Source organism: Lutra lutra, chromosome 4, assembly GCF_902655055.1.
Source record: "Lutra lutra chromosome 4, mLutLut1.2, whole genome shotgun sequence".
Classification (NCBI taxonomy): Eukaryota; Metazoa; Chordata; class Mammalia; order Carnivora; family Mustelidae; genus Lutra; species Lutra lutra.
The window spans coordinates 183375175-183444608 of NC_062281.1; the positions used below are offsets into that span (position 1 = coordinate 183375175).

Sequence of the window (69434 nt, forward strand, 5' to 3'; positions counted from 1 at the left end):
ATTCAGCAGAGGGTCAGGAAGGGGAGGGGGGTGCTTGATTCAGCTGAGAAGTTTCCTTGGAAGAAGCAGGATCAAATAGAATGGAGAGGCATCCCAAAGAACCAGGAAAAATATTCCAGCCTCGGGAGTCAGGGAGTGAATCCCCACTCGAAAGAAAGGGCCAGGAAGAAAGACTTTCAGCCCAGCAGTCTCTGTCAAACAAAGTAGCCTGCACCTCTCATCCGGCTTCACAGAGCATACTCAGAACCTTAAGAACCAAAACCTATCCTTGCCGGGCCTCAGTGGACCTTTACACAGAGCCCCAGCTCAGGAGTGGGGCTCACAGTGGATTCCCCATCAATCGGTCAGGGCTGTAGACAAAAGCCTCAGTATGTCTGCTTGGGGTCCTGGGTGACACGGTGAGGGGCCCAGTGATGATGACTCTGCTCTCACATGAGTCATGGCACCACGGCGGTTAGAAAACCAGAGCCGGGGCACCTGGGTGGCTCAGTGGGTTAAGCCTCTGCCTTTGGCTTAGGTCATGGCCTCAGGGTCCTGGGATAGAGCCCCGCATCTGCTCAGCGGGGTCCTGCTTCCCCCTCTCTCTCTGCCTGCCTCTCTGCCTACTTGTGATCTCTCTCTGTGTGTCTAACAAATAAATAAAATCATTAAAAAAAGGAAAAAAAAAAAAAGAAAAGAAAACCAGAGCCAGACAATCATTTCAGTGGTAGAAATAAGTTTTATTCAAGAACAATCACAACAAGGGCCCGTATGGAACTGGGCTCTTCATTCTCAATATGACAATTATGAACACTCCTTTTTCTTAGATGGGGATGTATAGCCAAGGAGCAGAGAGAGAGGCTGGTGGACAGAGGACCACCTGGGAAATGGGGGAGGATAAGGAGTTTGATCAGATACTGGGGGCTCCACCCCTTCTCCCGTGGGGGACCCCTTCTGGGACTGCCACGGACACACTTGGGGCTTCAGTCTCCATGCTCCCCAAGCTCCCCATGTCACCACTTGGCCCCGTACGGCCAGGTTATCTCAGGTTGCCCCCACCACCAGCCTCTGGGCTTCCTCAGGTAGAGTCCGTGACTGATCAGAGATATCCCCCCCGGTTCCCGGATGACCATTGGTACAGGTCCATTGAATGAATGAACCAACGGACAGTCTTGTCCAGGAGCTTTCAAGCTTAGAAAGAATTTTTTTTCTTTCTTTCTTTTTTCTGTCTTTTTCTTCTTACAGTAATTCGTGTGAATGCTCAGTACATAATAGAGGCAAAGCAGAGCTGTTCAACTGAAGATTGAGGTGGGGGGAGCAGAGCCCCAGAGATCATTCCAGAGGTGCCCAGGAAAACACATGGCATTGGGGAACAGCTTCTCTGGTCCCCCTACACATGGGGAAACTGATGGCCAAAACAGGGAAGGGACTTAAATCAAAGAAGGTGTAGGGCGGGGACCAGGACTTGATGTCCTGTGGGTTTTCAGTTGCTGGCTCCACAGTCCCCAGCTGCCCAGGTCATCATTAAGAAAGTGCAAGGAAGGGCAGTTAAAAGTCAGTTGTAGGGTGTCTGGCTGGCTTTATCAGTTAAGTGTCCTACTCTTGGTTTTGGCCTCAAGTCATTATCTCAGGGTCATGTGATAGAGCCCCAAGTTGGGCTCTGTACTCAGCTCTGAGTCTGCTTATCTCTCTCTCTCTGCACCCCCCCAAATAAATACATAAAGAAAATAAATCTTTAAAAAAAAAAAAAGTCGATCCTAAGGAGTCAGACCCAGCCCCATCACTGACAACCTGTGTGACTTTGGACAAGTTACTTTCCCTCTCTGGGCCTCAGATGTTCAACAGTAAAGGACAGGGTAGAGATTGATGCCTGACAAGCACCCAGCCCAACAGTTATCGTTGTCCAACCCTTGCAACACACCACTCTCCAGCCTTCCCGACACTCGCCTCTCTGCTAGAGCGGGACCACTGCATCCAGGCCCCGGGGCAGGAAGGGGACAGGCCATGCCAGATGCTAGGCACCTGCTTTCCCCAGAGCTGCAAACCCTGGAGGGAGTCTCTGTGCCCTCCCCTGATGCCCGGCCAGTGCACACCCAGCCAAGGAGGAAAGGACCAGCAGGGGGAAGCTGAGGCAGGAGGACTTTATTAGATTGAGGAGAGTGTGCTGAGTCCTAGGGAGTGTCTCTGGGGTGCAGCATCCTGAACAGGCCGGGGCAAGGTGGGGGCTGGGGCAGGCAAGACTGTTGGCCAGCAGAACTAGCCCCAACACATGGGCCCGGACTCTCTGGGGTGGAGGGGTGTGCAAGGTGGAGAGGCACAGCCCGAAACCTGGGGCCCCATGGGGGAGGGGCGGAGGCTTCTGCAGACCCCAAGTCCAGCAGGGACACTGGGTGCTCCATCGTGGTCCCACCCCTGGCTTGGTGGGGGCTTCGGCTCAGAGATAACGGGCCCTCCCAAGACAGCAGGGAGAGGGTAGTTCATTAGCTGGAAGACGTCAGCGATGAGGCTCACAACAGACCACAGCCACCACGTCAGAGGGAGGTGAGTGGTGGAAGGGCCTCCTCTCACGCAGAGTGACAGCTGATGCTAACGGCTTCATCCTCAGTCTCCGAAGCCAGTGTTCTAGAAGGTGCCGCTGGGCAAGGCGTCTGCCCCGTCCTGCTGTTTGAGGGGTGGGCATTCTCTCCCTACCCCCATGCCTCTCTTGCCTCTGGCTTTCTTGGCCATTCCTGCTGACAGCAGCCTACGGGGTGCTGGCAGGGCAGGGCGAGCTCCTGGTGGCTGCTCTCGGTGTCCAGGTGAGTCACAATGCTGGGCCAGGGGGTCATCGGGGTGAGGCAGGGCGTGCTGGCTACTTGGAGGCCGCTGAGGTCAGGAGGTGAGGCGGGCGGGACGGGGAGGGTCCACCTGGAGAAACAGCAGGGCTGGCGCAGAGTCAAGAAAGCTGCACCCTCCCCCCACCACCCCCACTGAGGCTGACCCTCCTCCACCTTGGCCCACAATCCCACGGGCTCAATGGGAACCTGGGCCCAAGGAGGGTCCTGCAACCCAGGCTCCTTTACCCCGTTTCTCCTGCCCAGACCACTCAGGTCTGGATGCCTCTGGACCCTACCTCTCTCCCACTTTCTCCCCTCCCATCCCTCTGCATGCTGCTCCCTCCCACGGCCTCCCTCCTCCCTCCCACGGCCTTCCTGAATCTTCCCCACAGCCTCCTACCTGATGTGGTCCCTCCTGCCTTTGTTTCCCCCTTCACGGAGGTGGGTCCCCGCCCTCAGCCTCCTCCCCATTGAGAGGACTTCTGACCCCAGGGTGCAGCCTCGTCTCTCCCCGGCAGGGAGAGAAGGGTTTGGGATCTCTCCACCCATTGGTCTGGCTGCTCCAGGAGGGGAGGTGTGGGAATGTGGGGACAGCCCTGTCGCCTCCACGTCTGCCAGGGTCCCAGGAGCCTGGGGTTGGGAGCTCCTCTGGGCCATGCCATATGGCAGGCCTGGCTCAGCGGGGAGGCAGGGGAAGAACTGTGAGTTCTTGGGGACATATCGGTGCCCCCATCTGGGTCACCCTGCACCGAGGGGAGTGCCACTAGGAATGTGGGTTCTGTCGGAGCCCTGGGGACTGCTCTGAGGCCAGACTTTGGGGTTGAGACACTAAGCACTGTGGTCACCCTCTGATGTCCGGGCCACCTCTGACTCTGGGCCACCTACCCTGGGGCTCCAGGGAGAAAGCAAGGGTCACCCTGAGTTCTCCTAGGAGCAGCCAGGAGGCCCCCAGAGCCCAGGCCTTGGGGCCAGCCCACCATCGGTCTGGGAACCTGTCTGAGAACACACCAAGCTCAGAGGTTGTGCCGGCAGCTAAGACGCTTAGTGTCTAAGTCCCCGGGGTCCAACCTGGAGGGTCAGGCCGAGCAAGTCAGGCTGAGGCCAGGAGCAGAGGCCCCACTCAGGGGACCTCCTCTCTCTCAGGCCTTGCCTTCCACACTCAGGAGAAGCCCCAACAAGCTGCACGTTCTCTGCCAAGTCTAGGACCAGTGGCGGAACATGGCCACGCCCAGGGCCGGGCTGGACCAGCCTGGGGGCCACAATCAGAGCCCAGGCCTTCCCGAGTCCTCGGGAGCCACGGAGGGGCTCCAGGGAGAAGCAGCCAGGCAGTCCCCAGGCTCCCAGTCTCCCCCCGCCCCAGCTCCCCCTGCTCAGTCTGTCTTGTCCCCAGAGGGCACTAGGGAGGTGCAGGAGGAGTGGGGGCCGTGTGTCTCCAGGCCACCTCCTCGGGCGGCGGCTCGTAGATGCTGCAGTTGGGCGTGGGGCCCTGACAGTAGATGTTGAGGTAGTTTCGATACTTCTCGTTGTATGTCTGGTTCCGGAGACACAGAACCACACTCTTGTCACATTCGCACGTCTGCTTGTCACACTCTGTCTCGTTGAGCTCACCTGCGCGGGGCAGAGGTTCTAGTGGGCCTCAGAAGGTGGCCCCATGGGGGGGGGGGGCAGGCAGCAGAGCCTCACTGGGGCTTCACCCCAGGCCCGCGGCTCAGCGGGCCATGCTGTCTGTGTCCACCGCCCTGCCCGTGGGGCGCGCTTCAATCGGGGAAGCCCTGAAGTCCAACGGGCCACTTTATAGTTGGGGAAACTGAGGCAGGCACAGAAAAGGGGGGGGCTGGTTTACCTAAGTCACCCAGCCAACCTAAGGCAGAGCTGGGACAAACACTCAGGGGTCAGGAACTCCCCGCCCCGGGGCCTCCTCTCTCCCATCACAGAATCGCAGGACCCCCACCCTTGGAGGGAGCTGGTGGTAAGGAGCCTCAATGGAAGGCCGGCTTCCTAAAGAACCTGGCGCGGGGCCACCCACGGGCAAAGACTTAAGACCTAGTCACTGCTCCCACTGCCACCGCTGCTGCCAGTGTTGTGGGCGCCCGGAAACCCTCCACCCTGGCCGTTCTCGACCTGAGGGCTGCCTGGGGATCTGCCAGGGGCTTATGGAAACAGAGACTGCTGGGCCCAGGCCCCATGGCTTTGGGTTCAGTTGGTCTGTGTGGGGCCCGACAATCTGCATTTCTAGCAAGTTCCTAGGTGATAGCGATGTTGCCGGGTCAGGGAACCCTCTTTGAGAACCGCCCCCAGCTCAGTGGTGTGCATACTTCTCAAACTTTGCATCAGCAGAATCCTTGCTCTTAAATGAAACTCTTTGCAGGAGGCTAATGTATCAAATGGCCTAAAGAGAAGCACTTAGGCTATCAGATGGGCTAACGGGGCCAGCTGGACCACTTAGAGGACCCCTATCACCTGACTCCCTGTGACCCCAGGAGCCCCAGAACCCAACGTGAAAACCACTGCTTGGGTTAGTCCACCGCCTTTGGGGATCCCTAAAATGCTTTAATGAGGGACCACCCCACTCTCCCAAGCCAGCCCCACCACTCCACTGTTTGAATAGCAGAATACGGGGACCTCAGTGTCCTGGGCTCCCAGAGGGCCCCACCTGAGCCCAGCTCCCCACCAGAGAACAGGAGACTTAGGGTTTTTTTGCAAATCTGGGCTTGCTGGTGAGCTTGAAGAATAGTGAGCAGAACCTGGTTAAGCCAAGGAGACAAAGGGAGCCCGGGGCTGCCCATGGGGCTGGGCCAGGAGGCACCTGTTACCTAAGGGGAGAGAGGGCAGTGACACTTGAGCCCTTAACTTGGATGCCACATCCCTCAACTGAGCAATGGCCTGGAAAGTCCATGGGAAGGGAGGAAATATTGCCAGGCCTGGTTCTCATCGCTTAAATCCTGGAAACACTGAGCATCCTAAGGATGAGGCCACCTCATCCAGTAGGGTCCCAAAGACAGAATTAGAAGGGAATAGGTTTGTTCTGATCCAAACTCTTCCAAGGACTCATGGAGAGATTGAGGCCAGGTAAGGGAACACCTTGGGTAGGGTTACACCCAGCAGGAGGTTCTGGCAGAATCCAGGTTTGAACCCAGGTCAGCATGTCACAAAGTCTCACCATGACCAGAGGATCTGGTTAAAAACAGATTTCTGGGCCCTCACCCAGACCCACTGACTTAGAACCGCTCCTTAAACCCTGAGAAGCTGAGGAATCAAGGATCAGGGAATGAGGGTGCTCGTTCAGGCTGAGCATATCAGGATGAGGACCATGGCTGGGGTTCTCAGATTTAACGAACAAGAACAAGAGGCCTGGCTAATTTGAATTTCAGACAAACAGTAAATATTTTAGTATAAGTAAGTCCCAGATATTACATGGGATATACTTATGCTAATTCTTAATTTTATACTAACAGTAATTGATTTTTTGCTAACATTGAATTTTTTAGTATGAGTATGCCCCATGCAATATTTAGGATATAATGATGTGAAAATAGTTTTCATTGTTTATCTGAGACTCAAATTTAACTGGGCACCCTGTCTGTTGCCTGGCAACTGAGTACACAGGGTGGTGCAGGGAGAGACTGGCAATCTAAGCCCTTCTCCTAGGTTGGGGAGGAGGGAATGGCAGGGGGAGAACTCACTGCAGATGACCTCAGTATTATTCTCGATGGTGTGCTCATAGTGGTCCACATAGGGGTGACAGCCCAGGTCAAAGAGCTTCTGGTAGCAGCAGTCATGGGCGTGGCAGCACCTAGGGGCAGGTGGAAGATAGCAGGTGATGTAGCCAGGCTTGGCCTGTCTCCCACTGTCAGAGATCCCAACTCTCTGTACCAGTTCCTTACAGACCTGCAGACTCTGGCCCAGAGGGGGCAGTCACATGACTGAAGTCACACAGCCCGGCAGAGCCCGGCCAGCGCCCCAGTTTCTTGCCCATGATCCTGCCACCCACCTTTCCCCCTGAGAGCCCTGAGTGCAGCTGCAGGAGGCAGGAAGCGTCAGGCTCTCTGGCAATGCCTTCAGGATGAGAAAGAGGATCAGGGCTCAGTCGGTGTCCAAGGAGCCTGCCTGGCTATAAGAAGGGGCCATGCCTGGCTATGCAGGATGGCCAGGGAGAGACAAAGTCTGCAGGGACAGGAAGCAAATGTAGTGTGGCCAACTCCATCCCCTCTGGTGGAGGAAGGCAATTAGTCAACATGCATTTATCAAGTCTCCCCCCCTCTCCTGCCCCCCATGATACCAGACTTAGTGCTGGCTACTTCTGGGGAGATAGGAGCAGAAAGTAACCATGGCTTCAGTCAGCAGTCTGATGGAAGAAGCTCAGCCCTCCATCAGAGCCCCCAGGGTGATGGGGACGAGAGGGGTCACAGCCCTTGCTTTTGCTGAGTGTGAGCTGTGTGTTCGTTGCTCCCATGTGCTTTGCGGACAGGTCAATGTTTCCTTCCTGGCAAGAGTGCAAGTTCAAATGCTTCCAAGCGCAAGACTTGGAGAAGGACAATAGAAAGCATCCAAGACAGTTGAGGAAGGCATGGGTCAAGGTCATTAACTCATTGAACCAGCCTCATCCTTTGGGGAAAGAGTCCTCTCCCATCTCTCAGAGATGGAGACCAGTCCTACCCTCACTGTCTCCCCTCCCTGTCCTGACACAACAGCAGTGCAGGCGCTCCGGGACCTACCAGTCCACCTCGTCCATGGGCAGCCCGTGCCCTCCCAGCCCACAGTAGCAGCCGTAGCCCACAAAGGACAGGATGGCGTTCCTCCCCGTGATGGCTTCCACCATGGACTTCAAGTTAAGCAGGCTGCTGTGGACCTCAGGCAGGACTGCAAGAAAATCAAGGGGTGCTGTGAGTGTCTTGCCTGGTGGGTGCCCACCCCTGCCCCATCTGAGTGACTGTCCTCCCCACAACCCAGGGCCAGGGAAGGGGGATGGGAGGGAAGGTGAGCACAGGCAGGAAGGGAAGCCATGTATAAAAAGCTGTGAGACGGGGTTCCTGGGTGGCTCAGTCTGTTAGGCGTCTGCCTCTGGCTCAGGTCATGATCCTGGGGTCCTGGGACCAGGTGCTACATCGTATTGGGCTCCCCACTCAGCGGGGAGTCTGCTTGCTCCCTCTCCCTCTGCCCCTCTCTTCCTGCTCATACTCTCTCTGTTTCAAATAGATAAATGAAATCTTTTTTTTTTAAGATTTTATTTATTTATTTATTTGACAGACAGAGATCACAAGTAGGCAGAGAGGAGGAAGCAGGCTCCCCGCTGAGCAGAGGGCCCGATGTGGGGCTGGATCCCAGGACCCTAGGATCATGACCTGAGCCGAAGGCAGAGGCTTTAACTCACTGAGCCACCCAGGCGCCCCTAGATAAATGAAATCTTAAAACAAACAGATGAACAACCGTGAGGCACTAGGGCCCTTAGAAAGTAATCATTGCTGCTATTTGCTGAGGGCTCCGTGCCAGGCTCTGTCCTAAGCCGCTCCCATGCATTAACTCACTGAGTGGTATTATTATCTCCACTTTATAGATGAGGAGACTGAGGCCCAGTGCACCCTGCAGCTTGCCCGAGAACATTATCAAAAACGGTAGGGACAGAACTTGGACCCGTGCAGTGAGACCCCAATGCCCAGCCACTCACTGTAACGGGCTTCACAAATGCCATGTGCTTTGGTTCTGGGCCCTGGGCTTGGTCTGGTTCCTCTGCCTCCAGCAAAGACTCAGTGTCCCTGCCACAGTCCTGGGGCTGGTGCCAGTCACGATGAAGCCAGAGACAATTCAGCTGTTCTGGTCATTCAGCAAAGACAGATGGACAGACACACAGACAGACAGACACACACACACACTTTCTCCTTTGATCTGTGTCTCACAGGAAGCAGTAGCACAATGACCCCTGCCCGCACCAGCAAACTCAGCAGCTTCCCTGCACCTGCCAGGCCAGCGCACCCTGGCAGACTCTCCCCTCCCCTGCTCCCCGACTCCTGGGTCCTGGGCCTGTGCTGACTCAGCATCTCTCCAGGCTCACCGCTCACTGCTGAGTCAATACCAAGCCAGGTGCTTAAGTCTTTCCTCGGGGGAGGCCGCCCCGCACACAGGCAGGAGAGCCACTGCAGCCCCATTTAATGGGCTTGGGGACCCCTGCTCTTCCTGAGCCTCCCTGTCTGCTGGCTGGGTGTTTTTTGTCATTACAGAAAATAAGGAGCAAAGGAGAGAGGAAATGGGGAAGGAGTTGGGACAAGTGGCTTTAAGAGGATGGTGCAGAGCAAAGTACACATGTCAGCGGGATTGGGGGCAGGGAGAGGCAGGACCCCATGTCCCGTGGGCCTGAGCCCATCCCTGAGCTGCACAAGGGTGTGAGGGTGTTGGTGAGGGGAGGGAGAAACAGGACCCTAGCTCTGTCCCCCAGCCCTTCCTCCCGCTGTGTTGGCATCCTGCTGCTGGAGCAGGGTGAGCGTGCCGAGCAGCACGGGGAGTCCCCATCTTGAATCTGACCTTGGAAGTCAAACCCAGACACCCAAGGGTTTGCAAACAGGTTTCTCCCTGAGCGCTGCAGCACCGCAAGCAGGTTGCATAAGCTCTTTGACACCATGGCCCAAGCTAGGGAGAACGCCACACTCCTGCAGGGTGCCCTGTGGGGTCCTGGCCTCCTGGCTCCCTGGCCTGAAGCCCGCGCCTCCTGCCACCGCAATCTGGCTGCGCAGGTGTTACTCTGGGGTTGGGGGGTGGAGCAGATCCCTCCCCGGGGCTCCCTGACCAGCAGCTCCATACGAGGTGGGCATTATCACACGAGCCCTCCACACCTCATGCACGGGGACACACCCCGTTACACTCCCACGGACACACACACACTTCAGACTCTCCTCCGCGCACCACACTCTGGGGAACACACTACCCACAGACATACACTCACCCACATGTACCTCATACACAGTCACATGGTCACGCCCAGCGACATCACACTCAGACACACAAGTCACCCAGCCATGCATAGTGCACGTAGAAACACACTTCACTTGCACATATTCCCCCACCTCACGCACAGCACCCTCGGGAGAGATGCACGCTCACACTCACCCCTACACACTACACGTGTGCCGAAGCACACACCCGTGACACACTCACAGACATCCCCCACACGGATACACACTGCTACGTACAGTCATGCTCACACTCACCCGCAAACGCCTCACACACTCACACGCCTCACACCCGCAAACACACCCATGATCACACATACGCCTCACACACTCGGGCTCACGCCTGTACACACGCACACATGTGGCCCCTATGCCCCACACGCGCGCTCCAAGCAGAAGGGACGGAGTCCACGCTCGGTCAGGCAGGAGCGGTCCCCGGCCAGCGCTTGGGGCTCAAGGCAGAGGCTTGTTTTATACACAACCATCACGTTAGCCTCCGATTCAAGCCCCCCTTTCTCACATCTGGCCACTTTGAACCCTATTTTGTACCTGGTGTCTCTTTCTTTCCCTCAAACCAGGCTGCATTTGGATGCTGTATAACAGGCTGGAGGAGAAGTCAGCGAGGGGTCCGGCCACCTCCCACCTCCCCAAGACAGCCGGTTGTGTGTGGGGCCAGATTTGTGTCAGGAGCCTCAGCTGTCCCCAGGCGGTGCACCTGGGAACAGCAGTCCCAGGAAAGGAGGGGCCCCCAGGCCCTGCCCCCAGTGGCTTGTGCGTTCACAGATACCTGCTACACACACCTCATGCCGGTCCAGGTGTCCCAATTAACATACACCTACACGTTTTCCTAACATGTGCTGAGACACACCTCTGCACGCAGAGATAGACATGCTTACAGCCACACACAAACTCATTAGCTCTTGTCTAATGAACACATGTACACAAACACCCAGGCTGTCCCGGGGCGGCCAGACGCCCTAAGCAAACACGACCGTTTTATGACGCTTGCTCAGCTCTGGGCCCTGCCGCCTTGCGGGCTCGTAAATGCCAAGCCAAGGGCCCCTGGTGTGTTGATGGCTGGCCGGGGAGCAAACAGCCCCAGGACAATGAAGGGCTCCCTGGTGGCCCAGACAGGCAGCCCAGGCCACAGGCTTGTTGCCATCCGGTGGCTCGAGAACCTAGGTGCCCAAGGTCACAGGAGAAAGTCTGGGAGCAGGAGAGAAAGAGGAGTCTCCCCAGAGCCTTTACTCACCACTGCCAGCCAAGATGACCATGGTGAAGAATTTCTTCATACCCAAGCTAGATCTGAGAGAGGAGAAAAATCCAAGTCCTGGGTCACTTCCACTCTCCTGCGGCCCCGGGCCTGCTGCTCCCTCCCGGGCCTCATTAGAGGCCCCATCAATGATGCCCCTTCAGGCCTCTGTTCCTGCTACCCGGGCTCTGTGGGGAGCACTCCCCACCTTCCCAGCATCTGCTGAAAGGACGGTGCCCAGGATGGCAGAGCCAGGAGGCACCAGGAGCCTCCTTCCTTCTTACCCTGAGTAGGAGTACCCTTCCTTCACCAGCTTCCAAGACAGGAAGCTCACTGTCCCATGGGGTCGGGCCACTGTCACGGATCAGAACCAACCCCCTTTCCATACACACTCCAGGAAGTCACATGACCCAACCTGCTGGCTGGGTCTTGCGCTTGAAGCCAAGAGACCTGGGTCCCTCGAGTCTAGTCCTGGCTATTCTTCCAAATTGCTGTGTGACCTCAGGTAGATCTCTTACCCTCTCTGGGCCTCAAGTGCCTCATGAGCATTGACTAGATGATCCCAAGGCCCTTCTGGTGCTGCAAATGCAGTGACATATCTCAGCCATCACTCAGAGACTTAGAGCTCTTCTTTCTGGAGAAATGAACTCTAGGCACCAGTTCCCCAGCCCCATCCCTGCTGCTCCCCATGGAGGATTTCATCCCAGGGTAGTAGGCACATACCTGGAGGTTCTCCAAGGAGAAGAGGCCCTGAGGCTTGGGCCCCTCCACCCAGAGGGATGCCTAACCAGCACCTTCTTCCTGAACACTCTGGGGTTGGCCTGTGCCCCATCTGCCATGTTCTGTGTTCTGGGGGTCCAGCAACATAGGGCTTGTAAGGTCTGTGATCTCTCTCAGGCTCTGGGGACAGGCCCCAGCTTCACACGGCCACACACACTGGCAGGATAGCGCTGGGGCAGTGCCCCTGGGCAGGAGGCTGGTGACACTGCCCTAGAAAAAGGAGACTCCACCTCCTCCCTCCCACAGCCACCGCCCTGCCCACAGCTGCCTGGTACGGTCCCTGCCCCAGGGAGGGTGCAGGTGGGGGTTTGCACACCTGTCCAGGAGCTGGTCCCTCCCTGCACATCTGGAAGGAAAATCACCCGGAGGTTTCCCTGTTCCCACCTGAAATGGATATGAAACAAAAACCATTCAGTTACATTTGTTAAAGCGCAGGGCAGGGGGTTTGACACAAGGGGACACTGGAGAGAAGTGGGGCCACTGCAGTGGGGGACAGAGACTATGTCTGACTTCAAATTCAACAAAGTAAAGGGGAATTTGTGGGGCGCCTGGGTGACTCAGTGGGTTAAGCCTCTGACTTCGGCTCAGGTCATGATCTCAGGGTCCTGGGATCGAGCCCCACATCGGGCTCTCTGCTCAGCAGGGAGCCTGCTTCCCTTCCTCTTTCTCTGCCTGCGTCTCTGCCTACTTGTGATCTCTCTCTGTCAAATAAATAAATAAAATCTTAAAAAAAAAAGAACTAGAAACCTATAAAGAACCTAAATGCAAAATCCTTTAAACTTTTTAACATTGAATGCAGAGAATGCAGGTCAGCGCAGAGACGAACACAGGAGTCCGAAAGTCCAGCCCTCTTTGAAGAAGAGCTCAAGGGAGCCCGAGCAGGGTTTGGTCAAAGAGGAAGTCTCTGTCAGGGGCTCTCCGTGTGGCTATGCCCGTGTCTGTAAAGCATCCGTGCACAGCTGGAAGGGTGCTGGTCGAGAATCTGTAGGGAACGCTCTACCCACACCTGCCAGCATGTCTGAGGAGACTGGAGGAAGACTGGAGGAAGCCCCCAGCTGGCATCTGAAAGGGTGAGCCCATCTGCCCTGGGAGCCGTCTTCTGCGTCACAGCACCACTGGGGCATGCGCGGCCTGATGCGTTTCTGTAGTGGGGGCTGTCCTGGGCATCCGGAGTGCTGGGCAGCGTCCCTGACCTCTACCATGAGACCCAGCAGGGGCTCCTCTCCCCGAACCTTGCCAAGTTGTAACAACCAAAATTGTCTCCAGACATTTCTAGAGGTACCCTTGGGGGCATAGCTGTCTCCAGCTGAAAGTCTGGTGGCCTATGAGTTGCTGCCATTCGCCTCTCGTGGGGGTGGCAGGTGTGTGGGAGGAGAGGGGCAGGAGAGAAACAGAACGGGGCTGGAGCCCTGGAGCCCCCAAAGGTTTGGACAGTTGTACCGACAGGGGCTTCAAACTCAGCACCCCCTCTTCTTGGCTCCGAGAGCCCAGCAGGAGAGTTCCCTACCCTGACTTCTGAGTCCGCAGCTGTAGAATGGGTATAACCGGGCCTCACCGAGTCAGGATCACGCATACAGGTGTCCAGTCATCCGAGACATGTGGCAAGAGCCCAGGTAAAGATCTGATTGCTACCGAGCAGAGGCCTGTTCTCCAGCCCTTGAGGTGAGCTGAGATGTTGGGAAGGGGAACAAGGAAGAGGGAGAGAAGAGTACTCTTGGAAATTAGCCCATACAACCTCCCCCACCTTCACATCAGCCTGTGTCCCCCAGCATCCTCAAACTTGCTGACAAGGGACAGAAGTAATCCCCTGGAGCTTCCCTTCCCACCTGTCGCTTTTCCAACTTCCTCTTCTGGTTCTGCCAAACCAGGTGGCCTTCGTTCCCCTTCTCCCGGCTTCCACCTCCCCTGGCCCACTTCCTCTCTGTGGATACCAGGCCTCCTCTTTCCGAGAAAGTTACTCTACCAAAACCCCACTGCACCCACTCACATGTCCCTGCACGGAAGGAACTACCACGCACTTGCTTACTCATTCCTTTGTAGGTACTTGTACGTGTTTGGACTTGTGGATCTTGACCCTTCCCTTGGCCTGGGAATCCCAGAGAACAGGGGACTATAACTTTATCAAAATGTCCGGGGGTTCCTCATGGGACAGGGGCTGCATCGGCGCCAGCAGACTGGGAGATCCCTGAGGACGAAGCAAGACGGGAGGATGAAGCTGGTCTTTGTCTTGGAATGTCTGCACAAAGCTTTTTTGCAAACACCTCTTAATGATATCACTCACTCAAGGAAGCAAACAAGAACCAAGAAGTAAGGCCCAGTACAGTCCACACACTGAAGATACAGCTCCAACCTGCTGATCTATGCAAGAGGCCACAGCCAGAGCGGGGGACTCCTGAGAGCCTCTGAACTGCCTTTTTGCCATTTTCCCATTTCACATTCCCCACTGGCTGTGCTGGTTGGGCTGTTCTCTAGAGATAGTGAGTCCCTGGGGGATGGGGTGAGGGGATGGGATGGCTTCTTCCCTCCCCCTACTTCCCCTGAAGCATAGGGTACTCAACACCAAGTCAAGAATAAACCGGCCAACCCAGTAATTCCACTTCTATGCCTGTAAACCAAGATGCACACCTGAGTTGTTCCCAGCAACAATGCAGAGTACTGACTGTGGCATTCTTTGTGATGCTCCCTCCACAAATCAAAACAAATGTAAGTTAGGGGGTGAGTTAAGCACATTAGTAGACATCTATCTATAATTGTGTCTTCAAAATTTGGTGATACAAAAAACAAAAACCCTGGGTATTAAGAGTAATAGCAGTTTTATTTAAAAAAAAAAAAGGTGGGGGCAGGGGGAAATAAGGAAGTTGGTGTGCCCATATATAAAAATTATCTGTAGAATATACAGCAAAACATGAGTAATGGTTATTTTTAGACAGTAGGATAACTTGTGGCTTTGTTTTCTTATTTGTGTTTTTTAATTAAAATGAATGCAAGAGGGGCGCCTGGGTGTCTCAGTGGGTTAAAGCCTCTGCCTTTGGCTCAGGTCATGATCCCAGGGTCTTGGGATCGAGCCCCACATCAGGCTCTCTCCTCGGCGGGGAGCCTGCTTCCCCCCCCTCCCACTCTGCCTGTCTCTCTACCTACCTGTGATCTCTCTCTGTCAAATAAATAAAATCTTAAAAAAAAAAAAAGAATGCAAGACAATATATTCGATAACCAAGATAGAAAGGCCAATTTCCTTGAAAGACACAAGCTCACACATCTGGAAATATCCCTATATCTAATAAAGAAATTAAATACATAGACTAAAACATTTTCATAGGGGCACCTGGGTAGCTCAGTCGTTAAGCATCTGCCTTTAGCTCGGATCATGATCCCGGGGTTAGGGGATCAAGCCCCGAATCAAGCTCCATGGGGGGCCTGCTTCTCCCTCTCCTACTCCCTCTACTGTGTTCCTTCTCTAGCTCTCTCTCTCTCTCTCTCTGTCAAATAAATAAATAAATAAATAAATTTTAAAAATTTTTCATAAATAAACTCCAGGTTCATATAACTTCACTGGTAAATTTGACCAACTACATAAAGAAGAAATAATACAAGTTGTATGAGACCACTAGAGCTACTGTAGCAAACTACCATGGACTGAGTGGCTTAAGTAAAAGAAATTTGTTTTCTAATAGTTCTTGCATCTAGAAGTCCAAGATCAAGGCACTGGCAGGGTTGGTTTCTTTCTGAGGGCGTCTCTCTTTGACCTACAGGTGGCCATCTGCTTTCTGTGTCCTCACAAGGTCTTTCCTCTGTACAAGTACATCCCTCTTGTCTCTTTGTATGTTCAAATTTCCTCTTCTTCTTTTTTTAATGTTCTTTAATATTTTATTTATTTATTTGACAGAGATCACAAGTAGGCAGAGAAGCAGGTAGAGAGGAGGAAGTAGGCTCCCTGCTGAGCAGAAAGCCTGATGCAGGGCTCCTCCTGGGACCTTGAGATCATGACCTGAGCAGAAGGCAGAGACCTAACCCACTGAGCCACCCAGGTGCCCTCAAATTTCCTCTTCTTATAGATATACCAGTCTAGGGGAGACTGGGTGGCTCAGTCATTTAAGTGTCTGACTTGATTTCAGCTCAGGTCATGATCTCAGGATGAGATTCTCTCCCTCACCCTCTGTCCCTCTCCCATTCTGTCTTTCTCTCATAAATAAATAAATAAATCTTTTAAAAAATAAAGATACCAGTTCAATTGGATTAGGGATCACTTAATGACCTTATGTTAACTTAATCACCCATTTAAAGCCATATATCCAAATACAGTCATGTTTCTGAGATATTGGGGGTTAGCATCAACATATGAATGGGGGAGGAGGCAAAATGCAGCTCATAATTACCAATTTCAAACAAATTCTTCAAACTCTGCAAATTCTTCAAACAATTTCAAACAAATTCAGGGAATTTAAGTGGAGGAAATGTTTCCACTTAACTTATTCTGATAACCAGGTTTATTCTGATGCCAAAACCAGATACAGACATTATAAGAAGAGAAAACTACAGATTAATATCCCTCATGAAGATACATGCAAAAATTCTTTGGGGCTTCGAGCCCAACATGGGGCTTGAACTGATGACCCTGAGATCAAGACCTGAGCTGAGTTCAAGAGCAGGACTTATAACCAACTGAGCCCCCCGGGGTCCCTAGATGCAAAAATTCTTAACAAAATATTAGCAAAGAGTCTGACAATATAAAGAAGGAAAAAAGACCATGAGAAAGTGGGGCTTATCCCAGAAATGAAGATTGGTTTTACATTAAAAATCAATCAATGTCATTAACCATATTAACAGATTAAAGAAGAAAAACTATATGATCTTTTTAATAAATACAAAGAAACAGCCCATTTGACAAAATCTGACAGCCATTCCTGATTTAAAAAAAAAAAAAAGTCAGCAAACTGAAATAGAAGAGAACATCATTAGCTTGAAAAAGAACATATACAAAAAGCCTTTGCAACTAACATCATACCCAATGGTGAATGACTGGTTGCTCTTCCCCCAAAGATTAGGAACAAAGTGAGGATATCTACTCTCACCATTTCTACTCAACATTGTACTGGTGGTTTTAGCCAGGCAAGAAAAGAAATAAAAGACATTCAGATTGGAAAGGAAGAAGTAAGATGTCTCTACTGGCATAAACATGGTAGTCCATGTAAAAAACACTGTAGAATCTTTAAAAAGCTACTAGAACTAATAAATGAGCTTAGAACATTATGTAATAGAAAATGAAAATGTAAGAAAATTAGTTGTACTTCTATATATTAGTAATGAACAACTGGAAATTGAAATTGAAAAACACATAATAATATCCAAAAATATGAAATACTTAGGGATAAATTTGATAAAATACATGGAAAACATGTACACTGAAAACTATAAAACAATGTTCAGGAAAATCAAGGAAGACAAAAATAAATGCAGGGATATACCATGTTCGTGAATCAGAAGACTGCATGTTGTTAAGATATCAGTTCTCCCCATTTGCTCTATAGAGTCAATGCACTCCCAATTAAAATACTATAGGCCTTTCTTACAGAAATTGCCTAGCTGGTCCTAAAATTCAAATGAAAATTTAAAAACTTTTAGAATACCAAATCAACTTTGAAATGAAGAACAAGGTTGTTGGACTTACATCATCTGATTTTAGGCTCATAACGTCATATAATCAAGACAGTGTGCATTGGTATAAAAATAGACAATGAGACCAATGGAACAAAATAGATGATGCAAAATCAAAGCTACACAATTATGGAAAAAACATTTTAAGATTTTACTTATTTGAGAGAGAGCAAGACAGCATGAGTGGGGTAGGGGGTACAGAGGGAGAGAAGGAGAGAGAATCCCAAACAGACTCCATTGAGCATGGAGCCTGACACAGGGCTCAATCCCCAGACCCCAAGACCATGACCTGAGCCAAAATCGAGAGTTGGTCACTTAAATGATGAGCCACCCAGACACCCCTGGAAAATTTATTTTCAACAAAGATGCAAAGGCAATTCTATGGAGGAAGAATAGATTTTCAATAATAGTGCTAGAATACTTAACTATCAATAAGAAAGAGAGGGGCGCCTGAGTGGCTCAGTTGTTGAGCAACTGCCTTCGGCTCAGGTCATGATCCCGGACTTCAGGATCGAGTCCCGCATCAGGCTCCCAGCTCCTTGGGGAGTCTGCTTCTCCCTCTGACCTTCTCCTCTCTCATGCTCTCTCGCACTCATTCTCTCTCAAATAAATAAATAAAATCTTTAAAAAAAATAAGAAAGAGAGAGAGAGATGAAGGAAGGAAGGAAGGAAGGAAGGAAGGAAGGAAGGAAGGAAGGAAGGAGAAAGAAAAAAAGAATGTCCATTCATACCTCTCATTCTATACAAAAATTTATCAGAATGGATTATAGTCCGACAAGGGTGCCAAGAAAATTCAATAGGGAAAGCCTTCCACAGATGGTGCAGAGACAACTGGATATCCACATGCAAAAGAATGGAGTTGGATCCCTTCCTCACACCATACACAGAAGTTAACTCCAAATGGATGACATATCTAAACAGAAAAATCTTAGAATTTTAAGAATTTCTAATCAATCTAATCTTAAGAATTTCTAAACAAAATTCTTAGAAGAAAACATAGGATTAACACTTTGTGGCTTTGGGTTGGATGACGTTTTAGGTACTACAACGAAAGTACAGTGGGGAAAAAAGATAAACTGAAGTTCATTAAAATAAAAACCTTTTCCCTGCAAAGTATGCTATCGAGAAAGTAAAAGGACAACCCACAGAATAGGAGAAAATATGGGCACATCCCTAATAAGGGACTTGTGTCCAGAATATAAAAAGAACTCTTACAACTCAGCAATAGAGAAATAACAACCCAATTTGAAAATAGGCAAAGGCTTTGAATAAACATTTCTCCCCAAGAAGGAAACAAATGGCCAAGAATCCCATGAAAAGATGCTCAACATCACTAGTCAGTAGGGAAATGCAAATAAAAACCATAATGTGATACCACTTCACATCCGCTAAATGGCTATAATAAAAAAGACAAATGACGGCAAGCAATAGTGAGGATGTGGAGAAATTGGAACCCACATACATTGCCTCTGGGAATGTGAAACAGAGCAGCCACTTTGGGAAAACACTTCAGGGGTTCTCAAAGCACTAAATGTGGAGTCACCATGCGACCCAGCAATGCCACTCTTGGTTATATACCAAAGAGAAATGAAAACACCCATCCACACACAAAAAAATTGCACACAGATGCTCATAGCAGCATTATTCATAATAACGAAAAAGTCGCAAAAACCTAAATGTCCATCAGTTGATGGACTGACACATAAAATGTGTCTTATGTACTGTGGACTATTATTCAACAAATGAAAAGGAAAAAAAATATTGATGATACATGTTCTAACATGGATGAACCTTGAAAAAGTATGTGAAATTAAAGAAGCCAGTTACAAAAGGCCACATATTATACATTTCATTTACATAAAATGTCCAGAATAGGCAAATCTGTAGAGACACAAAGTAAATTCATGGCTGCCTAGGGCTGGGGGCGAGGGGTAGGGTGGGGGTTGGTGGGGAGGGAGTGTGGGACTGAGGGGGTTAGAGAGTGACTGCTAATGGGTAAGGTTTTTTGGGGGGATGTGGTAAATTAGATTGTGGTAATGGTTGCATAACTGAATATAGAGAAAAAAATACACCAAAGTGTATACTTGATGTGAATGAATGGTATGGGACCGAAATTATATTTTGATAAAGGCTTTTTTTAAGATTTTATTTATTTATTTGACAAACAGAGGGAGATCACAAGTAGGTAGAGAGGCAGGCAGAGAGAGAGGAGGAAACAGGCTCCCTGCTGAGCAGAGAGCCCGACGTGAAACTCGATCCCAGGACCCTGAGATCATGACCTGAGCAGAAGGCAGAGGCTTAACCCACTGAGCCACGCAGGCGCCCCAAAGGCATTTTTTAATGGATCATATTATTCAGCTTTAACAAGGAAGGAAATTCTGATTCATGCCATTGGGTAAAACTTGAGGACATTACGTTAGGTAAAACAAGCTAGTCACGAAAAGGACAAACACTATATGATTCTACTTCTATGACGTTCCCCAGAATAGCCAGATTCAAAGAGACAGAAAGTAGAATGTTGGTGGCCAGGGACTAGGGAGAGGAAGGGCCGGGGAGTTAATGTTTAAAGGGTGCAGGGTTTGTTTTGCAAGATGAAAGGCATTCTGTGGACGGACAGTGATGATGGCTGCAAGAGTGTGAATGTCCTTGGTACCATTAACTTGTACACTTGGAAATGGTGAGGATACCAAATGTTAGTTTTGTATATATTAATAAAATTTTTATAAAAGTAAATATTTAAAAATGGATCATAGACCTAAATGTAAAAACCTAAGCTTATAAAATTTCTAGATGAAACAGGAGAAAATCTTTGTGTCAGAGGAGTCAGATTTCTTATTACAACATCAGAAGAACAACATAAAAGAGGGAAAATAAACCCAATAAACTGAACTTCTTGAAAATTCAATTTCTGTTTTTTAAAAGAGGCTCTTAAGAGCATGGAAAGATAAGTCACAGACCGGAAGAAAATATTGCAAAAATTTGATTAAGGACTTATATCCAGAATATATAAAGAGCTCTCAAAACTCAATAATAAGGGGCACCTGGGTGGCTCAGTGGGTTAAAGCCTCTGCCTTCGGCTTGGGTCATGGTCCCAGGGTCCTGGGATCGAGCCCCGGATCTGGCTCTCTGCTTGGCGGGGAGCCTGCTTCCCTTCCTCTCTCTCTACCTGCCTCTCTGCCTACTTGGGATCTCTGTCTGTCAAATAAATGAATAAAATCTTTAAAAAAAAAAACTCAATAATAAGAAAAGACCACGATTTTTTAAAAATGAGTAGATGATTTGCACAGACTCTTTGCCAAGGAAGATAATAGTTGACAAATGAGCATATGCAAAAGGTATTCAGGCTCATGAGGCATGAGGGAAATGAAAGTTAATACCACATGAAATTCTATTACACATTTATGAGAGTGCCTAAAAGATAAAAGACTGACCATACCAAATTTGGGGGATGATGTGAAGTAACTGAACTTTCACGTACTTGTGGAAGGAATGTAAAATGGTATGGCCACTCTGAAAAACAGCTGGGCACTTTCTTACCAAATTAGACATATACCTACCATATGACCTGGTCATTCCACCTCTGGCTTTTTACCCAAGAGAAAAGGAAGCATGTGTTCATACAAAGACATATACGCAAACATTCATAACAGCTCCCAATTATAAATGATCCAAGTGTTCACCAATCAGAAAAAGGATTTTGTATGTGATACATACACACATACATATACTGTCATACAATGGGATACATACATGTGATACAGTCATACAATGGGATACATACATGTGATATAGTCATACAATGGGATACCAGCTCCGCAGTTGAAAAGAGGGGACCCCTGTTCCATGGGACAGCACAACCTCAAGGAGGGCCCGAGGGAATTCTCTTGGGGAATGGAAGTGTTTCCTGTGGTGGCTGGGGGTGTGGTTCTACAGGTGTGCACATCTGTCAGAACTCATTGAACTTGACACATTTATTGGTAGATTTTATTCTATGTAAATCATACCTCAGTAAAGTTGATTTTAAAAGAAACAAAGAACATGTCTAAGAAAAAACAGACGGCTTCTACATTTATAACAAAAATGTTTTATATATCCATATCTATAATGATTGCTTTGCCAAGTCATCCCTAATCATTAGGCAGCTGACTGTGGAGGAAGTGAGGCATCAAAGGACATTGCTCCCATTTCATGGAGGCGGACACTTGAAGCAATAAACTGGAGGGCCTTATGAGTCAGGGAAGGCATGTCTATAGGCAGTGTCTGGAGGACCACGCCAGTCCCTCAGATCTGATCCCTGCACTGCAGGCATTTTTTGTGTGTGTACATTGGGGGTGGAGAAGGGGAGCAAGCAGAAGAAAGAGGATGATGACTAATAGAAGCTCACCTCTTCCAGGGAGCCTACCAGGACATCTCTTCTCTCTGGGCTCCCTTAACACCTGTGTTAGTCTGCTCCAGCTGCCATCACAAATCCCCCAGGCTGGGTGGCTTCAGCAACCTTTATTTTCTTATACTTCCAGAGGCTGGAAGACGCAGATCAAGGTTTCAGCTGGGTTGGTTCCTTCTGAAGTTTCTGTCATTGGTTCATGGATAGTCATCCTCTCCCTGGGTCCTCACATGGTCGTTCTTCGCTACCTGTCCCTGTCCCAAGCTGCCCTTCTTAAAAGGAGTCATATTGAATTAGGACCTATCCTAATGACTTCATTTTAACTTAATTACATCTTTAAAGACTCTCTCCAAATATGGCCACATTTTGAGGTACCGGGGACTCGGATTTCAATATATAAATTGAGGGAGGACACCATTCAGCCATTGTCCACATGGCCCACAGCTACAGCCCACTAGAAAAACCAGACTTGGGAGTGACATTGGGTCTGATTAGCCCTCTGTTTGAGTTGTTTGACCCTTTAAAGTCCCACTAACCCCTCTGGAAGGGAGCAAATAGTACCAGCTTCTAAATTGTGCTTTGAGGAGGGAGTGAGAGCAAAGGCTTTGTGCAAGGGAAAGCATTATTATTTTCCACGGAGTTAATGGTGTATCCCTCTAAGCTAACCCTTTTACCAGGGCTCACAGGACCTGTGGGTCATATCAACAGTAAGAAATGCCTCTGGCTTATTATCCAGCCCATGTAAGTCAGAACCCCCTTGAGCTCCTAATTCCCAAATAAAGTCTTGCTGTTATTTCTGGGAGTCTCTGTAGGAGCCTTGGGAGCCCCAGGCTTCTCCTAGTCTTCTCTTCTGCTCCCCCATGTGACCTCCACAGCTGTTCATGGAGGTCTCAGCACCCCAAAGCTGCAGGCTCTCAGACACTCATTGGGGCCACCCCACCTTCCAGCCTCAGAGCCACTCTTGCTCTGCTCAGAGGAGGGGACATGCCTCCAGCTCCACACTGTGCCATGTCTGGTCTCCTCTGTCCCCTGGGACCCACCCCATGACCGTAGCCTAGGCCTGAAACTTCTATATGGCCCTCTCCATGGGGCTCCAGCCAAATCCCCCAAACAAATATCTTGGTATCCACAGTCATCCCCCCATTCTGACTCCTCAGGCAGATCAACTCACCTCCATCCAAATCATCTCATGTAAATTGGTAGGAGATCTCTATCCCCACCCGGAGTTGGGGCACCAGGGGTTGGCACAGCCCAGGTTCCAACCAGCTCCAAAGTGTCTGGTTGCTCTGGGGACATCATGAGTTCCTAGTGGGGATCTGCCTTACTCCTTTCTCTCTGCATCCTACCCAGCGTGCTGTGCATGCTGGCAGCTAGCATGTAGTAGGTACTCAGGAAATGCCTATCAAATTGAGCCATTTGCTGGTTTCCCACGGAATTTCTTGGAAGTGTGGTCTTTGCCTCCCGTAAGCTAATATCAATAACAACCCTGGCTGTCATTATGGAGAGCTTTCAGTGTATGAGCCAAGCACCACATATGCCCCTTGGAATCCTTCCAGAAACCCTGATGGGGCCCTTTCTCCTTTCCCTCCACTTCATTTAACAGATGAGGAAACAGATGAGCAGTGAGAATCCACATCAGGCCAGGTGGTCTGGCCCCACTTCCTTCTGAATGCCCAGGTTCTGCCACCTCCCAGGTTGGGGTGGTGCTGGAGGAAGGCAGCAGGGCCAAGGCTGGGGCTGGGAACAGAAGAACCTTCTGGCAATGACCACCACAAAGCTGCTGGCTGTGGGGATTTCAAGTGATTCTGAAAGTACATTCCATGGCCACTAGTCTGAGTTTAGGTCACTCTGAATGAACTGAGAGGTCAAAGTGGAAATCCCCCTGCTATGTGTGACCAGCCCTGTGTCATTTAGAAACAAGAGACTCTGTGTCTGAGACATGTGGGGAGGTCAGTTTGCCCAGCTCCTTGCTTTGGTCAGAACTTTAGATTCTTTCTTCCTAGGAGGAAGGGTCACCAGGTGCCATACATTTCCCAATCACCGCCTGTGTACCTGTATTCCCCATCATTCCACCTGAACTCATGACAGCAAGCCAGCAGGGGATGCATCGCTGGCCCCATTTCTCAGATGAAAAAGCTGAGGCTCAGAGAGATGAAGTAGTGGAATCAAGGTAATGCCATTGTTAAGCTGGAGTTCAAAGCCGCAGCAGTCTGATTGCAAAGATGTTGAAGGAATTTTCACAATATGAGCACGCCAATGTAAACAACACCCAGCCAACACAGGAGATCAGAGACAAAGCTCAGAGCCTCCAGGGAAGCACCCTTTCCTGCAAACCTTCGGTAACTCTGAGCTTCCTCTTTGATGCCTTCTGCATATTCTGGTGGATGGAACCCAGGCCATGGGACTGTGGCAGTGAGTGGAGCTTTGAAGCGAGGGATGGGAGGAGGGGAGGATTCCATCACTGGCTGAAAGGACAGGCTTCCCCCTTGGGGATACCCCTTAGGAGATGGGGTCCACCTTCTTCTCTTCTGCAGTGAGGTGGGGGAAGCCAGTTCCAAACTCAGGCCAATTCTCACTTCCACCTCCATCAGTGTGGGGAGGGCAAGAAAGTATGGTGGAGCCCCTGGGTCGAATAGTTCATCTGTAACATGGAGATTAGGGCAGTATCTACCCTTACGTTACGATGTGTGAACCATTTAGAGCAGTGCCCAGCTCACAATAAGGGTGACTCTGGCAGATCTGTGTTCAGACCCAAATTCCCTGTGTACCAGCTATGTGACCCTAGACAACTTTCTAACCTCTCTGAGCCTCACTTTCCTCACCTATAAAATGGGAATAGCAGTATCTTCCTCAAGGTGCAGTTGTGAAAATTAAATGAGATAGCAACCCAGTGCCCAACACACAGTAGAGTCTCAGCCAATGGTAAATATTCCTAACAGAATTTGCACGCCAGCATCTAAGGCCCTCCTGCTCCTTTCCACCTGCCACCAGGAGATCTTGACGGGTTGCAGTCTAATGGTATCATCAAGTGTTTTTCCTACCATTTCCAGGGAAGTAAAAGCACACAGAACTTACTAACAAGTCCCGAGGAATGACCAGGCCCAGTGGAAACTCCTATGTGCTGATGGGAACAGAAGCAAGAGAGTTTCTAAATTCCTACAGACTTCAGAGAATGGAAGAGGCTTAAAACCTTTCTCTGTTCCACCCCAGCAATTCCACTTCTGGATACCTATTTTAAAGCAAATACCCTTTGGGGCACCCGGGTAGCTCAGTGGGTTAAGCCTCTGCCTTCAGTCAGGTCATGATCTCAGGGTCCTGGGATCAAGCTCCGTGTTGGGCTCTCGACAGGGAGCCTGCTTTCCCCCTTTCTCTCTGCCTACTGCTTTGCCTACTTGTGATTTCTCTCTCTGTCAAATAAATAAATAAAATCTTAAAAAAATAATAAAGCAAATACCCTTTAAACATAGACAAAGCTTTAACATCCCAGTGTTAACCATAATAATGAGTGTGTGTGTGGAGGGGTGACCTGAAAGTCATGATAAGGAAAAAAACAATCAATAAAAACAGACCCAGAAATGACCCCAATGACAGAATTAGTAGATAGAGCTATTAGAACACTTATAATAACAATATTCCTTGTGCTTAAGACAGGAAAATCTAGAGATTTTTTTTTTTAAACCCAGATCAAATTTCTAGCGAAAAACAAATACACTCAGAGGAAAGGAACAGTGGATAGCACTAAGGCAGATTTGACAACACAGAAGAAAAGGCAAGTTGTTTTCTGTTCATTGAAGCAGGAATGGTACTGTTAAAGATGGTGGTGATGGTGGGAACCATCATAACTACCTTCTGTTGATCTCCAGCTTTGGACCAAGCCCCATTCACCTACCATGTTGTTTAATTCCTGCAACAGGCCTGTGAAGTAGGTACTGTCATTGTTCCCATTTTACACATGAGGAAGAGGAAGACATGATGTTCCAGGGAGGCAGCTGGAGCTCCAGGGAGTTTAGCCTTAACCCAGGTGGTCTGGATTTGAACACCACCTCCCACCCTCTTCACCTCCATGAAATGCTACACGGCCCGAGCTGTGGTCTCTGTGGTGGCCTTCTTTCCACAGGTGGGGCCCGGTACAGTGTGCTGGATGCACATGGTCTCTAAACCCCATAGGGATCAGAGAAGGGAGAGACTATTGTCCTCATATTGTCCCCACCAGCGAATGAGGAAACCAAGACTCATGTAGGGGGAGCAATTGGCTCAGAGTGCCTGTGTTGGTAAGAGAAGGAGCCAGAATTTGAAGCAGGTCCCTCTGGCCCCAAACCTATCCTTTCAGGTGTGCCCTGGGGTCTCAGGACATGTCAGAGACAGTGGTTCTGAGGCCTCTTTGTAGCATGAATGGTATGTCTTCTCTCCCATTAGGGAAAAGCCTCTGGAATCAACAAGGAACCTGTGGTCCTTGCTGGTTTTGCTCCTACCCAAATGATAACTAGATAGGGAGAAGCTGGAATTCTGAGAGGTACCCACATCCCCATCAGGAGCCTGTATCTGGAGGACAGTATGGTGAAGTCCCACACTGAGAGCAGTGTAAGGGAATGACCACAGAGCCCATGACAGGAAGGCATGTCGCAGAAAATGCCAGGACATATGGTGAGCTTACTGCTTGCTTATTTTGCATGAAGATTATTTTCTCACAGATGAAGTGGTCGGTTGGTGACTGAGTCAAGGAACAAAGGAAAAAAATTAGACTCGAGAAAGAACTCTCAGCAGTGACTCTAACTGGCACGTTTTTTTGGGTGAATTGGCAGCAAGGTCAGTCTGAGGACTATGTCCTTGAGAACCATTTAACAGGCATGGGAGAAAACGAATCTCTACTACCAGTGGACCCTCTATTAAAACTTGAAAGGTTACCAGTGGAGTGTTTGTGGGAGATCATCTCTAGAACGCCTGCCACCAGCACCTGCACCCTAGCTGGGCTGAGTCCATACCATCAGCCATGTTAGGATTCTTCTACACAAACAGAGGCAGACCCACAGAGTAAAATGTCAACACCCATCAACTGCCTTCAAATTGTGCCCATGCTGTGACGCTCAAGTTCACTTTAGGAACAGATCCTCTGAATTAATTCTGGACACGAACTGAGATCTAGCCTCCAAGATGTCTCTCACTGTACCCCTGTATGGACTAGAATAGTATTACAAAAATAAATGAGTGGAAACAACCCATATATCCATCAATAGGGGATTCATTAAATGTACAGCAGAGATGTGTAAAGGAATACAGAGTTGCCTTGCCAACTGTTACCACCAAAGAATCCTTAATGACATAGAAATAGGTTCAAGCTATATGGGTCAATGAAAAGACAAAGGACTACTTGTAACATTTTTCTAATCTGGAAAGGGAAAAGTGTGGAAAGGTCTGTAAAGCCATAGAACCAGAAGAACAGACACAAAAGGTTAATGGTAGAAATAACTCAGGTGCCTCTCAGTGGGTGAAGGAAGTTGATGGGGTAGAGATACCAAGATGAGATAGGATTTAGCCGTGAAAAGAAGGCCGTCTGGCCATTTGTGACAACATGAATGGACCTTGAGGACATTATGCTAAGTGAGATAAGTCAGAGAGAGAAAGACAAATACTGTTTGATCTCACTTATCTGTGGAGTCTGAAAAAGCCAAACGCAGGGGGCACCTGGTTGGCTCAGGCAGTAAAGCATGAAATTCTCAATCTCAAATCCAGGGTTAGTAGTTCAAGCCCACATGAGGCATGGAAACTACTTTAAAAAAAAAAAAAAAAAAAAAAAAACTTCATAAAAACAGAGAGTAAAATGGTGGTTACCAGGAGACAGGGAGGAGCGAAAATAGGACAGGTAATGTTACAAGCAAAAGCTTGCAAAAGTAGTAAATAAGTCCTAGAGATCAAATGCACAGTCTAGAGAATACAGACAACAATATTGCATTGTAATCACTCAACTTGCTAAAAGATTAGATCTTTATTCCAACCACTAAAAAGAAATTATAATTCTATGATGTGACGGAGGTACTAATTATTGCTAAATTGGCAGTCATGGTGTAATATATTAATGTATCCACTCAACATGTTATACACCTGAAATTTACACAATGTTATATGTCAAATAGATTTCAATCAAAAAAAAAAAAGGGGAATGGTGTATACCGGATTCACAAGCGATTTTAAATTGTTTTGTCTATGATTTTCAAGTCTCCTCCACTGAATGTGTTCATTTTGCAATCAAAAGGTTTAAAAAAAAAACTGGTATTAAAAATAAAACCCATAAAATTCCCCGTTGCTAAAAACAGGAAATGGAAAGAGTGTGCCAGATGCCAGAGCTGGGAAGGACAGGGGTGGGCTCTGCCGGGTGGGGTGACTCTGATATAAAAGTCTGCCTGTATGGAAAGGTACTTCCAGCAGCTGCATCCACTGCTCTGTGCTGGGACCATGGAGCTTCCCCTGCTGTGCACACTGCTGGTGTTTGCTGGTGAGCTGGGAAGGGAAGGTGGGACATGAGTGGGCGCTGTATCTTCTTCCTCAACTGAGCCTCTGCTCTGATCCCCTGTGCTGGTCCCCAGTCCTCAACCCTTCTGCCCCTGCAAGGAGCCAGCAGCAGTGGCTGGTCCCCTAGAACGCTGGCTTTGGCTGGGGAGCTCTGGGCTGCCACGCCGTGCAGCGTGCCTCTGGTCTGCCATGAGGCTCAGACATTGGGACCAGCTAAGCAGGTGCCTGCAGGACTTTGGACACAAGTCACGGAAAAGGATCTCCCCGCTTCACCCTGCTCCCCTTTGTCACCTTGACCAGATAATAATGATCTTTCACTTACACACAGCACCATGTACTTTTAGAACCCTTTCTTTCATGTTCATTGTCTCCTTCGAACCTGGGAAGAGGGTCCTGTTGATGGTGGTTGGGAGATGGGGCGGTTTCCATTCAATCTTGCACAGATCATGTAAAAATGTGCTTGCTAGCAAATCGGTGTTTTTGTTTCTCAATCCATCCAAGTATCCAGTGTTAGAAAGGATTTGTACTTTAAAGTGGGGCTTTATATAATCCTGGGACTACTAAATTTTTTTAGAGGAACACATCTCCAGGGCTACAGCAAAAACCATCGGAGGAAATCGCAGTCAAGCTACAGGAACTCATCTCTCAGACATAAAGAAGCAATACACTGGAGAGATAAAATACACAGGCGAGCCTGCATTCAAATGCTGTCTTCTGGCAGGATGACCTTAGCCAAGTCACCCCACCTTTCTATGTCCTCACCTATAAAATGGACACAATAACACCCTCTTCATAAGGTTGTTAGGACTTTGAAGAGACAATGTATCCAAAGGGTTTAGCAAGTGGGATTAATAATGAGCAAACAATAGCTTCACCCACGGCACGGCACGTGCGTGATGAGCTGATAGCCGTGTAACTCTTGGGGGAGGGGCGCCCATCCCCCTTGGTGGCAGCAAAGGATAGAAAGACTGCCAGGACAGGAATTACTGACAAGCTAAGCCAGTTCACCAAAGGCCTCATGACCCCACATGGAGCTCCTCGGGGTCTCAGAGCTGGTTTCTCCTGACTCTAAAATTATAAGAAATAAGACTATCATACCAAAGCATTCTGAACCAAAGCTCAACTTACAGCTTGCCTGGCAAGGAAAACTACGTCATTCAAGTGTGAGTTTATTTGTGTATTGCTAAGCTGACATGGAAAGAGCCAGACTTGGGGCAGAAAGAGGGACGAGGTAGACCAGAAAGGCAAGATTCTGAATTCAGGTCCCTGGTTCAATGCACAAGGTGGGTGGTAAGTCCGTTGTGGCTTGCCTCCGGTTTCCTTAGCCCACAAACTGGGCTTCCGGTGGGCCTGGGATAGGGGATGGGTCATTAGTCCCCTCAAGGCTTAGCAAGGGTGTCCAGTGGGAGCCACCGTGTCAAACAGGAGTAACAACATGGGTTCTTGTACATTGAGGGGACACACCGGGGACAGAACGGACCTGCAAGTACCGGACACCCCCGGTCACTTTTAGCTGCAGCCCAAGGCAACCTGCTGGGGATCTCACCCTTGGCCCATTGCACGATCCCCTCCCAAATCCCCTCTTCCCACCTCCCCCTCCCCCAATTTAGGGCTCACTCCCAGGTGAGCCACGGGAGTGCTTTTTTCTGTAGCTTTCTCTAAGGGAGGTGGGGGAGAGGGTGTGCAAGGCGGGATGCAGGGAGAAGGGTGAGTCTTCCTGTCACAGACTGGAAACTCAGTGCAGAAGCAGGAAATGGTGCCAAGCTGCCTGGGGTTTCAGTCCTAGCTCCTCCATGTACTGGCCACTGTGACCCAGTATGAGGCTCGAGCTGCTCATCTATAAAGTGGGCATTAAGCATAGTTCTTGTTGTACTAATGTCAGTTTCTTAGTTCCCAAAAGTACACCGTAATTACGTAAGCTGATCATAACTTCAAAGGGAAGGCGAGGGGTGTATAAGATCGCTTTGTAACTCCTTGCAACTTTTCTGTACCTCTAGAAAGTACCAAAATAAAAAGAGTATTTATTGGGTGGGGAGGATGAGTATTTATCTCACAGGCTGAATGAAGTCAGTAAATGACTACATGAGCACCTGGTTGGCTCAGTCGGTTAAGCATCCCAGGGTCCTGGGATCAAGTCCTGCTGTGGGCTTCTTGCTCAGCAGGAAGCCTGCTTCTCCCTCTGCCTCTCCCTCTGCCCCTTCCCCCTGCTCGAGCTCTCCCTCTCTCTTTAAAACAAAACAAAACAAAAAACATAATAAACACTCACTATTGTTGTATTTTTAACAGCCATAGTGCATAGTGGCTGTTGTCATTTTATTATCCAAGGTCACTGGTTTGGTCCAACCGGGCACAGGTGCCAGGCCTGTGGTCCGCTGGCCACCTCTGACGTCCATGTCCTCTCTTTGTTGCTGGGCTCTTTGGCAGGTGTGATTCCAACCCAGGGCGGGATCTTGAACCTGTACAAGATGATCAAACAGATGACCGGGATGACACCCCTCATCTCCTACTGGTCCTATGGCTGTCACTGTGGACCTGGGGGCAAAGGTCAACCCAAAGATGCCACAGACAGGTAATCCCTTCACAGGTAGGGCGGCGGTGGCCGTCCTGTCCTGTCTGCACCCCAGGACTCTCCCCTTTCCTGTTCTCCCATGTATTCATTCCATGAATTCATTTTGTGGTCTGTTCTAGCAACCCTGCTGAGGCCCGGTACCGTCCAGGCCTTCCTGGAGCTTGCCTTCTGGCTGGTTCTGCAGAGTCTCCGAAGGCCCCCTGCCCTTCCAACCCTGATCTAGTTAGAATACCCACACGCACTCCCTGCTGCCACTGCATGCTGTTTTTTTAAAAAAAATTCCTAAAAAAAAATTAAAAAATAAAAAATAAAAAAAAATTTAAAAAAATTCCTACTTTTTTGCCACTGTCTCGTGCAATCTTCACCAGGCCCCCTGGGGAATTGGCCAGGAGGGAAGAGAGCCATCCAGGTCCAGGGTCACTTCCCTCATCCACCACTTACAGGCTGTGTGGCCCTGGGCATGTGGCTTGACCTCCTTGAGTCTGTTTCTTCATTTGTGAAATGGGGATTATACTAGTGCCCCCATCACAGGGTAGTAGTGAAGATGAAGAGAGTATTCACACACGAAACACGTGCCTGGCTCACAGGAAGCCCTCAATAGGCCTTAGCTAGTGCACTCTCCATAGCATGCGCTCAGTTTCCCCCTCATGCAGCCGTGCTCCCTGTCTGACCCTCCTCCTGTCCTCTCTCTCCAGGTGCTGTCAGAACCATGACTGCTGCTATGCTAACCTGAGGCAGCACCGGTGCCATGTCCACACAGACCACTACAACTACACCTTCTCCCACGGAGACATCCAGTGCCGTGAGTGCCAGGGGTCTCGGGTTTGGAGTTAGAGGCTGAGGAAGGGAGGTCTGGCGCTTACTGCCTTCACGTGCTGTGTGACAGTACACAAGTCACTCAAGCTGTCTGTTTTTCTCGAATGTCCAGCGACAGTAGCGGGGCTCTGGAGGAATGGGGCTGGGAGTAGGGAGAGGTCCAATGGGCGTTTGGATCTGGAAGGGCGGCAGACCTCAGCTTGGATCCCAGAGCCACAATCAACCAGCTGTGTGACCTTGAACACATTGCTTAACCCCTCGGAGCATCAGTATTCTCATCCGTAAACTCAGGATGATAAGAGCATTCTACTCCCTAAAGGTAATTCCAGAGCTAAAATGAGAGCAGAAGGAATGAGCCTCACACAGGTCTGCTACCAGGCGCGTGCTCAGATCAATCACTTGGGCTAAGTAAGGTATCATTGTTACAACTTACATCGTTACTGGTCCTCAGAGCAGCCCGGCCACGAGCAGCATCACCCTGATGATCTCCATTTTACAGACAAGGAAATTGAGGCCAGAGGGAAGAAGTGTTTGTCCAGGGTCACCCAGCTGCAGGTGACAGAGCCTGGGCTAGACCTCGGGTCCCCCCCGCTCGCCCCGGCCCTGGGCCCCTGCCTGGAGACAGCGGGCAGCTCCCAGAGCTGGGAATCAAGTGGGCTTATCACATCACTGCCTATTCATTGAAGGCTTAATAATAATAGCAACAGGGGTGTTTCGGTGGCTCAGTCAGTTAAGCATCTGCCTTTGGCTCAGGTCATGGTCTCGGGGTCTGGAATCAACCCTCATGTCGGGCTCCCTGCTCAGCGGGTAGTCTGCTTGTCCCTCTCCCTCTGCCCCTCCTTCCCCTCATGCTCACTGTCACTCTATTCTCTCTCTCAAATAAATAAATAAAATCTTTCAATAATGACAATAGCAATAATAATAGCCAACATTAATTGAGCACCTACTGTGTGCTGAGCGCTTTGCTTCTCCTGTACTCTCAGCAGCCCCAAGGCCAGCCCTTACCTTCATCCCAAGGACAGATAGTGAAACTGATGCACCAAGGTCCGTTCAGCCTTAGTCTCTGCACATGCTGTCCTCTCTGCCTGGAGCACACCCCCTCGGCCGTCGTGGCTTTCCGCAGGGGGAGCAGACCCCTCCCACCTCAGCTCAAATGGCTCTTGGTGCTGAGTCCCCTTCCCCTATTTTACTGTCTTGTAGCCCCTGCGTCATCCCTTACTTCCGCAAGGAACAGGCCATGATCCCCATTTCTGTGCTTCTCGAATATCTGCCCCCCTCCGGAAGTGTAAACCGTATGCGTCAGTTCAGGTCAGTCCTGTCCCCCTAGGGCCTGCCACAGAATGGGTGCTCAATTGTCTAGTAAATGGATGAATAAATGAATAAAGGAGCAAGGCACCCAGGGAGGTCACCGTACGTGCCCAAGGTCATGCGGATAGAGCCCAAGCAGCTGGGCAGGGTACTCTAGCTGAGCAAAGACAGGGCTGCCTTCAGAAGCTCCCTCCAGGCACCCTAAGGCCACCCTGGGCTCTGCCTCGGGAAGGAATAGACACTGAGCTCTGTACTCCTCCACCTGCAGCGGACAAGGCGAGCTGGTGCGAGCAGCAGCTGTGCGCCTGTGACAAGATGGTGGCCCTCTGCCTGAAGCAGAACCTGGACACCTATCAGAAGCACCTGCGTTACTACTGGCGTCCCCGCTGCAAAGGCCAGACCCCCATGTGCTAGGAGTAGCCCAGCCTGCTGCCCTGCACTCCCTCCTCCGTTCCTCAGCATCTCTGGCTCTGGAACTCCACCCTTACCCCAGCATCAGACCCCCTCCACTGGCCTGGGAGGGTCTCAACCACACCTCACCCTCCTTCTTATTCTTGGACCTTCCAAATCTTTCTGGCTGAGGCAGACGCTCCTTCTGAGCGTGGATTAAGATCTGAGAAGAAGCCAAGTCCAGGAAGCCCCCTAGGGATGGTGTTTGTGCTGAAGCTGCAGGTGTTAGGGGTGGGGACTTGGGGGCCCTGGTGTGGCGGGTCCTCCCTGTCACTCGCCAGCCCGAGTCTCCCCCTGTCCGACACACTGTCCAAGCTGCAGCTGGGATGGCCTCTCTGAAGGGCAATGCTGATCCTTCTGTCCACATGGCTCTACTTCTTAAAACCCAAAGCCCCCCACTGCCCCCGCCCCAGGGAGGACCTCTCACAGAGTTTGGGACCCGCATTGTCCACCACTATGTCACTCTCCCAAACTAGGCTGGGCGGTCCTTGTGGGAAGCACCCATGACCGTTTTGGACTTGTTGCATCTGTGCACCCAAAGTCGTGCCCAGGATCAAGAAGGAACTCCATGAATCCCTCTGGAGCTAAAGGCCAGATGAAGCTGCCTGGTCCTCTTGCTCCAGACCCAGGTCCGCACACACACCTGGTGTCCTCTCCTGCTTCCAGGAGCTTTCTCAGGCTGGAACTTTGGCGGAGCTCTCCTCCTGCCATCCCCAGGTGGCCAAGCCCCACCAAGGCTCCTCAGGGTCCCAGGGCCACTTGCAACAGAAGCCTCCCCTGGCTGACTCCTCCTTGGCTCTGAGGGCTTGTTCCGTCCTCCAAACCCACATAGCACTTTACGGGTCTGTAATCTACCAGGTTTGATCTTAAGTGGGATATAACATCTGGCCTTTTCTGATCCCCTCCCACTGGACTAGAGCTCCTGGAGGACAGGGGCTTTGTCTCTCATCTTTATTTCCTCTGCTCCCTGAAATAGCAAAGGGGCTTGATTAATGCTCATAGACAAATGAGCCCATGATGGATGGATGGAGGTTGTGGTAGATGCTTCTAGTACCCCACCCAGATCCCCACCGGGCCCTTTCCCCAATATCCCCAGATGTTTGGCTGCTGTGTGCTCACATCTGTCTCCTCCTCCTTGTCTGCTGGGAGCTACCACCCCTCCCACCCTGCTCACCTCTAACCAGTGCCTAGAGAGTGTAATACCAGAAGGACGTAACTGACTAGCCCCAGCCTCCCTGCAGGACCACCGGGCGGCATGGAAGCAGGCTGAGGCCAGACGTCTGGAACAACTCTTTGCTTAGCTTCATAGCCTGGTCTGGCCTGTTTCCCTTGCTGCCTTACAGGTTTCTCCTGAGAGCATGCCCTCAATAAATCGCTCACTTGCACAAGAATCCTGTCTCAGGCTCAGCTTCTGGGGAAACTGACTTGTGATGGGGGGATGGATGGACGGGTGGATGAACAGACGGGTGGATGGATGGACGGGTGGATGAATGGACGGGTGGATGGATGGACGGGTGGATGGATGGATGGATGGATGGGAGGTTTCTTCATGTAAGGATCTGTCATGTATATGTAATTAGCTGTGTCCCCAGCAACAGGGCTGGAGTACCAGGAGCTTCTGGCCCTCCAGCCTGTGACACACATAAGTGAAACAACTGTCAAAGCACGTTTCCTACTTCCACATGAAGCTCAGCGTTTCATGTGAGGCAGGTAATTGAAATTAAGAACCATGGGCACTGGGTTCAAATACTAGTCATACCCCTGACTGGCCATGTGACCTCACCTAAGGAATCTTGGGTTTCCATGCATGTAAAGTATAGACAAAAGTTAGAAGAAATTAAGATGAGGTCAGCGGATTAAACAAGATTTATGTGTATGTAGCTGTCAGCACCATGCCCCACACGTGGTAATGCTTCTTTATTAAAAAAAAAAAAAAAAAAAGATGTATTTGTTTTAGGGAGAGAGCAGAGGAGAGGGGCAGAGGGAGAGAGACTCCCAAGCAGACTCCATACTAAGCAGGGAGCCCGTCTCCGGGTTCGATCTTATGACCCTGAGATCATGACCTGACCTGAAACCAGGAGTCCATCACTTCACCAACCAAGCCGCCCAGGTGTCCCAATAATGCCTCTTTAATGTTACCTGTAGTATTCATGCTCTTGTTATGTAATGACCACATCTGAAATCAAGACACATCAGGAAAAAATAGTTAATCAATGTCCCCCTTCTTTCCACCCAATTCCTCTCTCCCTTCCATGTGACAGTGCAAGCCGTGTCAGTAAGATCCTAGTGCACAATGTTCATTTATTTAAGAGCTGGTGACCTTGCTTGTCCATTAGCACTCCCGTGTGCCAGGCTCTGGGATGGTGACAAGATCAGTCTCGGCAGGCATGGTTACTGTCCTCATTTTACAACTTGAGGCTCAGAATGGGGACAGCAACCTCCGAGGTCCCACAACCAGCAAAAGGCGAAGCCAGGATTCCACCCCAGACTCTCCCCACTCGGCCCCCTGGCACCCTGTCCCATTTGTACTGGTCAGGAAGCTTCCTGTGACTTGATGGGCTTCAGCAATGACCTCACATGACAAGAAGTCCAGGGGTAAGGTGGCTTTTCGGTGACTTGGTGATGTCATCAGCACCGGGTGTCTCTCCAGCTCATGGACCACCTTGGCCGTGCTGCTTTGCCCCCCCACCCCGCACCCCAGGGGGCTCCTCCCAGCTTCCAGATCACATCTGTGGTCCAGACCCCAAACCTGGACATGATAACATCCAGCAGAGAGCATGCGGTCCCTGTTGTGTCTGTTTTCAATGAGCCCTACCACCACCCGTCGGACTGACCACCTCAAACCCTAGTGCCTCAAGGTGATGGGATTACTCTGGTCGGAGTCGATTCCTCAGGTTTTATTTACCCCTGAGAGGAGACCGGGTCAATGTCCCAGAGTTATGGGTAACGGCTACAATGAGAGCGGTTGGGGTTGTTGATAGGATGGCCTTGGGTGGGCAAGTCCAAGGCTGGGTCAGGAGCGGGACCGTGCCTGTAGCTAAGCACCTGGTGCAGGGCCTGGTGGTCACAGTTGCTTGGTGATCAACAGTTGTTTGTTATGAATGAATGAATGATGAATGAATGAATGATGAATAAATGAATAAATCCCAGGTTGGTAAAGACATGGGACTTTGGACCAAGAGGTTGGACGGGCATATGGGGTCTCAGGTCAGCCATGACTGAGTCCACAGAGTAAAGTAGGACCCCGCTCCCTCCCGTGCATTCTCATTCTGGGCCAATATCCAGTTCCTGGAATTGTTCCTGGAATTGGGTAAGAGACATGAAGGAAGGAGAGACTCACCGGCAGTTTCCGTTCTCCACGCCCATCTCTCAAGGAGCCTGGATGCAGGAGGCAGAAGGACACGAGTCACCGTGCTTCCCGTCCCTTCGGGATTCAGACTCACAAAGGGACAACCACAGGGGCAGGAGTGGAGCCAGCACAGAGCTGCCGACACTGAACACCTGGGGTGCCCACTCCCCCACTCCCCACCCTTCCCTGGGGCATGGTATTGCATCTTCTAGCTGCAGAAACTGAAACTTGAGGGTGAGTCACTTGCTGATAAGTGGCAGAGTCGGGACTTGAACCCAGTTCGCTCTGGCTCCGGGGCTGTGTCTCACCCTACCTCCCACACTCTTTCCTGGGAAAGTTGGTGAATAAGGGCCCTGGGTGCCCCTTAGTGGGTAAGAGGATGAGGAGGTAAGGAGGGATGTGGCCAGGCAGGAAGCAGCCTGGGGAGAGGGTTGAGGGTAATATTGTACTGAGAGGAGCCCATCACAGCAGGGCTCACATAGAGCCCTCACAGTGGGATCCCTTAATCCCATGGCTGGCTGGATCCACAGGCCACCTGGACCCAGGGTGCCACCTCCAGGGGGCAGGGGACCCAGCCTGGGGCATGAGGGGCAGCTGCCTTCACCACAGCTCTGCCTGTTTTCCCCGTAGGAACCTCTCCCAAACACCCATGCTCCTTTCACAGGTCCTCTCTGTTGCTGTGATGTGAGGGGGTGGGGAGTGGAGGGGTGAGGGGTTGGGGGGCGGCTGAGGCTCCTGTGTCAGTGCCCCCTGGAGGGGGCTTGGGGCTGTTCCCTCGGGGTGCAAGGTGTCCTTGCTCACTACTGAGGACAGCCCCGCACCAACCTCACTGGGACAGCCTGGACAACAGGGAGTGAGGGCCTGGCTGTCTCTAGAGCTCGGGGGTGGGGGAGGTCCTCTTTTTCTTTTTTTCCACTTAAAATAAAGGAGAGATTTAAAGTAGTCTGTGAAAACTCAAAGCAGGCCAGAAAAGGCAAGGCGGAGAGGTTGCTTCCTCTCTCTGCTTTAGGTTCCTGGCCAAGCCTTGCTTTGGGGCCTCTCCTGGATGGACTTTCCCGGGCTCTTTGCAAGACCGTAGACCATCCCCCCTTAGGTCATCCAGAGCTCCACCAGGAGTCACTCCCTGAGAAAGATTCGGGTCCTCCCAACCTAAAGCAACCCCCTCGCACCCTGACTTATCTCCATGCTTAATCATGGTTTTCTTAATCACTCATCCAGCCATTTGTTTATCTTAGATTGGAAAGACTTAGTTTATCACCTCCCAGCCCCTCCCTCAGAACGCTCAGAAATCAGCCCGTCCCTCAGCCCGGGACACGCCCCTCCTCCCAGGAGACCTTGCTGTCAGAGCTCATTCTCCAGGCCGCTATCTCTTTTTGGAGCCCCTCCCCTGGGCCCTGGCTGGCCTGGGGTGGGGCTCTCCTCTCTCCCCTGAAGCCCCAAGGTGAGTCTGCCCAGGGCCTGGCTCTACGGATCCCTGCTGTACATGAGCCTCCTCGGTCCCCCAAACCCCAAGTCTGGGAACCACAGAGCAGCAGGAAGAGGAAATAATTAAACCAGGTGGCTTCTGGCTTCTTAAGAGGGAGATGGGAAAAAGCCATTTTTCAGGGTTCCCCGGTGCTAAGAACCTTCTACACATGATCTCTTACACCTGCCCCCAGCCAGGTATTTTGACCTTCTTTTATAGGGGAGGAAGCAGCCTCTGATAAGTAAAATATCTTGCCCGAGGTCACTCAATCAGCAAGAAGCTGAGAGGCTGGGCCCGCGAGGCCAGACCACGCCAAGCTCTGCGTCCCAGGGCCACTCTCTCCAGCCCAGAAGGTGGGCTCCCGAAGGGGGAAGTTCTGAAACCTCACAGTGGACAAGAATTCCCAGGAGGAGAGTGTTTAAAATGCAGGTTCTTAGTCCAGAACCCAGACCCAGGAGGTCCGATTCTTTAAGTCTAAGATGGGACCCAGGAACCTGTATTTTTACCAAGTGCTGCTGGACATTTGGCTTCAACTGGCCCAGCAACATCTTTCAAAAAGGGTGCAGGCTGTCACCTCTATCCCCAGGTCCCCACTGCCCACTCCCCCTATGGCTAGCATCCAGAGCAGGCAGAGTCTGTCCCCATGGTCAACTGTGGGGCTGACCAGCCTGTTCATGCCAAGGTTGGTTCCTCCTGTGCCAGCACAGCTCCACGAGCTGGAAGACTGGAGACCCACCTTCTAGATAGACCCACCTTCTAGACTCCATACAAGCCCCGTGCTCTCGGCCCCCACTTCTTCCTCTGCCAGGTAGGAGGGGGCAAAACCTGCTTCCCAAACCTCAACCTTTCACACACCACCACCAGATGTCTGGTTTAATAATTCAATTTCCTTCTTCTTCTTCTTTTTTTTTTTTTAACTTTTCTTAACCTAAATAAATGTATTTAAGAAGGAAGTTCATTCCATTCTGGTATAGAGAAAACCAGTATCACTTGTCATCCACAGAAGGTGACTGTTTAAAAAAAAAAAAAAAGGCAATGGAAATAAAACTCTTATTGGAGAGAGAAACGCAGGACCAATAGTTGGGTCACCTAGCAGGCACGGGAGAGGTGCTGAGGATGCCTGGGCTCCACGCAGAGACTGCCTTCAACCGGATGTATTCTGAAGGACTAGAAAGAACTAGAGAGAGAGCAGGTCAGGTGCTCTGTGAGCAGCACTGTTTGTCCTCTTCTCTGGCGAGTCCCAAGCCAGGTGGGGGGTGGGGGGACACCAGCTGGTTGATGCTATAGAAGGTCTTGGAGACGAGGGAGGAGGAACACAGGATCTGCTCTTGGGGAGCACAGCACACAGGGGAAGAAGGTGGTCACGGAATGCTGGACCGGGAGCTAGGAGACCCCCCACTCTAAGCCAGCTTCTGTGATACTCTTGCTCCAAGGCCTCAAAAGGGATCAGAATATGTCATCCCAGAATATGCCACTTTGCATACAAATTATTTTGAGCTGAAGACAGTTGAGAATGCAAAGAGGCAAGAGTTCTCTGTCCATCCCTTATCTGCCTCAAAGCAGGACACAAATTTCCTTTTGAGGAAACTGCCCCCAACCTTGTACTTGCACAGAACAGCAGCTCTTATCATCAAAGCTGGGGAGTCAACACCCAGATTGGTTTGCATAAACAGACTTTTCTAAAATAGCCTTTCTTCCATTAGTTGCCCCCATATAGCTCTTAGTCATTTCCCCACAGGTTATGTTCCTTTAAGTCCAAACTCTCTCTCTGCTATAAAGGAATCCTCTGGGTCTTATCACTCAGAGTTTCACTTCTTTTCTGTGAACTCCTGTGCATGTCAATATGAATAAATATCATGTGGCTTTTCTCCTGTTAATCTGTCTTTTGTTAGTTTAATTCGCAGGCCTCCATGAACTACATCTAAGAGGGTAGAGAAAAGTTTTCTTCACCACCACTGGCCTGCAGTTCCCTGTTGACACCAAAGCGGTCAGGGTGAAAAGGCTCATGTTAAATGGAAAGGTGAATAAAACAAGATGAACAATTTGACTCTATGAGGAAATGCACTACATGAAAAGTTGGCAGGAAAAATGCTCTAATGTAGTGGTCAAGAGTGTGGGCTCAGAGTCCCACATATAAGGTCTGCCAGCTTTTGGGGTCTGTAGGATCTTGGGCACAAGTCACTGGACCTCTTTGAGCCTCTATTTATTTATCTATAAAATGGGAATTGTCATACTGTCTTTACAAGGTGTTGTCAGGGGTGAATGACAGACCTCTGGAAGGCACTTGGCACCCTAGAGACCAGCCTGTGGAACACATAGCAGTCACTGCCAGGCTCATTGTTGAAGGACTGTTAGCAGCAGTGGTCGTGGGTCCTGGTGGCGGCCCCATCATTATTTTACTGTTGTTTCTTTCCTTCTCCGCAGAGCTCACGCTCAGCCAGGCCTGCCTGTTGGAGCTCTATGGCATTGGCAGGCAGGCGGTGGAGAAGCGACCCCTCCTTAGTCACCTCATTGTGGCTGTCACTGTGGCTTGGGCGACCAGGGTAGCCTGCAGTGCCAGTGACTGGAAACCCATCCCTCCTGGGTCAGCAGGCATGCTGGCCAAGGTCTGAACTGAAACCTTGTCTGGGCATCGTTTAGAGCCGGGGACCGTTCATTTATTTATTTGTCTGTCAAATAAATAAAAATCTTTAAAAAAAAAAAAAAAGTAGATTCTAACCAGGAATGATTGCAATGGGAGACAAGAGCCTTCACTGATTCAGCACAGCTTTCCTGGGCGAAGATGGCGGGCTCTGGGGTTCATTCCCTTCTGTACTCTTACCAGCTCTGGTTCCTGGGGCAAGCTCCTTGACCTCCCCGTGCCTCAGTGTCCTCACATACAGGATAGGGTGTTTGCTGTACTTCCTTTGTAGGTTAATATGAGGATTCAGTGGAACCATGGCGAAGCACACTTAGGATACTGTCCACACTGGGATCTGCCCCACTGTGTCAGACACCAGGCAAGGCAGTGGGTGCTCATGAAGAGCCAGTCCCAGCCCCCAAGAGGTCCCTGTTCCCATGAGGGGGAGACTCCCCCAAACTTCGGCTTCTGAGAAGCTGGTTCAAGTCCTGACACCAATAACTTGGGTGGGATCTCAAGCAGGACCTTTTTCTCTCTATCCCTCAGTTGCCCACTCTATAAAATGGGGTGTTTTGAGGTTCTATTGGATCATGGATTCGACAACACTTTGCAAAGCATAAAATATTAGAAGGCTTTTAATATGGAGAGTTTTCTATGGAGAGTTCTACATAGAAAGGAAGTGTATAAGCTGAAACGCGTTAGAACTTGGACTGGATGCACAGTATGATAGCACAACTGTGTCCAGATACAGAGATCCTTAGAGAAGATAATAAGAGGTTGTAGGTTTATAATCAACACGTTTATTTGAAACCTGAGTAATCTTGGCGTCTGGAAGGAAACCAATTGTGCAACATTCCAGATTTATTAAATCAGCTGTTTAGAACTGATGATTCAAAGAGTTTTTAGGCACGGCAACCAAACAATTTTCAGATTCTCTGCCTCAGGGGTTCTCAAACCTGATAAATGAATTGTTTGCCAATTCCCAGAATCTCTCATTTTGGTGTTGATGGACTGATGAGTCTGAGATGTGATTTTTCTTGCTAGAAGATCCATCTCCTTTTCTCTCCAGCTCCTTGCTGGAGAAAGGATGGGGCAGCTGAAGTAGAATGAAAACATCAGTGCAGAAGAATTCACACAATGACCAGGAATCTTCTAGGAAAAGGTAAAGGCAAAGGAAACCCGAGGGGTCAGTAGTTAAAGGGGTAAAAGTAGATTCTAACTGGGGCGCCTGGGTGGCTCAGTGGGTTAAAGCCTCTACCTTCGGCTCAGGTCATGATCCAGGGTCCTGGGATCGAGCCCCGCATCGGGCTCTCTGCTCAGCAGGGAGCCTGCTTCCCCCTCTCTATCTGCCTGCCTCTCTGCCTACTTGTAATCTCTGTCTGTCAAATAAATAAAAATCTTCAAAAAAAAAAAAGTAGATTCTAAACAGGAATGATTGCAGTGGGAGACAAGAGCCTTCACATACAACGGGGCTCAGTTCAAAATACAGGATGGACACATGGGGATTTACAACCATGGAGCAGGTGGGCCTGGAAAATCACTAAAAGAATATACATCAGAAGTAAGTTGGGGGCGGGGGAGATTCCAGCTAAGCTGACCGAACAGGATTCTTGCCAAAAGAATCAGCCCTGGCTGATCAGACATCACCTCGAGGATGATGAGGGGTGAGGAACCTGATCAGATATCAAAGTGATCAGATATTGAGGGTGAGGGTTTTGGCTAAAGCTCCTTGGAAGGATTCTTTCTCTTAAGGATGTGGGCTGAGTCAAAAAAGGTCTTAGAAGAGCCTGACTCAGTTTGGACCAGGAGAATCTTCATCCGTCCCTCTTCTTGAACAAGGAAAGAAGAGACAATCTTTCCTTGGAACACCATGAGTCCTTTTATTATTTTGCTGCCTTTTGTTCATGAAGGATCAGATAACCCACCGCTTGGGACCTGGTCCTAGCAGCTAGCTGCTGGGTGGTCTGAGCAGTCAGGGATCAGATAGGGGAGTTTCTATGAAAATAATGGAGAGACAAAGGTTAGTTATGGGGAGCCCAGTTTCTGAGACCGGAAGGCAGCCAGTTGGAAGAGTTTGGAAGAGTTCTAGATGTGAGGCTGGAGACATCTACGGGATGGAGTGAGGACAGCAATGATGATACAACGACCTTGCCGGCTTGCAAGTTCGAATGTCTTTGGCAATGGCATCGGGCATTCCAGTGAACTTTCTGAGTGGCTCACACGACAGCAGAGACCATCTATCATGAGTTCTCTAGATTTTTTTTCAAGTCATCCAGCTTCTGTTTATAGGGCGTAGGAAAAACGGCAGTTTCAGTTCTCAGGGATGTGAGCCAGGGAGGTGGGAGAATAATTAGAAATTTCAATCTGGGGAATTATAGTCAGATATTGGAGAACCCCAAGGGTGAGCTGTTGTTTTCCGTTAAAACACGAAATTTCTCTCTGCAGTCAGCCCCCCTTTCTGACCAAAGATAATCTAAGCGCAGCTGATCTTGTTTACAGAATTATTCTGGTCTCATCCAACTGGGCATAATTATTTACATAAGGATGACAAAAACAGATTTTGACCACATATCCCTTTTTTAGTTTGCTCTGTCCTAGAAGTTTTCACAGGGAATCTCAGATTAGACACTTAAGAAAACTCTGGAGGCTGGGAAGTCTGGGAAATCTTCACCAGACTTTGCCTTCTGTATCCATAGATTTGGGTGACTTCCTCTCCTTTCAAGGTCCCCAAGATATCCTGTGGTCCCTTGGTCTGCCAGAAAGTTACCTTCCTTACTCATCTGCAAGGCTAGGAGCCCTATAAAGCCAGGGATTAGAGGGCTTCATGAGCATTGGTTCTATAAAGTCAACCTTAAGTTCTTAAAACTTTCTGGTCATATCTGATCCTATGCACATCGTTCTCAAACAGGACATTCCCATCAGAGCCTCAGTTACATAACCAATGTTTCCACTGAGGATCTGTTGCAGGGAGAACTGATTCTTAGTGAACTCAGGCAAATAATTATATTGCCATGGAAATAAGAAGACTAAGAATTTCCAAACGTTGGAGGGAGCAGGTAAGGAGAAGACATAAATATTTCATTTCCGTTTACAAAAGTAGAGTCTACTAAATTGTTATGAGCACAGACAACTTACAAGACAAGAAAAAGAGGCATGAAAAATAGAGCTGAAAAATAGAACGTTAGAGACCCAGCAATGTTCTAAGGATCCTTGCTAAAGTGACTTAACAGAATTCTTGCCATTGGGGAAAGAGACTCAGGGACAGAGCCCAGTCAAACAAGGGCTTAGAGGAGCCTGGGTAAAAGGTTGGGTAAGGAGAGCCTTTGTCAGTAACAAACTTACAGGGGTGTTCTTGGTTTAAACAGTGGAGAGGTGAGTAACACATTTTAAGAAAATATTCTATCATAAAAAATGAAATACGTTTTAAAGATTTATTAATTTATTTGGGACAGAGAGAGAGAGAGAGAGAGAGATCGGGGGAGAGGCAGAGAGAGAGGAAAGAATCTGGAGCAGACTCCCCACTGAGCACAGAGTCCCGTCTCACGACCCCGAGATCATGACCTGAACAGAAATAAAGAGTTAGATGCTTAGCGGACTGAGCCACCCAGGTGCCCCTCAAAAAAGAAAAATGTTTTAAGTAAATTTTTTTAATTAAAAGGGGAAGTTATGAAATGTACATGGGTTAAGTGGACTAGGATGGTCACCTCTAACTCAGTATTGTTAGGAGGGCACACCTCCTATACCTTTACCCCTGGAGGCACCATCTAGAAATGTACAAAAATAGGGCCAGGACTACAGGTCATCCCAGTCTCTGTGGATGTCAACAGGCTGTCCCCACAGGTATATGCAAGTGTACCAGATGGGTTTTGCTCATCTTTAGTGACCTGACCCTCCTCCCGCTTTCCCCACACCTGACTGCTTTGCACATCTGGGAGCAACTGGGAGCTTGTTTACAAACACAGATTTCTGGTCCCCAGCCTGAAAGTTGGGACCCAGTCTGGGGATTTGTTTTTGCAACAACAGGTAATTCAGAAGTAGGCCTTCCACCTGCCAGGCCAGAGGGCAACCCGAGAACACATCAGGTACCCGGGGCAGGGGTGGGGGGATGAGCTATCCCAGCTCCACTAGAACTAAACTCCTAACCCTTTCTATGCCAGCAGAGAAGATGCATGACGCTAGGAGGTCGAGCTAGAGTCACAGGGTGGTCTGGCGTGGTGGTCTGGCTCAGTGACCTCGACAAGCCTGAGCATGTGTGAACTGGGGCCTTCGTGTGCAAGCAGCACTGCTCTTTGCTGCTTTGGTAGAGATGGCGTCTAGCCGTCCGTGCCAGACCAAGAGGCTCTGTGGGGAAGGAGGCTGGTGGCAGCACCACCCACCACCTTCCTGCTTGGACAGTAGCCTCTTGGTTCGAAGCAAACTCCTTCATCGAGCGTCTCATTCTTGCCACGGTGGGGAGTGGCTGTCTCCTTCCCCGACTGAGCATCGTGAGGCAGAGGTTGATGTCGTGTTGTGATGGCTATTCTGTGTCCCCATGCCTCGCCCAGGTGGGCAGTGAAGACCTGGTGGGCGGCTTGAGTGGACAAATGACTGGTACTCCACAGGATCCCTGGAGAGGAATGGTGGCCTCTGCTGGAGACACTGGGACAGAGGTCACCTGGCAGGAGCACATAGCTGGCCTGGGCAGGTGGGAGGGATTTAGCTGGTGGGGTGGCCTCTACACCAGGAGGTCCAGGGTAGTGGGCAGACAGAGGCTGGAGGTGCAGAAAAGCGTGGCCTCTGACCGGATGCAAGGCTCACTGCCCCAGGCCCACAGGTGCGGCCTCACCTGTAAGTGCTGCTATGCCCGCCTGAGAGGTCACTGTGCTCCCCGTGGGGTCACCGCACCTGTGATGACAACATCACCGACACCCACATCGAATGTGGTAAGCACTTCACGGGGCAGCCTGGGGCCAGCTTCTGCCCTGGACACCAACCTCGGCCTCTAGTGCTTGTGTGTAGAACCAGCCGGTTGCAATCTAACTCTTGGACTTGGGTTTGGTGGTCCTCTCCCACAATAGGTGCCATTATTGAGTGCCTACTGTTTGCCGGGCACTGCAACAGGTAATTTACGTGCATCATGTCATCAAATATTCCCAACAGCCTAGTGAGAAAGGTATTATTAGCCTGTTTGACAGCTGAGAAACTGAGGCTTGGAAAATTAGAATCACAGGCCTGGGGTCACTCAGTGAGGAAAAACACAGAGCTACGCCCTTCAAGCCAAAGTCCTTGAACGCTGTCTCCCCAGGACTTAAACTCATGGCTTAGTTCTCTGGGTCCCAGCCAGGAGCCAAACACCTGTGTTTATGTCCAGTTCCTCTGCTGTGTAGTTCCAGAACGTTCAAGGACTCATGCCATCATGAGCTTGGAGATCCATGGCCAGAAGCCCCATTCCAATCTAATGCTTGAGGAGAAGGATGAGGGGGCCCAGGGGCACCAGACGCCAGGGGTGCCTTTTGGGGTTTGTGCATTTAAGGTTCAGACAGGGAAGCCACTCAGATGCCGGCAGCTTCAGACCCAGGCAGGTCTGTGAGCAAGGGTCTCTCAGATCCTTTTGATGGCAGCCCACAGAATTTAAGAAATTTCACACCTGGACCCAGCCAGCCCCCAGCACACACACACACACTCAAACACAGACACACATCTACCAGAGAGGCACAATTTGCTGAAGCAGCACTTTACTGCTTGTGATATATTAACACATGCACAAGCACACACACACGGCATACACACACACATGCATGCACGCACGCACATGCACACACCAGATGCAACCCTCAAAACTGATTTCATGACCCACTCATGGACCAGGGCTACGGTTAAAATTATCTGTCAAACTGCGGCCCAAGGTCACCCAAGATCTTTGCAGAGTCAGGACTAGAACCTGGTATCTAGTTCCCAATACTTCTCATTATTGAATTCCAATTAATAGAATGCTAGCCCAGTTGCGTGCAGAGGGAGCGTCTGATGGTCTGGGCACGAAGTCGCTACCGCTAGTCAGGGTCTAACTGCGCATTTCTCCGAGTGCTCAGGAGACAGAGCGGAGGCTCTGGGTCTCGGCTGTGGCCATCAGTTCTCACTGAGCCAGTGGTCTCAGGTAGCCAGGCTCCCCTCACGCCCAGGTTTTCTGTATTCACCTAAGTCTGCCTCCTGGCTGTGGTTCCCTGCTCACTCCCTGGGTGTCTCTGATGTAAGGCAGCGGGGACAGACACAGCAGCGTGCCTGGGGTCTTACACAGGGTACACTCACCGGGCACGCCCCCTGTGCCAGACCCTGTGCCAAGCAAGGAAAGGCGAGCCGGCAGCAGGGAGGCACAGGCCCCCTGTCCCGGGGAGCTCGGGCTCTGGGTCTGTATGGTCCCAGGTTCAAATTTCCACTCTGCTTCTCTTGGGTGTGTGGCCAAGGTTTCATGCTTGGCCTCAATGGACTTGTCCATGAAGCGGGATTGAGACACCTGCCTGTCAGGTTGTTGGGAGGATGAAGGGACATAACCTGTGGGAAGTCCCCGGCACGTGGCAGGTGGTCAGTAAGTGGTAGCTTTCGTGATTATTATGATTGATAAGAAAAAAAAGCAACTCACAGATAAAGGAGAGGAGACAACATCCCAGAAGAGAAGCAGCAGCAAGAGCAGAGGCAGAGTGGAACCCACAGGGCAAAATGGAAGGCGCGGAGATCTGGGGAAGTGGGGAATGGTTGGGAGATCGAGTGGAAGGGCAGCACAGCCAGCCGCGGAAAGACCTTGAACATCAGCCTGAAGAACACGGCAATGGGGAGCCACTGAGGGCCTTAGAGGGAGGGAGTGGCACAATTAGGAGTATGTGAAAGAAAAGATGGATTAAGGACCCTTGACTGATAGCAACAAACTCCACCAGGGCTTGGCTTATGCCATGGTGGTGAGCTTTCTGAGTTCAGCAGGGAAGGGTATGGTCACCATCCTAAGAGGCCTCCAAGAGGTGGCAGGACTTCAAGGGAGGCTCTTGCCACCTGAGTGGGATAGGATGGTTCTCTTTGACAGCAGCAGAGGGGAGCACTCTCATGCTGGCACAGGTCCGGAGAGCAAGTGTCAGAAACAGATGTGACAGGGCGACCAGAAGTTGGCCTCCTGTCTGGTCAGGTTCTGGACACATGGAGCAGTCTGGAACCTCATCCCAGGGGCAAGCCAAATGCAGGAAGACCACACCCCCTTGCTAGACATAGGGGCACTGAGCTATCTCCCCTGGCTCCTGACTGTGTCTCATTCATTCATCTGATCATTCAGCCCCTTACTCAGTCAGCATATACTTGTGATGCCCCTGCTGTGTGCCAGGCACGCCGCTATGCCCCGGGAAGCGGGCTCTATCAACCAGGATTTGATCGGAGCCCCAGAACAGCAAGAAGATTCCGATATAAAAAATCAGGAACTTTTAGGACACCTGGGTGGCTCAGTTGGTTAATCGGCTGCCTTTGGCTCAGGTCATGATCCCAGCGTCCTGGGATCGAGTCCTGCATCGGGGGGGGTCCTTGCTCAGCAGGGAGCCTGCTTCTCCCTCTGCCTCTGCTGCCACTGTGCCTGCCTGTGCTCTCTCTCTCTCTCTCTCTCTCTCTCTGACAAATAAATAAATAAATAAAATCTTTTTTAAAAATCAGGAACTTTTTACGGGGATTGGACTTCCATGATTGTGGGTGCCAGTAAAAAAACAAACAAACAAACAAACAAAAAAAAACGTTCTATGAGAGGCTGTTTCTTGTTCTGCTGGTGGCTGCTGTTGGAATCCTGTGGCCCAAGCGACAGGGCGAACTGAAACGGTGGGGATGAGTGGAACCCGTGAGGATAGTCCCAGATGCCCTTCACCATCTCATCGCCTCCAATGGGAGGAGCTAAAGCAGGTGGCCCGGCAGGACCCGGAGCGGCTGCGGTCCTGGTACTTACTGACACCGGCACCGTGAGGCAGCCCATACAGGACAACAGGTGTCAGCCGCGACAGGTGTTTATCTCACGCAGAACATCTCCAGAGACCCACACCAGCCTGGGATTCTGCGGGGATGGAATTTCTGGGAAATGCAGTTTCCACAGAGCCAAGGGACATATGATAGATCTAGGACAGTCTGCCCCTTGGGGGCGGCCTTGCCATTTTGAGACATGACTTCCCTGATGGTTCTCCTGTCACCCCAGAGCTAGTCAAATAAGAGAATTAGAGAGAACACTTCCTCCCAGGTTTTGGTGATTCCTGGATTTCATCATTTCCCCCAGAGATGTTCACGGCAGCGAGACGGGTTCTGAACCAGTCACCATGGAGGACCCCATGGGGTCCTCCTCTCCAGAGGATGAAGCTAGAGCTCCAACTGGCCTAACCACCCAGGGACGGCCTCTGTTTTCCAAGACAGTTAGAGCAGAGAGGAACCTGGCCCTCGGGTGGAATCCAGGGGACCATCCTGAGAACCTCTAATACGGACAAGTCCCTGAACCACCCAAGCTTCTGTGTTCTCTCTGTGTGGGCCGGAGTAGAAGACAGTGGAGTTAGCAATCAGAGTCTAGGGCTTAGAACCAAGATCTAAGGTCTAACTCTACCTTCTGCTGTTGATGTGCTGTGTGACTTTGGGAAAGTCTCCTAACCTCTCTGCACCTCAGTTTTCTAGTAGATTAAAAAAAGGTCCCCCCACGGGTCCTTCCAGTTCAAGCCCATCTCAGCCTGTGGTGTTGCTTCCCCAACCTCGCAGCCTCCCTTGTTCACAAACACCTGCCTGCGTCCGTCTGAACACTGGTGCCCCGAGCTGGGATGCCCAGAGAGGACAGCCTGCAGACAGCCTGTCCTGCAGGACCTAGCACCAAGGCCACCCCCGCCTGCCACCTGACCCTGACGGGAGGCAGGAGAAGCCAGGGCTAGGGTCTCTTCTCCATCAGCCAGGATATCGCAACTGGGGAGAGATGGCCTCAGAGCGAAGTTTCTGACTCTCCAACAGTCCTATTTAACTTTGGACTTAGGACGTGGTTTTGATTTAAAAAAAAATTATTTTTTGATGATCAAATGGGACGTTTGAACCCCATTCCGTGAAACTCTGTCAAATACAGACGCAAACTTTTCTAAGACATTAGGAGTCATTTCATAAAATTAAATTTTATTTTGGAAACGTTCAGCGTTGGAATTTTTAAATATAGATCCTATTTATCATGCGGTTATTTTGGGGCTTTTCAGCGTAAGGAAACCAAAGGTCCTTTCTTGGAAGGGACTCTCCTGTTTTGGAATGTGCGCTTTCTTCCTGCAATCTTGGCATTAGAACATCCTTTCTTTGATGAATCAATAGATGAGGTGTTTTTTTTGTTTTTTTTTTTTAAGAGTCCTTGCTTGGTAAAAATAAACCCCTCCTCTGAACCCTATTTTTTTTTTTTTTAGAAAAAAACAGATTCTTTTTTTTTTTTTAAGATTTATTTATTTATTTGACAGACAGAGATCACAAGTAGGCAGAGAGGCAGGCGGTGGGGGGTGGGAAGCAGGCTCCCTGCTGAGAGGAGAGCCTGATGCTGGGCTCGATCTCAGGACCCCAGGATCATGACCTGAGCCAAAGGCAGAGGCTTTAACCCACTGAGCCACCCAGGCGCCCCCCCCTATTTTTTTTTAATGTCCTTCTCTATGACATTCCAGAACCTCAGCGTTCCTGTGGCCTGTGGATTACCCACTTACATTACGTGAAACGTTCTCATTTCTTTCTTTCTTTCTTTCTTTTGATTTTTTTGATTTTTTGATAAACATATAATGTATTATTAGCCCCAGGGGTACAGGTCTGTGAATCTCCAGGTTTACACACTTCACAGCACTCACCATGGCACATACCCTCCCCAATGTCCATAACCCCACCACCCTCTCTCGACCCCCCTCCCCCCAGCAACGCTCAGTTTGTTTTGTAAGATTAAGAGTCTCTTATGGTTTGTCTCCCTCCTGATCCCATCTTATTTCATTTATTCTTTTCCTACCCCCCAAACCCCCTATGTTGCATCTCCACTTCCTCATATCAAGGAGCTCATTTCTTTTTTAAAACAAACTGGAAGTCAGAGAGGTTTGGTAACAAGCCTGAGACCACACGGCTGGAGAAGCCAGTGCTGGGATTTGACCGTGACCCTCGCTGGCCCAGAAGCCCAAGCTGGCATGATTCCCAAGCATCTTCTTCCCACCTCCTCAAGGAAGAATGAAACCCAGTGCTTGGCTGGAGAGGCCCTCCCAAGGAGTAAGGAGATGAACTCCAAAGGAGACTTGGATCTGGTCCCTGAAAAGCTTCTCTTTTTTTTTTTTTCTTTTTTTAAGATTTTATTTATTTTTTTGACAGAGAGAGAGATCACAAGCAGGCAGAGAGGCAGGCAGAGAGAGAGGGGGAAGCAGGCTCCCTGCTGAGCAGAGAGCCTGACACGGGCCTGGATCCCAGGACCCTGAGACCATGACCTAAGCTGAAGGCAGAGGCTTAACCCACTGAGCCACCCAGGTGCCCCTGGTCCCCTAAAAGCTTCTATTTATGAACCCATACTCTCTGTTCCTGAGAGTCTACAGTAGAGTTGGGTTCCAGAGCCCCAGTGGCAGAGGGAGAAGGGGTGCAGGCAATTCCCCGGAGCAGAGGAAAATGCCTGTGTGATTTTGTCTTAAGAATAAATTTTATTTAATATTTGTATGGCACACTCTCTAGAGGGTGGTGGTGAGAATCCAAGATTGCAGAAACTGAAAAGTAAATGCATCTTCCTGGATTGGGGGGTGGTGCTGTCTTCAGGGTAAGGGGGAGATAGCCGGCCCGGAGCTAGGGGTGAGCTCACAAGCGGAGGTCAGGGACCCTGACTTTACCATGTCCTACCAGCAGAGTCCCTCTCCTGGGACTCTGTGCAGCATGAAGAGTGGCCATGGGGCTCCTCTGAGCCCCGTGGGCCATGGAGAGAGAAGGAGGGCTGAGATCAGGAGCCTCTCTCAAGAGCCCAACAGCAAAGAGCCCAGCAGCATGAGTGAGCTCCGTGATATAGGAGAAGGGGAAAAAAGCCTCTATCAGCAGAAGACTTGGGGAAAGTATAAGTAGCAAGTGTTGTAGCTCCTCAGGTTCCTCTTTAGACAGTGGGCAAGCTTCTGGTCACAGGTGCAGAGCTGCTGTTGGCAGAAGGACCCAGACCCTGCAGACAGGACACCAAATGCACAGTGAGGAAGGGAAGGTGGGCTTGACCAGCAATGCCCCTCGGGCTTACTTCCAGTCTGAGCGGACTCCCCAGTCTGCTTCCTGGCCCAGGAAGCTCTCAGTCTGATGAGGGAGGCACAGCTTCCAAACTGGGAAATGTGGGATCTGATGGAAGAGGCACAGCTCCTGCCCCAGGGAGAGGTTTTGGCCCCCTGCCCTCCAGGAGTCCCCAGTCTGGTGGTAGAGACACCTTTTCTGCCCTTGGGAGTCCCCAGTCTGATGGTAGAGTCAGCCCCTGCTCCGGAGGAACTCCAGCTCTCCTAGAGGAGACACCACCCCCAGACTTAGCTCTGAACTCAGATGGACGTGAGCTTGAATCCCAGCTGTAGCTGTGTGCACTGGCAAGGCTCTGAGTTCCAGTTTCCTCATTTGTAAAACAGGAAGACTAAACACGCCTCAAAAGGTGTTTGGGGGAGCAAGTAAATGGAGGTATGCAAAGCATTTGACACCTGGTGAATGCTCAGTCTGCGACGTTTCAGCCCTTCCCCAGAGGTCAGATGTGGCTGCAATAATCCTGCCTCCCTCGTCCCCCAGCTCTGCCCTCCAAGGTATAGGCTGGCTAACATCTAGGGGCAGCTGAGCTCAGAACCAGAAAAGACCCAGGTTCCATCAGTGGCCCGAATGGGAAGCCCCAGTCTTACCGCAGGTGACCAGTCCCCGTGCAAATCTGTATGTATATGGCTGTGTCCAGATTTGGCAGCCTTTCTCCTCCAGCTGCCCATAACAGTGATCATGCACCCAACAGCACCTGTCATTGCAAGAGGCATAGATCCTGAGCAGAGGGGGCACGTCACTTTAGCAGGGGCCACCTAGGTAGGTGTGGTCTGGCAAAGAAAGAATCTAGGGATATGGCTAAATACTTCTCTGCTCTTCCACTGAGGCTGCCTGCCATCGGCAAGGGGTTCACTGACCCCCTCTTTCCTCCAGGAAAGCCTACGTGAGCCTACATTTCCCAGCCTTCCTTGCAATTGGGTGTGGCCACATGACTTGGCTCCCACCAGGGCATCACGGACAGAAGGGATGCCCACCACTTCCAGATCCACCCATGAAACCCTCCCACACTGTCCTCCATCTCTCAGCTGGATGGCAATAACCCTGCAGGGGACCCTGAGGCCACAGGGGATGGCAGATCCACAAGATGGAAGGAACCTGGGTCCTGGAATTCACACGTGATTCACATGGAACTGTTATGTGAGCAGAAAACAAACTTCCAGTATGTGAGGTGCGTCCAATGGCATTTTTCGTGTGTGTGTTGATTTACAGAAAAATAAACAAGGTCGTACAGAGTGTTCCCTTTTACCCCACACCCAGTTCTTCCCATCATTGACATCTTATACAATACACTTGTTACAAGTAACAAACCAATGTTGATGTCACTGACTAAATAATCAGCATTATTGATTCATTAATTATAAAAAGTCCATAGTTCATTTAGGTTTCCTTAGTTTTTACCTAATATATTTTCCTACGTGAGGATCCCATCCAGGATACCTCATTACGTTTAGTGGACATGTCTCATTAGGCTCCTCTTGGCTGTGACCGTTGCTCACACTCTCCTTGGCTTTGATAACCTTGATGTTTGGAGGATGATAGGGAGGTGTTTTGTAGGATGCCCCTCTATGGGGTTTGTCTCATGTTTTTCTCATGATAAGACTGGGGCGATGGGGCACCTGGGTGGCTCAGTGGGTTAAAGCCTCTGCTTTCGGCTCAGGTCATGATCCCAGGGTCCTGGGATCGAGCCCCACATCGGGCTCTCTGCTCAGCAGGGAGCCTGCTTTCCTTCCTCTCTCTCTGCCTGCGTCTCTGCCTACTTGTGGTCTCAGTCCGTCAAATAAATTTAAAAAAAAAATTTTAAAAAAAGTCTGGGGTGATGGGTTTATTTTGCTTCTCTAATTACTCCAGCTTCGACCAATGGGAGCCCTTCCCGTTGGCTCCTGTGCTCTCTCACCTATCTCTATCAAGGGAGAACTTCCTTATCGTTTGGCCTTATAGGAGACTCCAGACTCATCCTGTATATTTTCTGCCCTGGTCCTAGAACCAGTCAGGTCTCCAAGGAGCCTTGGCTCCCCTTTATGGCGAATAGTGTTAGAGACCGCGTCTGGGCACTAGGAGTTGCTGACTGCTCTTGGGATGCTGTTTCATTTAGTCCTCTCAGCTGCCAGAGCAAAATAAATGTGTCTCTATCAACCGTGTTTGTACACACATCTGTACCTATTTCTGTATGCAACCACCTGCTAAACAGGAGTTCATACCGACATCCTCATCTCCAATCCATTGCCCCAGAAGCGAACTCCAACAGTGGAAAACTTGGCTCCCACCATCTGCCATCCATTTGCTCAATGGACCTACGCCATCATCCACATCAGGAGTCTCAGAATTTTCCAAAGAACCGTCTCTCTGTCTCACATGTTCTAGAATTTGGACACTTCCCAATCAAGAAATGGAACCTAGGTCCCTTTCCTTCCAAAGTCTTTGTGACTGCCTCCACCAATGGACACCATAGAATTTCTGAGGCTAAACCCTTTTTCATGCAGTCTTGGGACACTCAGTCTTGGAACCCCATGGTCACTGTTCTGTGGGGAAGTCCCAACAGCCTTGGAGAGGCCTAAGTGACACGAATCGAGGCCCCCAGCCCACAGCCTCCACTGAGGCCCCAGCCAGCAGCCAGAAGACATGGGAGCGAGCCATCTGGAAACTAGATAGTGCAGCCTTGTTCGAGCTGCTCAAGCAGAAGCTGGGGGGAACAGGGACAAACTATCCCACCAAGCCCTGCCCCGAAGGCAGATTCGTAGCAAAATAAATGGTCATGGTCACTTACAGCCACTACACTTTGGGGTGATATGTACATAACAACGGACCAACTGACACTGAGAAGCATGACGTTTCTAGATGTGTCTTGGGCAAGTGAGTTAACCCCCCGGATACACAATTTTCTCCCATATAACATGGCCCTTGAACACTCATCTTCCAAAACTGACACGGAATTACTCGAGATCATGTGGGCACAGAGGCTGAGCATAAAGGATTATCATGGTAATCAGCTCACCAATCGGTGCCGTCCCTGGGGGTCCCCTGACCGCCCAAGCCGCAGTAGCAGCCATAGAAGCCATAGCTCATCAGGGCGTCCTTCTTGGTCACCTCCTCAATCATGGACTTGAGCTCCAGCAAGCCCCCGGGCACAGCAGGAACACCTGGAAGACAGCCCCGGACCCCCAGGGAACACGCTTATTATCGGGCATGCACCTGCCCCTGCCCCCACCCTGGGGCTTGTGGGGACCCAGGCATCTCCTTCTCCCCATTAGTGTGACAGGAGCAAGAAGGGAGAGGCACGCAGTAGAGCTAAATGTCTGGACTTGGAGAATGAGAACCGTGGGTTCAAAACCTGCCTCTGCCACTCATTTCACAGCATGAGGTTGAGTGTGTCACTGAATCTCTCAGAGCCTCTGACTCCTCATCTGGAAATGGGGTGGGGTGGGAGGGCCCAAAGTGAATGCCTACATTTTAGACTTATCCTAAGGGTTAAAATGAGAGAAAGTATGTGTCTTTTCTAGGCAGAGAAAGTATGTGAATTTCACTAGGCAGACACCTAGTGAACGACCAAGAAATAGGAGGTCTAATTAATAGGGTACCTTTCTCTCCTGATGATGCCATGTCCCTCCTCACAAATATACCATTTAGGACATAAGGCCCAGGACCTTAGCAAGGTGGGATCCCTCCAGATCATTGAAGCCAGCTCCCTTGCCTTCCAGATTGGGAAACAGTAGTTTGGAGGGAAAGGTTCAGGGTTTCACAGAGAGCCAAGGGTTCCCTCCCTGCACTAGATCTCCACCCTCCGCTCTCCAGCAGTCTCCAGGGATCTGGCAAGACATTAAAGATTAGGCCAGCCTGTTGGGGTGCTGTGCATGTGGTAACGGGGCTCCCCTGTGCTGTGCCAGTTCTCCCCAGCTGGGAGGTGGTAGCAGGGGGGACCAGCCTCTGCAGAGAATGACCCAGGACGGAACAGTTACAGATGGGTCTTGTTCTCATTTGGGTTTTATTTTGTTTCGTTTTGCACCAAAGGAAAAAATATGCCTCCCACATTTGCAAGCCGCCTGTTGTCCCCGTAGCACAGTCTTCACCTGTCACCACCCAAAATCGTGTGACAGCCCCATCCAGGGGCTGCATATCACCCTGGGTCACAGAGGAGGACACAGAGGCTCAGAGCCGAGATTCAAACTCAAGGCTCCCCAACCTCAAAGACTAGCCTCCTTTCCACTACCCTATTGTTCCTAGAGGTGAAAGGTCACAAGTTCAGAGGTCATGGGGCCAGCACTTACTACAAATGAGGAACCAAGCCAGTGGGAGAAGGCCGTTCATCTCTGGGGTTCTGGAAAAGAAAACACATCCCGTGACATGTCTCTCAGGGGATGCTTTCGGACCCTACCTCTGGGTCCCCGCCAGACCCTACACACTCCTGTTGGGCAGCATGTGGGTGACCTCAGTCAGGAAAGAGGCAAAAACCTTAAGGAGTTGATCCCAGGGTCCCGAGCCCTCATGGGGTACTGTCCCCCATAGAGGCAGGAGAGGACTTTCCCACCACAAAAGCCCCAACACAATAGTGCACTCCGCAGACCATGTGCCCACCCTTCGGGGCCTTGTTGTGGTTGGTGGGTCTAGAGCACTTTTGCCTTCACAGGCCCCTTCCTCCAAAAAAAAAAAATTCTTTCAAGTGCTATTTTACAACTGTGTTGGCATGGAAACGAACCCAGTCCAGGCTGAATGTGGTATTATTACCTATTCGTGACTCTTACATTCAGTTTTTTTTTCCTCCTGATTCTAAGAGTTCAAGTTCAGACATTTCCATGGGCCCCAGGCACTGTGCCTACCTAAGAAAGAAGTCGACCCGAGGTACGTATGAGGGCTTCAAAAGGTAGGTGTCCTTGTTCCCATTGAGAGCTCATATGGAGCTCGTGGAGAAAAAGGAGTCTCAAAGGGCTCATGGAACTTGCCAGAAGCCATGCAGCTAGTAAGAAGCAGAGGAAGGGCTCAAAGCCAGGCCCATGCACCTCTCATGGCAGGACACAGCCTCCTGTCATGGAGAGTGAGTTGCCCTTTGAGCCATGGAGCCTGGAGACCCCAGCTTCCCTCCCCAGCACCTGCCTTCGGCAAACATCTGAATCACCCACTTGAGTCCCGAAAAGTCACACCCAGAAGGCAGAAGAAATTCCATGTGTCTTGGGCCAGTGCCTGATTCAAACTTGGCCTCTCAGAGGTTCTTTACTGGCATCTGCCTGTTTCCCTTCCCTTCCCTTCCTTTCCCCAGAATCCTTGTTTATCCACAGCTGCTCATTTGGTTGATGGTTTGCCAGGATTTCCCTTTCGGTGCCCAGCTGTCTCTGATCCCTGAGTCTAGAGGTAACTTGTGCAGTGCTCGGCCCTGAGCCCCTGGTACCGCCCGAGGCCTGGCTGCAAGCACACACAAGCTTCTGCTCCCCAGGGCTTCTGGCTACCAGGCTGGCCTCTCCCGGCCGCCCTTTGTCCAGCAGCACCTCTGAGTTCCAAGAACATTCCTCAGGATTCTGTCCATCCATGGCCTCTGGCCCGAGAGCTCTAACCAGCCAAGGGAAAAGGCTCTAGATCCTATCCTTCCACACTAGTCTTCCTCGGCTGCTTCCCAGAGCAGCAATAGGAGGAGGGGGCCAGCCACCATGCACGGGGCATCCACAGCGTGCCGGGTTCTGTCCCCTGTCACTTCAAGCCTGCCGAGGACCCTGCCAGGTGACTATTGTTAAACCTTCTGGCACGGTGTCTGTCCCTTCAACTTGTTGAACTAAGGGATAGCAGTCGTTGATCCCACTGATGGGGAAAATGAGGCTCAGGCAGGGGGACGTGAGCTACCCAATGATTCAGCCCAGGACTGTGAATCTACTCTTCTCACTGCCTCTGAGCAGCCCCTGTGAACTATTCACGGTGTCCCTTTTCCATATTTGATGATGCTTTGATGTCCTGTGGATGCTTTGTGGCCCGGGAAGACACAGTCCCTCCCGGGAGTGGCTAATTCCTAGAGGAAACAGAAGACCCCTGGGAGCATGGCTTCCATACAAACAAACCAGCCAGTCCACAACTCACACCCGAACCCCTCTATCGAGCTCTTCCACTCCCAGCCAGCATTTCCATTGCCCTAAATCACCCCAGGGCCAGGAAGCAGGCAGCTGGGGATACCCCCACCCCTGCAGCCCAGAATCCTCTAAAATCCTTTGAGCCGGCCAGTCCCGAACTGTTTTCCCTGCTCTGCCCTGCCTTGCCCGTGGAAAACACAAGAAAGGCTCTGGGCTGAGCTTGCTCTCATTTCTTCTGCCTGCTGATCAGCCCTGGTGCTTCCCCATGTGGCCCTGACCATGCCGTGGGTCCCTTTCTTTCAGAAACCGTAAATAACAGACGGTCTTCTAAATGGCGCCCCGCTCCCCATCTCTTGGCCTCACCACACCTGAAAGGAACCAAACTCCCAGGCAGGTTTTAGAGCACCTTGGGACGGGGCCACTGGTGCAGGGAATAGCGCGAGGCCCCGTGGGAAGGGATCTGATGCAGAGAGGTCTCACCGAGGAGGCGACCGAGGCATGGACACAGCCGCCCCAGTGGCCAGGAAAGTGGCCCATCTCTGGAGCTCAGAGCCAGCCCCCAGGAGAAGGATGTGGAGCTGGCTATTTTTAATCAAGCGACCACAGAGGGAAATGAGCACAGCCGTGAGATAATTTTGGAGTACAGTGGTGGCTGAGGTCATGAGAGGTGGAGGGAGTGGAGACAGACAGCCTAACAGAAGCCCAAAAACGTGGGGGTCGGAAGTGGCCGGGTCCCTAGAAGGAGAGGATGGAGCAGCTGTCCCCCCCCCACCCCCACCATGGTCAGGTTTCTAACCACAAAGGATGGATAGCTCCAAGCCCCACAGCATAGCAGACATGTGAGAGACCTCCCCTCAATCTGGGGGGATCCACTGGGGGATCAGGGGCCTCCTCTCCCAGGCCCTCTCCCTCCCTGTGCCCTGCCCACCACCTCACCTCAAGCAAGGCAGCCCCCAGAATGAGATTCCTCACCAGGGAGACCTTCTCTCTGCCTCAGGCCTGCAGAAGACACAGGGGCTGGGCCCTTGGGTTTTAAAGGCCTCTCTGCACTCCTCCCACGCTCTGGCCTGGGCCGGATCCAGGAGTCCTGACGGCTCAAACAGGAAGGCCTATTTCTGCCCCTCAGGACCCTCAAGGACTTTTTGCCTCTTGTGTCCCGAAGCTGCGATTCCTTGGAGCGTGTCACAGTGCCCGGGCGATGTTCAGGAGAGACACCTAGGAGGGTCTAGCTAGGGCCACCCGTGGTCCAGGGCTCTCCAGCAGGGAAAGGAGAGCTGGAATCACCCTCCCAGGGTAGCCACCCTCCTCTGACTACCCTGCGTCCCCGTGGAGTCCTCAGCCCATGGCTCCTGCTCGTATCTCATTCTGTCTCCCTGGGGCTCAACTCAGGGACAGCCATGGCAGCCAGGCAGCACCCCCGCTTCCTGTCGCTCCTGACCTGCCAACCCCCGACTCTGGCCTGCTCCTGGGTTGGGGCGACCCAGGAGCCTGTGAGATCCCCACTCTGGAAATGCTGGGAACTGTCGCCGGTGCCTCCATTTTGGCACCGGACTCCTTATGGAATTCCTACACTCCTTCTCTCTGGGAAGGAGATCCCACCAGGCTTGCGGTCAGAGCCATGCAGGCCACCGTCCCCACTCAGCCACGCCGGAGCTGTGTGACTCAGGGCAATCACCACACTTCTCTGTTCCTGGTGATCTCGGAGAATAACGGCTCCCTGCCGCCCCAGAGGCTCATGGTGTGGAACGAACTGTATGAAATAAGGCCGAGCGGGAGGAGTGTGGCTCAGGGGTTGACATCACAGACTCTCAATGAGCTTCAAGTCCTGGGTTCTGATCCTGGCTTCCCCACCACAAGCGACATCTCCTCCAGGCTGGCTGGACCTGTCCTGCCTCAGAGAGTCCTTGTGAGGATGAAGTGAATGAAGGCATTTCTAACAGAGCAGTGGTCAAACAATGCGAATAAGTAAATGATGAGTAACCTTCTAGAATGTTCTTGAGGAACATGGCTAACTGTTATTATTCTCGATCCTCCACTTCTGTAAATCCCAAGTCCCGCCCCGTCCCTGACCCTCAGGTGCACACACTTTTCTGAGTCATGGGTGTGAGCTCCTCCTTCTCCTCCCTCTTGGCGTCTTTTCTCCCCTGTCTCCGCTCAGCTCACCGCAGCATCAGCGAGAAGCCCCTCCTTCCAGCCCTCACGAGCCCTTCTCTTCCTGAGACCTAACGGCCGGGCACCCCGTGAAACCCTGTGAACCCCAGTTCAATACAGAAAGGACCTACTGAGTATCTCCTACATGCAAGGCGCTCGGGGGTTCTGCTGTGAACAGGACAGAGGCCGGGCTCCCTCGCGCCCCACCTCAGGTTGAGGGAACAGATAGTAAAGGCGTCCGGGGGCACCAGCGGAGAGGTCGGGGGGACGCCTCTCTGTTCCTCGGGAACTTTTCTCTTTCCCTACCCGTTCCTTTCTCCACCTGCGGACACTCACAGGCCTCGCCGTCCAAAACTAAACAAAATGAGTGAGGAAAAGGAAGCCTTGCGTCTGCCGACCTGTCTCTCCAGCATTTTTTTTCCTCCAAAAGCCATGTTTCTGGGTATTTACCCCAAAGATACAGATGTAGTGAAAAGTAGGGCTATCTCTACCCCAATGTTCATAGCAGCAATGGCCACAATCACCAAGCTGTGGAAGGAGCCAAGATGCCCTTCAATGGACGAATGGATAAGGAAGATGTGGTCCATGGATACAATGGAGTATTATGCCTCCATCAGAAAGGATGAATGCCCAACTTTTGCATCAACATGGATGGGACTGGAGGAGATTATGCGGAGTGAATTAAGTCAAGCAGAGAGAGTCAATTATCATATGGTTTCACTTACTTGTGGAGCATAAGGAATAACACGGAGGACATTGGGAGAAGGAAAGGAAAAATGATTTGGGGGAAATCGGAGGGGGAGACAAACCATGAGAGACTGTGGACTCTGAGAAACAAAATGAGGGTTTTGGAGGTGAAAGGGGGTAGGTGGGGGGATGGGTGAGTCTGGTGGTGGGTATTAAGGAGGGCATGTACTGCATGGAGCACTGGGTGTGGTGCCTAAACAATGAATCTTGGAACACTGAAAAAATAAAATTTAATTAAGAAAAAATAAAAAAAAAAATAAAAGTCACGTTTCTGGACCAAAAAGTCTCCACTCGCTCATCACACACTTCCTTCTGAACGCGGGGCCACCTGAAGCCTCTGCTGTGTCCTGGAGCCGGCTCCCAGGGACCCCGCCCCAAAACACACACACAAAGCCTGGTGTTGCCCAAGCTTGGGCTTCACTCCCTATCCCCAACCCTGTCACTCTGTCTCTCTCTGGCTTTGGGAGGCCACACTCTGCCATCCGCCCTCTGCGGCTCACCGCCACCTCTGTGGGCCCCCCACTTACAGGTGTTTTCAAAGATCTGCCCTTGAAGTCTGCTCCTGTCTCTCTCCACCTCTCCCGGGCTGAGCTCAACCATGGTCAGGGACTTAGGGCTTATCTCTCTGCAAATGTCCAGGGGCTAGCCTGGCCAAACAGTGCCCAGCACCAACTTTGATGCTCCCTGAAATGAGTAGGGGAAGGAAGAGAAAGCACGAGGTCAGGTCCAAGCGTCTCAGTTTCCAGTCAGCCAGATTCAAATCTGGATGTCCCCTCCGACCACCAGCGTCCCCTGGTGCCCTCAGGTCTTGCTTTTACCAGCACCTGTAGAACGGGACAGTCACGGAACCAGCTTCATTCTGTAGCTGTGATCATTCGCTGAAGCGACGTGGACAGAGAGACTCAGCACAGTGCCTGGCACCTCGTGGGTGCTCCGTGAATCGTAACTATCATAAACACGATCGCTATTATGACATCGCGCTGAACTGAGAGCCATGCGCCGCCGAGGGCAGGTACTGTGTCTGCTTCCCGTCTGCGCTCCTGGCGCTTGGCACACAGCAGGTGCTAAGGTATGTTTGCCAAGGAAATGCATGCCTCCTCCGGCTCCAGCTTCATACCCAGGGCCGCGGCCCACACTTCATATATGGTGATTAAATATATACAATCATTACAGTTCAAATACCTGCCTGAGAGTGTAGCTCAGGTCCCGCAGGAACACCAGGACCAAACTCATGGTCTCCCCCACAATCCAGCCTCTCCCAGCACCCCCTTTTCTAGGTACCGGATCCAGTTAGTCATTCACACCTCAGTGATGAAAACACCCCAAGCACTTCCACCTCCACTGAGTGGAAGCCTCTGGAGGGCAGGATCCTTCTCCGATTCATTTCTGACCCCAGCACCTAGCGGGGCATCGGACACCTGCTCAGCCCTCAAAAAGGATCTGTGGGATAAATTAAACATCTCATAAAGGTGCTTGTTCTCTGGCACTTTCCTGAAGGCTCGTCCAGGGCCGAAGCCCCACAGAGGGCAGCCAGAAACAGCCGGGCACTCTCTCATCCCAAGACCAGAGCTGCCGAAGTGCCCTCGGTCTCATCAGAGGGTCTGTAGCCGCCCCCGCCCTGGAGGCGGGCACATAGAGCAGGATTGCCCCGAGCTCTCTAACTGATGAGCCATAGTGCATCCTCCTCCTCTAGGAAGTTCTCCTTGATTCCTCCTTCCACAGGAAGCTTGCCTGTCTCTGGAATGTTGTAGAACTCATCACACATACTGCCTACTCTAGCACTTCCATCTGGAGGGAGTCTCGAGGCTGATCAATCAGGAAGGAAGGAGGGAGGAACTCCATAGCTGGTGACCGTCCACAGTACCACCAGCACAAGGCGAGGTCACTATTTGGGATCTTGAAATCTCACAAAATCTTGTGAGGTATTAGGAGCCCAGACTGAGGGGCTGATGTTAGGTAGCTTATAAAAGGCGGACCCAAAGCCTACAGCCTGGCCTGTCACCTGGTCCATGTGGTTGCCACCCCCACAAAGGGGTTGACATCCAATAAAGACCTAATGATCATGATCTTCACAAGACCCCTGAGAAAAGTGTCATGTGGTTTCCTCATACTCTACATGGAGAAGTGAAAGCTGAGCTATAGTCAGAGCTCCTAATTCCTGATAATTGCTTAATGAGTGGAACTGGGTCTTGGGTTATAAACTTGCAGCCCTAAGCTAGCGCTGAGCTTGTCCTCCAACGATGCCTTTCAAAACATAGGAATTAGCCGCTCACTTGTGAGCCTTAAGAGATCTCAGACAGAAATCCAGATTGCCAGCTTCTCATTTAAGGACCTGGCAAGGGGCATCTGTCAGTCTTTGAGCGTCTGCCTTCGGCTCAGGTCATGATTCCAGGGTACTGGGATTGATCCCCGCACCCGGCTCCGTGCTCAGTGGGGAGCCTGCTTCTCCCTCTCCCACCCCCCTGCTTGTGTCCCTGCTCTCTATGTCTCTTGTGCTGTCAAACAAATAAATAAAATCTTAAAAAAAATTTTTTTTAATAAAATAAAAGACCTAGTGATCCCGGCTCTGGATTCCTACATGACAACAGCTGGCCAGAGAGGAGAAGGAGCTGACCCATCCACTGGACATGTGTTTAGCTTTGCCTGGGTCCTATGTGTTTAGCTTTGCCTGGGTCCTTACTGTCTTATCCCCCATCAATTGGTCCTTACTGTCTTATCCCGCACCAGCCTCACGGTTGCTCCCTGCCTGGAGGGCCCACTAGTGGCCTGTCATAGAACTCCAGTTTGAGTCCTACCCTCTCTCCGTCCCTCAGTAATAGGACAGGGAGCACCTTGAGAGCAGAGATCATCTCCTGCCCAAATTTATGCTTGAAGGGCTGAGCTCAGAGCCTAGCACACAGTAGGTCCTCAGTAAATGTACATTAGGGACACCTATCCCAGGACAAGGAGATCACGGAGGGCTTTCTAGAAGAAAAGACACCTGTAACTGAATCTTTAAAAGCAGGTTGGAGACATTGGAACTCTTGTACACTGTTGGTGGGAATGGGAAATGGCACAGTTGCTGCGGAAAGCAGTACAGTGAGTCCTTAAAAAATTAAAAGTAGCATCACCATATAACCCAGCAGTCCCGCCTGTAGGTATGTGCCCAAAGGAAAGAAAAGCAGGGTCTCAAAGAGAAATCTGTACACCTGTGTTGATAGCAGCATTATTCACAGTCTCTTGAATGTGGAAACAACCCACTGGACTGTACATTTAATATGGTTGAGATGGTAACTTCGAGGTTGTGTGTATTTTGCCACAAATTTAAAAATTGGGGAAAAGGAAAAAAAGCGGATCAGAGTTCACCGGGCAAGGATGCAAGAAAGGGCATCCCAGGTAGAAGGACCAGCCTATGCAGGGCTTGCAGGCATGCGTCATGAGGGCTCATTTGGGAAGCCATAAATGGATGAGGCTGGGGACGCCTGGGTGGCTCAGTTGGTTAAGCAGCTGCCTTCGGCTCAGGTCATGATCCCAGCGTCCTGGGATCGAGTCCCACATCGGGCTCCTTGCTTGGCGGGGAGCCTGCTTCTCCCTCTGCCTCTGCCTGCCATTCTGTCCGCCTGTGCTCGCTCTCTCTCCCTCTCTCTCTGACAAATAAAATCTTTTAAAAAAAAATGGATGAGGCTGAAGGCATTAGGCAGTGATATTTGAGTGAATATTTAATAACTGGATCTCGGGGGCAGGGGGGAGACAAGCCCTGATTTTTAACATCTGCCCATTGCCGTGTTGTAATAACTCACACCGTGGGCAATAGCATGTTCTTTTTTTTTTTTTTTTTTAAAGATTTTATTTATTTATTTATTTGACAGAGAGATCACAAGCAGGCAGAGAGGCAGGCAGAGAGAGAGGAGGAAGCAGGCTCCTTGCTGAGCAGAGAGCCCGATGCGGGGCTCGATCCCAGGACTCCGAGATCATGACCTGAGCCGAAGGCAGCAGCTTAACCCACTGAGCCACCCAGGCGCCCTGCAATAGCATGTTCTTAACAGAATGTTACCAATGCAGAGTCAGGAAGACGTGCAGGAAACTGACTGGGGCACACTGCCTGCTGATAAAGAGCCCATGTTCTGGAACCACTGCTCATTAGCTATGTGACCTTAAACAAGGTTTTTAACTGCTCTGTGCCTCGGTTTGCTAAGCTCAGTAATGGGGATAATCATCATACCCGCCACATCCCAATGTTCTGAGCTGATCGTGGCAGGTGTTCAGAATTGTGCTGTCACATCAGAAGGGCTCAGCAAACATTTGCTATTTTTAATAGGAAAGTGGGGCAGGCCCACGCTCGATTTCTCAGAAAAAGGAACTTTCTCTACGCGTTTAGTAGGAATTGAGGAATGGTGGAAGGGCTGGCTGAAGAGAAGCAGTTGGGTAGGTCCCAAAGAACCTTGGGGGTCAGGCTAAGGAGTTTGGACTTTTCTCTTGATGATGTCCCAGAACGGCCTTGATCAAGAGCAAGATGAACATGAGTTCAACAAGAGATGAATAAATCCTACACTGAGAACCCCAAAACGGAACCCTGCAACAACAGGGCGGGATAACACAACTCAGCCATCAGATCTGTGACCCCAAGCCTGGTAGCACTCAGATTACAGAGGCGGCGCCATCCTTGCCATGATGGGGCGGTGGGGGGGAGGCGGGCAGTGTGATGCCCTGAGTGAGGGATCCTAGCCAACCTCATCGGGAGGGATGCACCTGGTCCTGACCCCCGCTCTGAGAGCGCTTCCAGAAAACTGGGGGTGTCTGGGTCACAGGATACCTGTCGGATGGAGGGAACAGGGGCTGACTGGTGTTTGGAAGGGGGCTCAGGGTACCCAGCCTCTGTCTCCAAATTCGTGAAGGGCCATCGAGGCTAAAAAGGGACCACAGTTGTCCCACATGGTTCCAGATCTCAGAGCCAACCCCAGGTGAGGCTGCTGATTTGGGGTCAAGCCCAGGAAGTTTTTTTCCTAAAAGCCCAGGTGTCCTGGGAATAGAATGAACAGTCTTGAGGGTGGTGAGTTTCCCGTCCCCAGAGGCACTTTTTTTTTTTTTTTTATCGCATTTAGAGAACAAGAAATATAGTTCAAAAGGTGGGGACTGAGGAGGTGGGGTCGGCTGCCACATGCTCTTCTGGGAAAGGAACTTTAAGTTTTAGGAACACGAGAGACCAGTCAAAAGCACATGAAGTTAGCTAAGTCAATTATGAAGCAACAGTTCTAGCCTGTAAAAGTGGAAAAAAAAAGTGTAAAAAAATGACAATCTAGAGAAATTAAAAAACACACACCCAGAAAATTCAGGAGCCCTTCAGCTGCATGGGGAGAGCTGTCAAATAGTCTGTGCTCCCTGCCTCGTGGGGCTCCCCACACCCGACATTGATTCATACCACAGTCATGTTCAGAGCTGTTGCAAAAAGCAACCTGAATTGAGTGGGATAAGGACTGGATGAGCTCCAAGGTGCCCACCGGCTCTGACCTTCTACTGACAGTCCTGCCATCACATTAACCCTGAGCACTCCAAGCTTTTCTACTGAGGGCTTTGGCACTTGCCACTCCCCCTGCCTGGAATACTAATACTTAGCATTAGTATGAGCTCTAGGTCTCATAATGCCACCTCTTCCAGGAGGCCTTCCCTGACCACCAACCCAAGGTAGCTCTTCCTCTCCCTTCAAATTAAGCTTGGATCACTGTTTTTCCCCTTTGTGGCCCTGACCATCATCTTTACCTCTCATGGATTTCTTTCTTGACTTGTTTAGGACTTCTGTCTCCTGCCCCTTCCACTAGAGGCCAGGAAACCCATCAGTCTTGTTCATCGTATTTTCAGCAGCTAGCACAGAACCTAATACATAAGGGTGTTTGATATTTATCTGTGGGATAAAGAATAATTGGAGGGAATGAGCCAAGACCTGAGGGAGCAGCCAACCTCCCCGGATTTCAGTCATTCTCTAAGTTGGCAGCCTGCTCTAAAGACAGACACAGGGGCACCCGGCTGCCTCAGGTCTTTTGATGTCAGGGTCACAAGTTTGAGCCCCAAGTTGGGTGTAGAGATTCCTTAAATAAAAATAAAATAAAGTTACACACAGCTAGTCTTATCTGGGGCTCAATCTGTTCCTACATTGGTAATGGTTATTTTTCAATAACAAACTGAACTCTGATTCCACCAAAACCTTTGCTGAAAATGCAAAATCAAACACCTAGTCCATAACAAGTACCCACTTTGTTTTATCTTTGAGAAACCAAACTCCTCATTCTCAAGAAACATACTTTGAGCCAATCCTCCTTTCTGTCTTTGTTTCTGTTGTTCCCTGCGCCCCCAGAGTGTTCTTCGTTGTCTTTTTTGCCTTGTAAACGCCTACTTGTTTTTCCACACTGTAATGTCACTTCTTTTTTTAGAGAAACCCTAGAACAGACTCAGACTGGCAAGATCCAACGTGGTGCCCGAGATTCTAGGCTCATGATCCTGACACTTACAATCCCAGGCCCTTCCACTTGTCTCCCATCCCTGTCCAACCTAGCAATCATTTCTGGAGCAACTCCTATGGGCAGAGCTGCAGCTGGGCCCTGCTGGAGACAAAGGAAATCAGCCTCTGCACTCTAGCATCGAGAATCCAGCATCTGTCTGGTAGGATGGGGGAAATGAGACAAGGCCTTTAGAATGCCATAAACCTAGAATAACATATGGACTCCTTCCTCGGGCCTAACAGGCACCGTGCCCTCTTTGAGAGGCCTTTCCTGATACCTGCCAGCCTGGTCTCCTCCTCTGTTCCTGGATCAAGCTTCTTAACCTCTAGGTCAGCACATATCACCTGCTACCAAGGTCAAAGGTGCCTGTCTCCCCCCACAGGCATGGGACCCTTCATGATCTGGCCCCACTACCACCCTCTCCAGCCTCGCCTTATCTACCACCTGCTTCCCAGTACATTCCTGGGAAGAACACTTATGGTTCCCCAACTTATCCCCAAATATACCGCGTAAAAGATACAGCTTAGCAGGTGGTGATCCACAACAAAGCAGGGAAGGGAGAACAGAGGGCTGTGGACATGTGTTGGGACCGGGAGCTTGACAGTGGGCTCTGCTAGTTTAAATAGGGTGGCCAGGAAAGGTCCAACTGTGGAGGCGACATTGGACATAAGCAATGGAGGAGGTGAGGGAGCCATGGGGACATCCTGGAGAGGACCACCGCAGACAGAGAGGAGAGCATGTACAAAGGTCCTGGAGTAGAAGCGTGGCTGTGAGTTGGAGAAACAATAAGGAAACTGGGTCTTCCTTTGCCCTCCCCCGCCCCTCAAAAAAGGCTTTTAGTGAGCCCAACCCCACCCCGGACTGGATGTGTTCCCTTCTCTGTCCTCTGTGCCCCCTGAGCACCCTCATCCCAGGACAATCATGTTCAATCATAGCCTCTCCCCCACAAGACTGTGAGCAACCTGGGCACGGGGACTGTCCTTTATTTTGACCCCCTCAGTGCCCAGTGTTGGGTTTAATATACATTTATTGGCTGCCTGAGTGGATCCATCAATGAATGAATAAACTGGGCCATGAATCCATGAGGATGTCCTACTTCATCTCCATGATCTAACACACTGGCACAGACCGGGTCTGAGAAAAGAATGTTTGTGAAATGACTAATAGAAATAGCCAAGGCTCACTGAGCACAGATATCATGCTAAGCTCTTTATGTGCCTTCTCCCCTTTTACCCTTAAGGGGATCCTAGGAGGTGGCCACTGCCATTATCTGCCATTTATAGATGAGGACAGCAAGGATGGAAGGAACAGAAATGGCTTGCCCCTATCATGCAACTGGTAAGCAGCAAAGGCTTTTGAGTCAAATCTGATGGGTCTGATCCCCAAGGCTGCATAAATTCAGCCCAAAGCTAAACTGTCTTCCAGAGAGAGGGGGCGGGGCATGGGGGCAGAGAGAGGAGGGCTGCAGGGGGCCAGACGAAGAGCCCAGCGCCATTTCCCTATTGGGCTGGAATGGCACCCCACAGCTCTGCATTCCCACCCACGCGTACCCAAGTGTCTGCCTACAGGGGATGCTCAGAAAAGTTAAGGAATTGTTGATGATTCTTTTTCCCAAAGACGAATATTTTCTTGTGGTTTGAGTTCAGAAGAAATCCAGGCAAAGCCTCAGATTAAAGTAAACATAGATTCCAACTCTAACCCTCTTCCCAACTGTGCTGGCTTTGCGCCCCAGTGTTAGGGACAACCTTCTAGGTGATGTCCGGCTCCCTTCGGGTGGGCCTGGCCTCTGTGAGAACCGCACAGCATCCAGGGCTTGCCAACTTGTGGGAAAGGGACCCCAAGGCCCTAGTGAGACTCCTC

General features: G+C 50.6%; 3 protein-coding genes across 8 annotated transcripts; 1 reads left to right on the forward strand and 2 right to left on the reverse strand.

The window, feature by feature from the left end:
- Positions 1-2102: 2102 nt before the first annotated feature.
- PLA2G2F (phospholipase A2 group IIF) lies at positions 2103-11957 on the reverse strand. Of its 4 annotated transcripts, none has more exons than XM_047728276.1 (6): positions 11712-11957; positions 10989-11041; positions 7511-7655; positions 6479-6588; positions 4313-4403; positions 2103-2886 (listed from the first exon to the last, which is right to left on the reverse strand). In XM_047728276.1, the coding sequence occupies exons 1-6, from the start codon at positions 11825-11827 to the stop codon at positions 2667-2669; spliced, it is 735 nt and encodes a 244-aa protein (XP_047584232.1). In that variant the 5' UTR covers positions 11828-11957; the 3' UTR covers positions 2103-2666. The 4 variants fall into 4 exon arrangements, with proteins under 4 accessions (XP_047584232.1, XP_047584234.1, XP_047584235.1 ...); XM_047728280.1 differs by lacking the exon at positions 4313-4403 and adding an exon at positions 4404-4567 and having other exon boundaries at positions 2761-2886; XM_047728278.1 differs by lacking the exon at positions 10989-11041 and having other exon boundaries at positions 11712-11951.
- A 16239-nt stretch (positions 11958-28196) lies between these two features.
- Positions 28197-34845, forward strand: PLA2G2D (phospholipase A2 group IID). 2 transcript variants are annotated; one of them, XR_007127004.1, is made up of 5 exons: positions 28197-28294; positions 30736-30880; positions 31576-31682; positions 32897-33004; positions 33273-33337. XR_007127004.1 is itself a non-coding variant. In XM_047728345.1 (4 exons), exons 1-4 carry the CDS (start codon positions 28207-28209, stop codon positions 33416-33418), a joined length of 486 nt encoding a protein of 161 aa, XP_047584301.1. In that variant the 5' UTR covers positions 28199-28206; the 3' UTR covers positions 33419-34845. The 2 variants fall into 2 exon arrangements, 1 of the variants encoding a protein (XP_047584301.1); XM_047728345.1 differs by lacking the exon at positions 32897-33004 and having other exon boundaries at positions 28199-28294; positions 33273-34845.
- Positions 34846-50878: 16033 nt separating this feature from the next.
- LOC125099214 (phospholipase A2 group V-like) lies at positions 50879-59406 on the reverse strand. 2 transcript variants are annotated; one of them, XM_047728626.1, is made up of 5 exons: positions 59176-59406; positions 56422-56471; positions 55152-55296; positions 52747-52853; positions 50879-52043 (listed from the first exon to the last, which is right to left on the reverse strand). In XM_047728626.1, the coding sequence occupies exons 2-5, from the start codon at positions 56459-56461 to the stop codon at positions 51922-51924; spliced, it is 414 nt and encodes a 137-aa protein (XP_047584582.1). In that variant the 5' UTR covers positions 56462-56471; positions 59176-59406; the 3' UTR covers positions 50879-51921. The 2 variants fall into 2 exon arrangements, with proteins under 2 accessions (XP_047584582.1, XP_047584581.1); XM_047728625.1 differs by having other exon boundaries at positions 59140-59238.
- Positions 59407-69434: the final 10028 nt, after the last annotated feature.

What these genes read in the sequence shown, in the direction of transcription:
- PLA2G2F (XM_047728276.1), bottom strand. Translation starts at nt 11,827, where the DNA reads ATGGCAGATGGGGCACAGGCCAACCCCAGAGTGTTCAGGAAGAAGGTG. An exon ending in GGTCATCTTGGCTGGCAGTG is followed by an intron (nt 7,656 to 10,988) that starts GTGAGTAAAGGC and finishes ATTTTCTTGCAG; the next exon opens with TCCTGCCTGAGGTCCACAGC. An exon ending in TAATACTGAGGTCATCTGCA is followed by an intron (nt 4,404 to 6,478) that starts GTGAGTTCTCCC and finishes TGCCCCGCGCAG; the next exon opens with GTGAGCTCAACGAGACAGAG.
- LOC125099214 (XM_047728626.1), bottom strand. Translation starts at nt 56,461, where the DNA reads ATGAACGGCCTTCTCCCACTGGCTTGGTTCCTCATTTGTA. An exon ending in GGCTTGGTTCCTCATTTGTA is followed by an intron (nt 55,297 to 56,421) that starts GTAAGTGCTGGC and finishes GCTGTCTTCCAG; the next exon opens with GTGTTCCTGCTGTGCCCGGG. An exon ending in CCCAGGGACGGCACCGATTG is followed by an intron (nt 52,854 to 55,151) that starts GTGAGCTGATTA and finishes TTGCAATGACAG; the next exon opens with GTGCTGTTGGGTGCATGATC.
- PLA2G2D (XM_047728345.1), top strand. Translation starts at nt 28,207, where the DNA reads ATGGAAAGGTACTTCCAGCAGCTGCATCCACTGCTCTGTGCTGGGACC. An exon ending in CACACTGCTGGTGTTTGCTG is followed by an intron (nt 28,295 to 30,735) that starts GTGAGCTGGGAA and finishes GCTCTTTGGCAG; the next exon opens with GTGTGATTCCAACCCAGGGC. An exon ending in CCACGGAGACATCCAGTGCC is followed by an intron (nt 31,683 to 33,272) that starts GTGAGTGCCAGG and finishes CTCCACCTGCAG; the next exon opens with CGGACAAGGCGAGCTGGTGC.